The sequence below is a fragment of the Lactuca sativa genome, chromosome 3 (genome assembly GCF_002870075.4).
Source record: "Lactuca sativa cultivar Salinas chromosome 3, Lsat_Salinas_v11, whole genome shotgun sequence".
NCBI classification, from domain to species: Eukaryota; Viridiplantae; Streptophyta; class Magnoliopsida; order Asterales; family Asteraceae; genus Lactuca; species Lactuca sativa.
The window spans coordinates 235,920,901-235,992,989 of record NC_056625.2 but is presented as its reverse complement, the minus strand read 5'-3'; the positions used below and the strand labels follow the sequence as shown (position 1 = coordinate 235,992,989).

Sequence of the window (72,089 nt, the reverse complement as noted above, 5' to 3'; positions counted from 1 at the left end):
CGCTTCTTTTTGTGCGAGTCTTGAGCTGGACTCCCAACTTAATAAACTTCCAATAAACTCAATTCCAATCCATCCGTTGCATTGAATATTTTCTTTGGACCAATTTGTAAAATTCGACTTTGTGCTTCAAAAATTGGCCAAACGAGCTTCAATTCATATAACCCAAGAATATTAACAAAGGTTGGAACCGGTTGGATACTAATCAGAAATGGATCGTGCTTCAGAACTTTCTCCAAAGTTGGAGTCGTCACCCCATGCTTTGAAACACAAACTGAAAATACAGGGGGCCATGTCATGGTAATGGTCAAACCACAACTTGGTTCCTGCAATTCAGCTTGTTCTTGTTCTTCGTCCGACCTCTCTGCTAACAACCTTTCCAACTCCTCCAAATCTCTTTGTGGATTAAATTCTTCATCATGTAACTTTAGCTCTTGTGACTCATATTGTTCTTGATCATTAGACAAGATGTTATCTAACCATCTATCAAATTTCTTCAAATCTTCATCCGAGTCATACTCCTCATCTTCTTGCTCAATTTCCTGCACTACTTCCTCAAGAAAAGCATCAAAAGCATCGAGATTTGGAAAATACATAACAAATAAAAATAAAGATAAAAATTAAACTAAATAAAAAAAATAATCAATAAAATAAAACCGATAACAATTAGCAAATAAAATTAACTATTTGAACCGTTCCCCGGCAACGGCGCCAAAAACTTGATGTGTGTAAAACCAACTAGTTTTAATCCTACTAACTTAGACACAAAATAAACACACGAAAGGCAGTGTACCTATCGATTAGTAATATAGTTCAAGCAAGTAGGGTATCGAACACAGGGAACGGTAAACAATTAAAATAAATGCTAATATTATCTAAATAAAACAAATAACAAAAAGGGGGTTTTCTCTAGTTTTACAAGACTAGGAACTTAATTAGAATAACCAACACACAAATTAACTAACTAGCAACTAAAACAATTAATTACCAACTAAATTCAATAGTAAAGAGGACTTCTGTTTAGGTACGACACATTTGTTCCCATGGATGATTTTAATGTATCAGATTAATTCTTCATTGGCTACCGATTAAGATAATTAGGTTCACGTTCGCTATTCCTAATTCTTAGAAAACAAATTAACTCAAGCAATGGCCAGTTGTCTAAATTAACGGGTTTCCTAGATTATTGATACGGGTTAAGTAAGACTTGTAATGGTTAATTAAATTGACCCTTCAATTAACCTATTGCTGATGTTCATCAAACAATCTCACACATTAACTTACCTATCTTCTAGTTAATTCTAGTTTCACATTCATTATTCCTAGACATACAACTATGTGGTCACAATAAATCATATGAAATTAATAACTAAGAGATGTTCATACAACTTAATTACTAATTTATTAACAGAAGAATAGTTATTGTTAACACATAAGGTTCTTTAACAAGCTTAACAAAACATAATTACCAATTAAGAATAATCATACTCAAATAATCAATCCATGTTCACAAAATTGTCTACCCTAACAGAAGAATAAGTTTTTAGCTCATGATTGCAGTAAACATAAACTCAAAAACAAAATCAAAGTATGTAAACATGATTCAAATCAAAAAGTTACTAAGAATAAACCAAAATTGTCTTGATTCTCTTCACAATTGAATGTAGGGTTGATTCTTCAGTTCCTCACGACCTAGCAGCACTTCCAATCGTTTCTCAGCCTCCTAGGGTTTCTCTCCATCCTAGGTTATCGATCTGAAAGTCCCTTTATATAGATTTTCACAAAACAGAGGCTACTCGGCGAGTCCAGTGACCTACTCGGCGAGTACATCACTTAAAACCCGTGTACGGCAAGTCAGCGCGTCCAGAATCGCGAAAGTTCGATACAACTCGCCGAGTAATCGACCCTACTCGCCGAGTACGTTTCGAATTAGCATTTTCTCAAAACACGAAAGTCGTCCGAAATTGTGTCTACTTTTCAGAACATTTTGAATCTCATCAATCGGAGTTACGGTTCATGAGATATGGCCAAAACACTGACGAGGGGTCAAGTTGTCCAGCAACATCCTTCTTTCTTCAAAATCCAAGATCCAAGCTTCCAATCGCTAGTTCCACTTCATTTGCCATCCGAGCATGTCTTTGTTGCTGAAAAATGAAATTATAAACTAATTAAGCACCTTTTGTTCATTAAATGAGACAAAAACAACATAAAGTATTAAGATAATGCATGAATTTTATAACTAACTATGCCCATATCAATGGGCTACACTGAGGTGCTCACTACTGTCACAAAATTTAAAAAGTCGTACCTGCCTCCACAGTGGAATGGGATGTTTACTATTCTTTTCAAGGGCTTATCAGAAAGAAGTGCTGGATCCGATGGGGTTAGTCGACTGTTCCTCTCCATCATGTACGGGATCTACAATGGCATCAACATGGACTACGGGTCAGTCCTATGGCAACAACTTATCCAGAGTCTCTCTTCGACCTCCCGGCACTCAGAGATCTCATATGCCCGGTTCTGGACTATTGTCACGAAATGGGTGATGGACAAGTACTACGTCCCCATTGTCGCTGGTGCTCCAATGTCTTCTATTGGTACCTTCCATACCACGAAGATCATTATGTCGGATGCTTCCAAGTTTCCCTTCAACGGGTCTATCCCGGAAACCATGTATGGGGATGTTCCTGCTGATAGCCGGATTATCAGGACGTACAAGGAGTTCAAGCGTTCTGGTCCGTGGGATCTTACTCCGGAGATGCTGAAATCAATTCATGACGCCAACAAGCCTGCTCCAAGAGGCAAGAAGGCTGATAAGGGAAAACAAGTGGCGAAGGGGGAAAAAGGCCCGTCTCCAAAGAAGAGGAAACCCACCAGGGCTGCTCAGTCTCCACAGCAGAAGAGGAGAAAAACCCAACCAAGGCGAAAGCTGGTTATCGCTTCCTCCTCAAGCGAGTCTGAGGATGAGAGTTCTGATTCTAAAGGCTCTCAACGTGGTAACACTCCACCACGATCTCCAACCCCTGAATTTCATGTTTCTACTTCTCCTATTTCCTCTCCACCTATTACCATTCCTATTTCTATTCCCCCCATAACTTCCACCACTCAAGTACCACCCACTTCCATCCCAGTACCTCAACCAATCTTTACCGAAGCAACAACCACCACCACTGCAGATGTTAGAACCAACGTATCTGATACGGGGCTTCATACTGATGCACCAAAATCCACCTCAGCACCCGAACCCACACCCACACCCGAACACACAACCCAACCCGAATCTACCCATACTACCGAACCACCAGTGTCACCACCACCAACATCTCCTGCTCATGCATCTGAGGAAGAAGAACCACTCCTTGGCGGGGAGAATATGACTTTCGACTCGGTCTATTATAGTCCGTTTCATATTATAGTCCGTTTCAAGTACAGAGTGATGATGATGACGACGCTCCTGTCACCAAAAGGCATCTCAAGGAGCTACATGACAAAATCGACTCGCTCATCACCTTGTCATCTACTTCTCAGTCATCCATATCTGAAGCTGCAATTCAGAAAATTGTTGACGCTTTTTCCAAAGCTCAGCAGGCTTCCCTTGATTCAGCCACTGCCGCCATCGATGCCTCAACCAAAGCCTGTCAGGCAGCGACCAAAAAAGTCGATAAACTATTTATTGATGCCTCTTCCCTGTTGAAATATTTACAGGAAAGTGCTGAAGCCACCAAGACTACGATGGAACCCATCATCAACCAGTTGGCTACATCAGTCGCTTCTGAGCTGAAGTCGTTTGCTTCCCTCAGACAGTCTATTCCGGACGATAACTCAGCTTTCAGAACAACTATTGAGGAGCGTCTATCCAAGCTTCAAGAAGACTTGGCTACTGAGAACACTCTAATGGATGTTCTTGCAAGGAAAACTACAGCTCTGAAGGTCAAGAGCATTCAACTCTCCAACTCTCAACAGGAGATTGAGTCTCTTCGATATGAAAGAGAGGTGGTAAAATCGTGTGTTTCGGATGTCCACTCTGCTATCTCAAACATCCTTGAAGCACATGATCCAATTCTCAACTACACTGTGAGGACTGACCTTGCAGAGAAGCTCGCTCCCACCCTCGCTCTACTCAGCAAAATCGAAGGGCTCCTTGATTTCGTGTCCATTCCGAAACAAGGGGGAGAAAAAGAACAAGTGTCTCAACCACCTCCTACTTCAACAGCAACATACACCACCGAACCTCCTCCAGTAAGCCAAGCCTCCAGTTCCGGTGTGAAAGACAAAGGCAAAAACATTACTGAGGAGAGTGAAGATGATGATAAAGAGACAACTGCCGACATTCTGAAGCGGCAAAGTCGAAACAACAAGGGTGACATCAGTGATCGTGTGGCTAGAGAGGCTGAAGAAGCCGAAAGGAAACAGAAAGAAGCCCACGACCTTCTTGAGACCAGGAAAACTCTTTTTCCTTCCTGGACTCTTGAGAGGCTGATTAAGGAAGCCATTGACACACCAAGTATCCTGTGGCTAGAACCTGTGATCTCTTTAGATCGTTCTAACACTGTCGACTCACAGTTCGACATGCCACTGACCCTAAAGGCATTCATCTTTCACGCTTTTTCCAACATTGCAGAGTTCCCTCATCCTCATCCACAGGTTGATCAGGACTTAATCGACTTTTATCTGAAGGCTGCTCAACCCCAATATCAGACTTGGAGCGCTCAGAAAATCGTCAACGTTCGGGTCCTGAAGCCGTACAGGGAAGGCAACTTCACCAATGTTCGCTTCAAGGTACTTCGAGGATCTGCCAAGACCGAACATGCCATCTCACTTGCAGATCTTCCCAACCTTAATCCCCATGATTGGATTATCCTGCATAACATCCTTCTTACAAACGAAGCTGAATACGGTCCAATCATCGACCATTTTAAGAGGATGCTTGTTTGTTACATCATGGAAGTTGCTTTGATGGATCAGGAGATTGCGAGCGTGTTTAAGAAAAAGCCTACCATATCTCCTGTTGGCTCTGCCAGTGATCTCAACATGATGCAGATGGGGAAGATTGACCCGAAGAGAAACTCTGTCATGTTTACCACGAACGAAGGACATAAATGTCTTTTCGCCTTGGCAGACAAACATCTCTACACCACTGCCTGTTTGGAACACGTTTTGGGGATCATCCATCGATGCAAGCAGAACACAGCGGATGATGTTAAGTACTTTGATGATATGATTCAATGGTACATTCGGTTCAGACAGACCATCCTGTCGCTGATCTCGCGTCTGTTTGATACAACGAAGAAAGTTCCCGCTGCTGGCCCAAGCAAGAAGAAGAAGTAGTCTTGCTCCAATTTGACGCAAAGGGGGAGATTGTTGGGTCGTATTTTGTGTTGCGTCTATTGGGCTCGTTAGTTAGTCTAATATGTCTCTCCGGTATGGGCCTGTCCATCCGTGAGTTTAGTAGGGTTTTGTATATATAGGTGCTTGCATGCATCTTAGAAAAAGGTTTATTTGTTCAGCAAAGTTATCGTTCTTGTTTTGTAACCCTAAGTATCCTCTACAGCGGAAGTTCTTAGTCGAGCTCTGCTGAGGATTGAGTAATCTAATCATTCGACACATCTTGATTCATACTTGGGTTATTTACTGTTTTTATATTCATCGCTTACCTGTTACATAGATCTAATCGATCATCGAGTTAATTAATAACTCAACACATGTTCATTAGACAAACTAGATCCAAAAGCTATTAGGGTTTGCATGTACACCATAGGAATGATGTATTGCTCAAAAACCATCAATGGCATCAGGGCCTAAGGCTGTTTGTTAGTGAATTTGATGCTTGATTGATCGATTTTTGCATGAAAAACGAAGTTTTTTGCCTTCTGCCTTGCTGACTCGGCGAGTCAGTGGATGAACTCGGTGAGTCAGGTCGACTCGGTGAGTCCAGTCCCTGACTCGGCGAGTCCATGGATCTGGTAGCCTGTTTTTGGGATTTTCTTGCCTATTTTGTTGTGGGATAATTACCAAAACAACTTTAATTGATAAAATCCGATTTTTATTGATTTTGGGTGAATATCCTTACCAAAATAGAAGATAATTGTCAAAATTTAGATAATCTTTTGTTTTATTAGATAAAGATTGATTATTTGTAATTAGATTTGAATTATCTTGTGAAAAAGTTTCCATTTTTCCCCTTTAGGTTTTATAGTTTCAATTTTAACTTAAAAGTTTTGTTTTTGAAATTTAAATAGTTAAACCCTAATGTTTTGAAAAGTTTCAAAACTTGCCCTCAAGTTTTGGAACTAAAATTTTTTGATTAAAAGTTTAATTTTGAAATATTTAAATTCTAAACCATAATGTTTTGAAATGTTTCAAAACTTGCCCTCAAGCAAAGAATTTAAAATTTTGATTAATAGTTTAATTATGTAATATTTAAATTCTAAAACTCTAGTATTTTAAAAAGTTCAAATTACACCCTCATGGTTTTGTTAAGTTAATTAAAAGTTTAATTAAAAGAGAAAGTTAATAAAACCACCTAGTATTTTAAAAGTGTAAAATACACCATATACTATATATGTGTAACATTAAAAGTATATATATATATATATATATATATATATATATATATATATATATATGAGTAAAGAGTTAGTCTTACCGTTAGTAGGCCTCATTCACGAAGTTGGTCTATAAAGGGTGTTTAAGGAAATTGCCTATAAAAAGGTGTGACAACCGTCAAATTTTGGTCAATTCAAAGTCAAATAAAGTCAATAAGTCAAACCGGTTAACTCAACTAACCCTTGTGTAATAGGGCTTACGTTATGTAATTACTAAACAACTCGCTATTCTAATGAGAGATCATAAATCGAAAAGTACGTACCTCTAGATCTCCTTAACCTAAAACTGTGGTAAGTGACGAGCCAAACCGATAAAACAATGTTGCATACTCATCGGGAGTGTGTAAGATCCTTAAACAAGGCTTAACAGGGTTTACGGACCTTGCATTGTGAAGCCGGACACTCAAAAAGGTCACAAATGAAACCTCTCTCAATTGTGTTCACTTTATCTCTCTCTATTTTTAAATCTCTCCCAAATCTCCCTAAGTATGTGAAATCTCTCCCAAATCTCTCTTTGTATGAGAAATCTCTCCAAGAATGTGAAATCTCTCCCAAATCTCCCTAAGTATGTGAAATCTCTCCCAAATATCTCTTTGTATGAGAAATCTCTCCAAGAATGTGAAATCTCTCCCAAATCTCTCTTTGTATGAGAAATCTCTCCAAGAATGTGAAATCTCTCCCAAATCTCTCTCAAACGTTTTCGTAACTTTTTGAAGTCATTCGGGTCATTCCGACCCTTAACCAGGTCAAAAACCGCTTAAAACGGAGTAAGAACGAGTAAAATAGGCTTAAGGACCTGAAACCCCTCTTAAGGAGTCGAAACCCCTCTTTGGGCCGAAAGTCCTCTTAGGGACCGAACCCTCTTAGACCGAACCCGAAGGCTGCTGAACCGAACCCGAAGCTACTGTTCATTCAGTCTATTTCGCTCCTAATGATTTCGGACCGAGCCTCCTCTTCGCTTCTTGCTGTCTCGCCCCAGTTCGCTTCGGACCCAGCACCAGAAGGACCGAACCTTCGGCCCCCTTCCGAGAAGCCTCACTGTAATGCCTTTTCTTCCCGGTTTTCGACTACGACTTCATTTTAGCTTCGTTTTTAATTCTTTTAACGCGGGATTTTCACCCAAAACTTTATTTTAACATATAAGGACTCACAATTAATGATTTATGACGTTTTTAAGGATAAAACCTTATCCAAGAAGAGTGGGTGAAGTACAAAGGTTGAGTGTTAACTTTTCTTTGTATTATGACACAAGCAACCACCATACCCACTCCATGACTAACCCACACTCCTCCCCACCATACCTGGTCACTTCCTTGTCCTTTTTACCTCACTCACAAGTCATTCCCACGTTTTTGAGAGCTGGACATTCATCCTCTCTCCTCACTTTCTTTCACTTGCTCTCATTTCATCAAAAATACAACACAACTTTTCTCTCAAACTTTTTCTCTCTATTTCAAGATTCCAAGGCTGATTTTCAAGCTTTATTCTTCTCTTATTAAGTATAATTCATCCTCCTTGTGATTATTACACTTCATTCTACTCAAATCATTGATTTCTTACACAAACATCATCACATTCTTGTTAGATCTTCGAACATTGAAGTGATTCTTCAAGTGTTCTCGAGTTGAACACTTCACTTCTTCAACACTCATCTACTGAAATCACTTAAGGTGAGTTCATACCCCTACATTTTCATGTTTTCTCAAGTTTTTAGGGGGGGAATACAACTTAAAACACCAAGAGCATAACTAAAATTTTCTAACAGCTTTCATCAGAAATGTTGGACTCCATTCACGGACTGTTTTGGACAACTTAAACATTTTAGTTTTCAAAACTGTTTTAGGTGCAAGTAATTCCAGTTCTCAGCTTTAAAATGAATACTTGCACATATCCACACGATTTTTCTACGATTTATGTTGATTTTTACAAAACAGCCTGTCTTTTCAAACACAAATCCGGACCAGTCTGTGAATATGAGCATTTTAATACAAGTTAAAGGCTTCCAAAAATCATGATAAAAATTATGAGTAAACTAGACTCATTTTAGGAACTCTCAGAATTTACGTATTTAGTTTTCGACCTCGTATGCTTTTTTTCTTTGACTTTTCTAAAACAACGCAGAAAGGTTAAAAACTGGATATCAGCTTACAACTTTCAAAGCACTTTGTAACATGTTGAGCAAAGTGTTAAATCTTTGATAACTTCATATATTACAAGTATTTCTTGTAGTGGTACAATTATATAATAGAAAAACACTCACTGAATTGTAAGAATCCTCTATCATAATCATTAGTACAAAACAAAGCAAGATAAACATAGCTATATTGTAATATACATTTGACTTACATAGAAAGGGTTCTTAAACACCACAAATAAACATAGTAAACTATAATAAGTATAGTTAGGTTGCATATACATTTCAAATATTTTGATAAACTATAATAGGTATAGTTTATGATCATTTACATTACAAAAGGTTTTCACACGAAAAGGGGTACATTACAAAGTATCGGGTTTTCATATAAATGGGGTATATTACAAAGTATCGGGTTTGCATATAAATGAGGTACATTACAAAGTACCGAGTTTTCATATAAATGGGGTACATTACAAAGTACCGGGTTTTCATATAAATGGGGTACATTACAAAGTAACGGGTTTTTATACAAAAAGGGGTACAGATACAAAGTACCGGGTTTTTATACAAAAAGGGGTACAGATACAAAGTACCGGGTTTTTATACAAAAATGGGTACAGATACAAAGTACCGGGTTTTTATACAAAAAGGGGTACATATACAAAGTACCGGGTTTTTAATTACAACAAGGGGTACAGATACAAAGTACCAGGTTCACATAAAATAGTTATTATGATATTAAAACTATATTTCATCTAGAATTGTTAGACGTCAACTATAATCGTTGAGCGTATATGCTTGAGTCGTATAAGAATTTAGTCTCGATTGGCTTAGAATTGGTGGGCCCGCCTCATCTCCTGTTCCTTGTTTGGTTGTGGACCTAAGGCAGACCCACTATATTCAACGTTTTATCTAACTTAAATCTTATATAACTTATATATGTTGGACGATTATAGGAGAAATATACGGGTCATTCTAGGGTTCATTAATACATCATATAGGAATATTTTGTTCACACTTAACTAAGAAAATATTGGATTTTCTGGAAATCAAAATCTATCGATTTTACAAGGAAAACGGTTTCTACTTCAAACAAAACTCTGATGAACTCACCAACTTAATTGTTGACACTTTTTCAAAACTACTTGTATTCTCAGGAAATCAGTGAAACAGGAAAACTTCAGCGCTTTGAGGATGGGACGTTAAACCGTCAACAATTTATTTTTGTCATCATAATGTAATTGATTTTGAAACATGTAAACATATACTTTGGTGTAACTTTTTCAATTATATTTATGATGGTTGTATTTAGTTTGAGCACTATTATACACGTTGTGATACTGTACATGAAGTCCTCCACCCCCGGACGTTTCCGCCATCCTTGGTTTGGGGGTGTGACAAAAGGCGATTAAATGTGTATCCACTCTTACCCACCACACTCTTGACTAGAGGAGGGTCGTTAGCCGAACGGGTAGGATAGGACAGAAACCTTCCATTATAAGTATAATGAAGTACAACGTAACTAAATGCTTTTACAAATTCCCAAATCATAGTTACTTTAGGCAAAATGTGAAATTGTATGCTAATCCATGGAATTACACTTCGTACCCTTGTCAAACATTAGTGGAGCGTGTGTGGTTAACCGACACACTAATTTAGGGATGAAATGGGTAGCGAAGGGTGGCTCGATGCTTATCATAGATCAATGGAGCGTGTGTGGCTAACCGGCACATTGATTAGGTGATAGTAGCATTGAGTGCACCACGTGATTCGTATGGTTATTCACACCTTATTTGTGATCCTCAGCATCCCAGTCACAATTAGTGGGGCGTAATCGAGATTAAACATGCCATTGAAAAGTTCAATGAATCTCAAAAGATCTAGGAGTTTCAATTCATTTAAAACTTAAACTTCTTTTTCGTTTTTTATGGTAGAAATTGGTAAATCGTCATTTACCTACCTTCAAATATTCTGCAACTAGATTTTGGCATCCCTCTTCTAGGTTGTAGAGTATTGTGTTGGATCCTAGCCTTGATGTTTCATTTGGGTGTTACATCAAGGATTCTAATCAACTTAACTTGAATTTTCTCCCGTTTTATAGATGTCTAGTTCTGACAATCATGGTCTTCCCAAATCCCATGGAACAAGCTTTCCAAATGAAGATGATGTTCCATGATATGATCGAGGAACAAGAAATCATGCTTCACTTCCTCCACCTCCTCCAATTATTCTCCCTAACCCACAAGTTCGAAGGCTTGAAAAGTTCAAGATCACTCAAGCCCTGTTGGCAAATAAACACGAAGATGGGAAACATGTGTAGGCACACGTCTTAGAGATGAAGTCACACATTGATAGGTTAAGAATGTTGGATGTCAAGATTTCAGGTGAGTTGGCTGTTGACTGGGTTCTTCGGTCGCTTCCTGAATCATATAGTGAGTTTGTTAAAGAGTACTATATGATGGATCATGAAGTGACCCTCATTGATCTCACCTATTTGCTTATAGCTGCTGAATCAGCAATGATTTGGCGTGCTGGTCAAGCAAATTTGTCTAGTGAATCAAACTCCCAAAAGTTTAATGGACATTGAAAATGGTGACATTGGAAATCCAGAAAAGGTAAAATCTGAGATAGTTCCTCGTGCCATTCCAAAAGAGTCCATTTACTTTTATTGCCCAAAGAAGGGGCATTGGAGACGAAGCTGCCCTCTTTACCTGAGAGATCTAAGAGATAGGAGAGTCAAGACGTATGGCTCTACTTTAGGTAAAATCCATTAACTAACTCATTTAAGTTCCTATTCTATATTCTTAATACATGATGTGATGAGATTACATTTTGATGTTTTGTAGGATCGAAGAAAAGAGAGGAAGCTTAAGGGAAGAAGTGAGCTGAATCTAATCGTGAAGAAATGGATTTCGATCGCATTGCTTGAATACTAGATTCTTGAGCTACTACTTGGAGTTAGAATAGATTGCTAAGAAATATGTAATAACATAGTTTTTAAATTGAATTGCATTGTAAGGACAAATTTTTCCACAATAAAATAAATTTTGATTTTATCTTATTTATTTATCCTTGTAATGGCGTTTATGAAAAATTGATGTTTGAAGGTTTCTATTATTAGCAATAATGGATTTGATTCTTAATTATGTTATTTGTGGAGATGTCAAGAATTTACCAAATAAGGAGAGTTTCTCATTGCCCAAGTTTCAATTGGACGGAAACTTGGAATCATACAACTTGGTTGTGTGATGAATGAGAAATTTTATAATTGGAAATTCAAGACTAATTCATTGACAAAGAGTCAAGTGAAGGACTAGGAGATCGAGTTTGCAATGTTGTGCATCAATCAAGTCCACCACAAGAGTGATAAAGATATTCGTCATGATTACTAAAGTTTAGTAAATATGATTATACTTATAAGATTAAGTGTAATTCTTAGTTAATTTAAAAGCTTTCAATGAATGGCAGAACGAATAAGAAGAATCAAGAAGGCAGAAAGATAAAAGTTTCTCTATTCTAAGAAGAAGGGAGAGTACCTTTTATTGTGTTTTATGATACAGTCTTAATGATTAAGAACCATATCTCAATTGGTCCTCTAAGTGAGTCTTAGTACATTTGTATGTCTAAGAAGAGGAATCGAGAATTGTGGAAATGGTTAAATTAAGAAGTCAATCATACTTCGTTCCAATATCGAATCTTAGAGTCATACTCCAAAATTGCGAATTGAGTGACACATCTTTAGTAGGTTTATAACACTCAACAAATGTGGAATTGGGAAAAGTTTTCTTATTCTTGTATATTTGAAATTGGCAAGTCATGATGTCTTGGATAAGACAAAGACCAACAAGAACCAATTGAGTGAAGTGTTAGTCTTGATAGGATTTCGCACTAACTTTTGAATATTTGTTTTGACAAGGAAAGTTCCTTTATAAGAGAATCATATATGTCAAGAGGTCAGTGGGAGTCTCAGTTGTCTTGAAAAGTTCAAGAGCTAATCAAGAATAAACCAATAGTTAATCACTAGCACACGACTTGAGGATTACAACCTATCGTGTTGACATCTCTGTGCCATTCCAATTGAGTTGATTATGCATGTGAGTTCTATGAGTTCTCATTTGAATGCATAAAGACAAAGTACCTTGATCGATGGAAAGTGCATTAGTATGTAAGGATAAGTTGCTAAACTACTTGGAAGACATGGTGGGCACTCATGTTACCAGAAGGAAAGAAATCATGATTAAGAAAGTTCAGTCCATATGAGTTTGCATTTGTCGCAAACTTGGTTTTGGCAAATTCACATAGATAGGAACACATACACCATAAAATCTAAGTGTCATAAGATTCCCTCCTTCATAAAAATGACTGTGAGGAAATGCTTTCACTAAGAGAGATTTTAAGAAGATAGCAATTGTGAAAAAAAATTGTATTCTCGAATTCGATTATGGTTACGGCATCCCTTTCCATAGTTCGAATTGTAAGATTTGGCAATTAGTCTAACATTCGGGACTTATTGATATAATTTATTAATTGTTTAGACACACATATGAGCTATCTAAGGCAAAGGTGTATAAAGTTAAGAAGCTTAGATAAAGGCTTATTGAAGCATCTGGTATTAGAAATATGAAATTCAGAAATTCAATAGGTATTGTTTTCTAGAAGTTTAGTTGTTTTCTGAATACTTGTCAAAGCTAGTAGGAGCATAAGTGTTATGCTTATATGATAATAATCATCATGATAGTGGGAGCATAAATGTTATGCTTGTATGATTATTAAGGTAAGTATTACATGTTAGCAATATTAATTATAGAAAAATGCTTGTATGATTATTAAGGTAAGTATTACATGTTAGCAATATTAATTATAGAAAACAAGAGTTATACTTTGCAAAGTCGCAAAGGTTGAAAATTTGTTTTACTATAATTAAGGGAGAGAATATTATACTCAGTTTCAAAATCTAAAGCTTAGATTGAGAAATTTTAATAAATTTAGTCAAAGGATACATAGTGTGTTCTTAAATTTCGATTATGATTACGACATCCCTCTTCATAGTTTGAATTGTGAGAACGTGACACATAAAACATTATGGCAGAAGATTGATAAAGTATCATATCTTTATGTAAGACATTATGCATTGTGTCCCATACGCTTCAGGTATAGGATCGATTGCAAATGCTATAATATTTGATCATTTTAAAATTTTCCAAATGTCTAGCGCATTAAGAGGGAAAAAGGACTGGAATCGGTTTTGACTAAAATAATTAAACAACTCTCAAAGGACGATCCAAAGTTCGCTGAGGATTGGTCGCTTGTGAGTAGTTGGAAGTATGGTATTGGATGGACCATATCGACATTATTACGAATAGATAAGATTCTTTTAAGAATGAGTTGTCATATGGCAAATATGTAAATTTTTCCATATTGGGAGTTGAATATTGAGAGTCTATGTCTAGATTAGAAACTTTTATGCAAAAAGGATGTTCAAAGGAATGTACTTTGAATGTGAGACTTCGCGTCTATGGAACTGTCTTGTAACAAGTTCTGATAGAGTACTTTGTAATTTCATTGGCCAAGTCTTGGTGACTTTTGTGCTATGACTTTGCGAAAGGATCGTTGCATAAAATGTTAGAATCTAGCATATTCTAATAGTCGCAAGAACCATGTGCTCTGACACTAATGATAAGGATTGGGAATTGTGAAATGAGCATCATTGGAAAACTTTTTCAATTGATCTATTTAACAAAGTAAGGACCATATGAAACATAGTGTGCATGCTTGGTGCATGGGACAGCTATTGTTGTAATTTGGGTAATAAGTTGATTTTCTGAAACAATAAACAATGAATAATGAGTAATAAATATGGTGTTTAAATAAAAGTGTTTTATTTACGCTCAAAAGTTTTGGGGCCACATAGGATTAAATATTATCATTTTGTTTCACTTTGCTTGTTTTGACTTCCAGAATAACTGGGTTATTCGAGCCTCCACAGTCGGTTATACATTGGAAGTAGGTATGAAGGAAGACTGTCATGAAGAGTCTGTAGATTGTCTGAAGACTTTAGACATAGCACAAGTTTGTTGCAGAGTTCATGAGTGCTTTGATAAGATTAGAGTATTGGATTAAACCCACGCTCACGTGAATCACTTCATGGATTTATCACGAGTGATTGTGAGTCGATAATATTGTATATACTTGAAACCGAGACGTGTGAGTTGTTATTTGTTGGTCGGTTGCACATTGATAATAAGAAAACGCACCAGTAACTTGGTGTGATAAAACTTATTGTTGTGTGTGATCCAATCAGTAAATGCAAGCGCGCATTTGAGTCGAAGTTTATCCATTCCTTTTACCCAAAGTGGGATAAAAGTGATATCTGTGGGCCCCTTGATGATTTAGTGATGACACCTAAGCATTTGGCCAAGCTGAGACTAAGTTGATGTGTTCAATTGTAGTCTGTTGTCAATTGTCACAAATAGGAATTTGGGAAACAATATAGAGAGAATGATTAAAATTCATGTCTTATGTCTATACGATATCTTGAGAATGGAGGAATATATGATCCTATATCTAAAGGACACACGTATCTGATAAGATCAGAGTTGACAGCGGATTTTGAAAGCTACGATTGCTGATCAGGTTCTAAAGTTATACAAAATAGTTATTAGACTTATCCAAGTGGGAGACTTTTAGATTAGTGTGTAAGTCCATAACTGTATTTGGTATGTACTTGACCCGGTTGTGCATGGTCCTTTTGGGTTGCCTTCACCAAAGCATCTTGACTAGAGGAATAATATAGAAAGAGGTGATTATGGTTTACTAATATATTATAAGACTAATATATTAAAAGGGAAATCATATTTGTTTAATTAACATTGGTCAATAATTAATTAAGAATTAGTTTTGTGATCAAAAGAAGTTAATTGAACTTAAGGGGTTGAACTGTAATTATCTGTTAGTTACAAAGTAGGGCAAGGAAACCCTAATAGATAGGGTGGATGAATTCTAGGGATAAAGCCTAATGAATTCGTCCATAGGGATTCTAGAATTATCCTTGTGCTGCTTGGTGGCTAAGTAATCAGATAAGGATAACCATTGAAACCCTAATTCCTACACCTATATAAAGGACCCCTAGGCATGGGAATTTCGCCCAATTGAACCCTAGAAGTCCTAGAGCCGAAATTCTCCTATCCCCTCTCTCTCTCTCTCTCTCTCTCTCTTGTTTCCTACAATTGCTATTGGTGTTTGTGATTCATTATAGGCACAACACTTGAGGTGTTAAGGTTCTCAAGGCTTCAAGATCTTCAATCAACAACAAGGTAATCATCTAGATCTATTTACATATGTTAATTTTGAATATCATATGCTAGATCTAGGGTTTGAAAGTCTTGGATGAATGCATGTACAAATAAAGAAACCTAGATCCAAGCATTAGGGTTTGCATGAGCACATAGGATGTTCTTTTGGATCAAACCCATCAATGCTTGACTCTAAAGAGTGTGTAGCTGATTTTGGCTTATGGGGTCACTATTTATAATGTGGTAAATGCTAGGGTTACACTTTGTAAACCCTAATGATCCATGACTTTTCACATTCTTATGCTCCATGGGTTAACCTCCATGGATTATCTTATTAGTTTAGCCCAACTTTATAGTCATGGATCATTAGCCCACATTACAAGAATCATTGATTTACATAATCAATCCCCATATATTTAATTAGTATCTTTTGATCACAAAATTATTTCCAAATTAACTATTGATCAATACTAATTAAATAATATTAATATATTATACTTGTAATATATTAATAAATCACAAATAACCTTATTCTCAAACATCCATCCTTTTAAATTGCACTGGTGAAGGCAACCTAAAAAGGACCATGCTACAATCGGGTCAAGTACATCTCATACATAGTTATGTGCCTAGACACTAAATCCAACACTCGATACTAAGATACTCTCCTCCCTGATTGGATCGGAGCATCTTTATCTTCCTACCCAGCTAATTCTCCACTTCTTGTTTACACTCTTTGAGCTTTTCTAAGGTTTCTAACATATGATTGATTAAATAGACATACCCATACCTACTATAATCATCAGTAAAAGTCACATAGAAGCGGTTAGCATCCCTTGTGACGGATATGAAGTGTCCACACAAATCTATGTGTATAAGGTCCAACAAACCCTCACCCCTTTCACATGAACTAGTGAAGGGTGACTTGGTCATATTTCCAAGCAAACAAGATTCACAAGTGTCATCTGACTTTAAGTCAAATGTCTCCATGACTCCATCCTTTTGGAGTTGGGCTATGCTTTTGTTGTTAATATGTCCAAGACGACAATGTCATAAGCATGCTTTATCCAAACTATTAGATGAATCGATATGCAACACATTATTTCCAAAGTTATCTACAACCATCACAGTTTCATATATACCATTACAAGGTAATGCTCCAAAATAAAATGTACCCTTATAATAAGCATTAATACAACCAATTTCATTATTGAAAGAAAAGGTAAAACCTTGTTTATACAAACTATGAAAGGAAATAATATTTCTCACCATATCAGACGAGTAGCAACAATTATTCAGTTCCAAATTTAACCCACCACTAAGCAATAAAGTATAAACTCCAATCTTGGTGACATGCGACCTTTTCCTATTTTGTATGATCATGTTCATCTTCCCGTGCTCCATATCCCTACTTCTTTTTAGTCCCTGCAAATCAGAACAAATGTGAAAACCACATCCAGTATCAAGGACCCAAGAATTAGCATGTGATGAGTTATTAGACAAAATAGTGTAAATACCCATGAAGGAGGGTTTGATCTTCCTATCCTTTATGTCCTGCAATTATTTGGGGCAGCTTCGCTTCCAGTGCCCTTTTTCATGACAATGGAAACACTCTGCTTCCTTTGGGTTTGAGGAGGGTGTAATAGGACCACCTTTGGACCCACTAGAAGAAGATCCAACATGGGACTTTCCCTTGTGTATCTTTGAGGAAGCTTTGCTCTTATATCCCTTCCCATGTCCAATTGCCAAAACAGGGGCGGTAGATGTAGGAGTAGAAACAACAGATTTTCTTTAAGACTACTTTTAGCAGTCCTTAAAAGGCCTTGAAGCTTGCTTAGAGTGACCTCCTCCTTATTCATATGATAGGTCATACGAAAATGATCATAACATAGAGGCAAAGAGTGTAGAATAATATCTATAGCCAACTCTTCATCGAAGTTGACATTTAACTTCAGTAGCGGTCCACAGATCTTTGCATCTTCTACAAGTGGGCCGTGATAGACTCTCCATCCTTCATTTTGGTAGTAATCATGGAGGCTATGATTTCATACCTTTCCTTCCTAGCACTTTGATGGTACCTTTCCATCAATTCTTGGTGCATTTCATATGGCCAAAAGTTCTCATAGGACTTTTGAAGCTCAGCAGTCATGGTAGCAATCATAATACACGACACTTTGGTCGTATCCATCTCATGGGCCTTGTATTCAGCAATCTGTTCTGGAGTAGCGGTAGATTCATCAATTTCCTTAAGCTCTTTATATAGGACATATTCTTTATCCTCATAGACAATGGCCATGCGGATGTTTCGAATCCAATCATTGAAGTTCAAACCATCAAACATGACCCTCCCACATAGATTCATGAGGGAGAAAGAGCCAGAAGCAATTGAGTTTGAAGCAGTGTTTAAAGTAGACACCTGAAAAAGAAGGAAAAAATTTAGATTAGATAAGGATCCTTAATATAACACCCAAAATGAAATATTAAGGCTAGGACCCAACACAATATTTTACAATTCGGAAGAGGGATGTCGTAATCCAATTGCAAAATATTTGAAGGTAGGTAAATAACAATTTACCAATTTCCACCATGAAAAACGAAGCAGGTTATTAAGTTTTAAATGAATTGAAATTCCTAGATTCTTTTGAGATTCATTTAACTTTTCAATGGCATGTTTAAATCTCCATTGTGCCCTTTAAGCTTGTGACTGGGATACCGAGGATCACAAACAAGGTGTGAATAACCATGCAAATGTGCTTGGTACACTTAATGTTACAAATCACCTAATCAATGTGTTGGTTAACCACACACGCTCCATTGATCCATGATTAACATCTAGCTACCCTTTACAACAGATTTTTAGTCCCAAATTAGTGTGTCGGTTAACCACACATGCTCCACTAACGACTTAACAAGGTGCAAAGTGAAATTTCATGGAATAACACCATTTTCACATTTTTCCTAAAGTAACTAAGATTAGGAATTTATAAAAGTTTAGTTACTTTAATAGTTATCATTATACTTATTAATAATAATTAATGTCCTATCATACCCGTTCGGCAAATGACCCTCCACCAGTCAAGGAAGCGATGGGTGAGAGTGGAAACCCATTAAACCACCATTTTATAGGCAATGACCTTATACCCCCTAATAGACCAGCTTCGTGAATGAGGCCTACTAACAGTAAGACTGACTTTTCTTATACATATATATATATATATATATATATATATATATATATATATATATATATATAAGTATTAAACTTTAATATTATAATAGCATACGGTTGAATTTTAAACTTTTAAAATTCTAGGGTTTGGAAATAAAGTTTCATAAATGAGACTCTTCAAGTTCCAAAACTAGAGGGCAAGTTTTGTAACTTGTCAAAAATTTTGAATTCCATAATATATGGATTTTAAAGTTCCATGAACAAGACATTTCAAATTACAAACTTGAGGACATGTTATGAAACCTTTCAAGATCCCTTGAATTCAATAACTTACAATAGTTAATGATTTCATAAATAAAGACCTTTCATGTTCCATAACTTGAGGAAAGGTTATGGAACTTTTCAAGAAACACATAGATCATATTAAACTAATCCAATTATCATATAATTCATCATTTACCAATTTGACCTACTTCACATTCTAGATAGTTTCAGATTTTACCAATAATTAGTTTTTCACAAAATCAAGTAATTATCTTAAAATTTGACAAACTTCATGTTTTGGATGGAATATAACATTACCATATTAGTAAAATCAAATTTTATGAACCAAAACAGTTTGTGGTTATAATCCTAATCCAAAACATGCCAAAAACACAAAAATCATGCCACCAGATGAGCTAACTCGTCGAGCCAGACTTTGGACGCGTCGAGTTCATGGCAAAACTCATGCAACTCGTCGAGTCCATATATGGACTCGCCGAGTTCATCAGACAGTGGCCAGAAAAGTCATATTTCCAACTTTGAAAATCACATTTTTGCATCAATATAATAGAAAACACCCTAGGCTCTGATACCACGGTTTGGTTTAATGTACTCTAACATTCCTATGGTGCACATACAACCCTAATGCTTTGGATCTAAGTTTTCTCTAATTACACATGCAACATTGATATGCAAAGCATGGAGCCAAAACTAGCATACAAAATTTAACATATGAATCATAAAATATGTTAAAAGGTTACCTCTTGATGTAGCTAGTAAGACTTTGGCCTTGTGAGAACTTAGCACCCCAAGTGTTGTGCCTCAAACAAGTCACAAACACCAATAAATAACTAAATGGATATGAGAGAGGCTAAGGAGACTCAAAATCGACTTCTCTTCTTGGAATGCAAGTAGTGGCCTGATTTTAGGGATTAGGATAACATATTTATATATGTAGAAAACCAAGAGTCGTGTGAAACCCTAATCCACACATATAAGCTTATGATCCATGCATTTGATTTGGACTAACACTTCATGGACTATCCATAAGCTTAACCCATCAAAAATCAATTATGGATCATTAGCCCAATCCATATGTATCAATTTTAATTAGTCGTTTTTTATCACTAAATTAATTCTTGATCAATACTAATTAAATAATAAGATTCCTCAATTAATATATTATACTTATAATATATTAGTAAATCATAACTAACCTCTTACTCAAATATCCATCTAACAAGTTGTTCTGGTGAAGGCAACCTGTAATGGACCATGCTACAATCGGGTCAAGTACATACCAATTATAGTTATGGGCTTAGACACCTAATCCAATAGTCTTAATATGAACAAAACTAGAAACTCTCTAGTTCTCAAGTTCCTTTATTCACTGAATGAGCGTTTGGGAACATTATGTATAAGTTTTGAAGAATAGTGAGAAAAACGTAACAATGGATTTGGCTTCCCTATTTGGTGATCTTCGTAATCATGAAGAAACAAAGATTTTACACAAAGAAATCATGCAAGATACTCATATGGACAAATCTATTGCTCTATAATCCAAGAAGTCTCCTTAAAACATTGTCAACGACTTCTTTGATGAATTCTGAAGGTGATGCCTTGATAGTTAAACGTGCCTTCCTTGTCATTGTAGTAGGCTTGTTTGCAAGAGAGAAGAAGTTGCTTCAACGATGCAATCAGAACTTCATAGACAGACTTATCAGCGTCCAAAGACTTACCTATTTTCTTATTTTTTCTAGTACTATGTCACACGAATTTCTAGTGAATCCTTTGATTCTAGTCTGAAACTGTAGCCATAAATCTGTCATGCTAGAAGTTTAACCACTTCTTATTGATGAGATAAGTTGTTCATGATTCATACTGATGGCACCTTGGTGTGATATATTGAGGCATTTAATTATCTTACACTATGTATTCTATTATAGAACATAGCAATTCATTGTTGTAGGGTTTCAAAGTACTCCATGGATGATGGCAATGGGCCCCCTTGATGAAGTGTAGGTTAAAAGCCCAAGACTTGTCTTTTCCCTATAAATAGTCATGTATTATTAATTATTAGGGTTAAGAGTGAGACAAAATGTAGCCGCCACGTTGTGAGGTTTCTTGTAGAGTTAGATTCTTAATCTTAAAGTGTAATCTCTTCCTCATAATTGAATAAATCGAGTGATCATTCGACATATCTTCATATTTGTCTTTGTTCTTATTTTCCGCATCTTGTTCATCAAATCTTGTTAGGGTTTTAATCCCAACAAGTGGTATCAGAGCGGGTCTTTGAAGATCTATTGATTTTTGATGTATCGATTCTTGATTTGATGATTTTCTGCACACAAGTTATTGAAGATTTTTGGTGTTTTGGCAATTTGGAATCAAGATTTTTGTTCGATCTACTGTTCATGGAGATTTATGGATTCAATTACTGTTCATCATGGTGATTTCGATCTTATTCTCACTTGCTCATTTTTTTGTTACTGGTATATTCATCCGAGGATGGGACAATTGTTTTTGACCTACATTCTTCCGGTCGATGTCATGATGTTCTTGAGACATTTTTTTATCGCTTACTGTTCATTTGTTCCAAAAAAAAACCCATTGATTAGGTTCACTATTCATTGACTTGTTCTTATATTTGTGTCGACATCGCTCTTTCTGATTTCTCAAGTTAAATTTCGCGATTCAAATAATGAGTTCGACCTTATATTGATTCAGTGTTCTTGTATTTTAATCGATTCAAAAGTGTTTGTGTTTTTCCATAAGTTTCGATTACAAACGCTTTCAATCGCTTTAATCCTCGTGATAATAGAACTCACGTTATAGTGTGTTTTCTGTTTTTGATTCACTCTGTAATCAATACTTGATCAATCGTGTTATTTGTTATACGATCTTGTGGTTAAATAACCTATTTGTTTCAATTGTTTTGTTTGAGAACCGTTTTTTTGTGAATCCTTGATCGTGTGTGCTCTGTCGATTTTTGAATGTAGCGATTGGGTACTTGTTGAATATAGTCGCCTTATGACGAACATATGATGATGGTATGAACTGTGTTGAATCTTGTTTTGGAAGTCTTTGCCAAAAGTTAAAATTGGAATTGTGGACTTTTTGGTACGAATGTTTCGCTTGCGAATGAAATCGGAAATGAGGTCTCGGAATCGTAACTCATATTTGCAATCGGAATCGAGCATGTGTTTGGAATTGATTCGGAGTCTGGATTCAAAGTTGCTATCGGAAGTATGACTATTTGACTCAGAACGAACCTGGATTCGGAGTTCTAGTCAGCTCGGAATTGGAATGAGTTGTTTAAGGCCTGACATTCGGATCTATGTGCTCGGAATGAAGGGATGTTCGGAGTTTGGAAACCTTGTTTAGTCACCGAATCGATCTTTGGATTTGAGTCATTGTTGCTATTGTTCGTATTTAGGGGGTGTTTGGATAGGAAAAAAAGAGGTGCTTATTGCTTATTCCCACAATAAGCTAACTTTGAGTGTTTGGATAAAATCCAGGTTATTAAGCTAAATAAGCTAATTTTAATAAGCATCTCTCCCCATGCTTATTGCTTATTGCTTATTCCCACCACAAATAAGCTAATAAGCAATAAGCTAATAAGCTAATCCAAACACCCCCTTAATCAAATGGGGAAGATAACTTCTATTTTACACATTCGGTCCCTGTAACTTCACCAACTTGGCAATTTTAATTTTATTTCCAGAAATTGTTACAAATCAAGGGGAAAATGATGTTGTTTTACCATTTCAGCCCCCTGACTTTCAGCAAAGTGACAATTTCAGCCCTGTATTCCAAAAGTTTACAAATTTAAGGGCTGGTGAATAGTTTTGGATTTTTTTAATGCACATATTTATCTGTGAACATAAAAATAAAGATTCCATCAAGTCTTGGCAGCTGGGAAAGTCGTTTTCGTGACAACGACAAATTTTCATGACTTTTTAGGATTTTATACTACATTGTGTATATCATTTTGTCGCGGGGGAGCACAGTAATTTTTTATCCATTCAAGATCGTTCTCATGAACATTTGAAGGCTTTATAATCACATTTTTAATTATAAATCGGGGGAGAATTTGGTATGGCCATTCGAAATTGGATTTGTGACTTTTCAAATTTGAACATTTTTGATAAAGCTTGTGGTAGAATTATGAATGTAGCTTTTATAGTAGCAGTACTTCATTAAGCTCTTCTAAAGCTTTTGTAGAGAAGTATCCTTTACAGTAGTAGTTCTTCATCGAGCTCTTCTAAGGACTTGTTGTATCTCCGACTTCTAGTATTTTCTCGATCAAGTGGCGTTACGAATCTTAAAATTTGGGTTGTTACATGATAATTTTTAGTGGCTTATATCATTAGCTTATTTGAAGATCATTGTGACTTGGAAGGGGAGCTCTTCAAAGACAAGAAGTAATTTGGTTTCGTTGTTCTAAAATGGGTTTTTATGACAGGTTTGGCTTTCTTGAAGATTTTTTGGATTACATTCGAAAATGAAGTTTAAATACATTACTTCGGTGCTTGGTTTATATATCCTAGAGCCCATGGTTGATGACTATTGAAGAATCAAGATTCATGGATTTCTTCAAATATTCCTCGTTGCAAAATCTTTTCTTATTTTCTAGATGCTTGTTTTGGAAGTTGAAGCATTGTCATCCATTCCATACTATGAGGGGGAGATTGTAGGGTTTCAAAGTACTCCATGGATGATGGCAATGGGCCCCCTTGATGAAGTGTAGGTTAAAAGCCCAAGACTTGTCTTTTCCCTATAAATAGTCATGTATTATTTATTATTAGGGTTAAGAGTGAGACAAAATGTAGTTGCCACATTGTGAGGTTTCTTGTAGAGTTAGATTCTTATTGTTAAAGTGTAATCTGTTCCTCATAATTGAATAAATCGAGTGATCATTCGACATATCCTCATATTTGTGTTTGTTCTTATTTTCCGCATCTTGTTCATCAAATCACAATTAGGGTTTTATTCCTAACAATTGTGCAATACCACACACTCATAAAAGTTTGAAATTTTATGTAGATGGTTAAACTATGTACTGTAGTTTATCACACACAGCAACCCTTTCTTGCCCTTAATTTCTTCTAAAAAGTTTTATGATTCACCGTCAGATACCAAACACCAAACACTTATGGGAACTTGAAAAATTTGTGTCGATGAGTATATCATGTACCGTGATACATTACACGCACCTACCCACTCTCCCTACAAAGTTTCTATTCAAAGAATTGATGACTCAATATATTAGCCATACATTGACAAAATTTCGACACTCTATGTTGGCGGATGTATTTTGTACCGGAATATATTACACGTTGTCATACCATTCTTACATTTCTCTTTTAATAAAAATACTTAATGATTCAGCGTATACAACCATACATTGATGAGACTTTGCAAGACTGTGTACATGATCTACTATTGCAAACACCATAATAGTGTGATATATCCTATCTCACCCATTGTTTCGTTGCACTATTTTTATGTTTATTATGACCCTACTCTTGTGATGTTGAATATCTTTTGTTTTGGAGAAGCTTCCTATTGGTCAATTTACTGTCTCTGTGAAGATTATATTAATAAACGCTAACTTTTTAAATTTGGGAATAAACACCTTCTTTTGATATCTACGAGATTTGAGGTGAATTTTTCTCACCCCTATGATTACCTCTAAACAACGTATCTCTGAGGTATATATGTAAGATTAACATCTTCACAATCACTTCATGCTCTCAATAATCATCAAAATATCTCGATCACTCATCTTCTCAAGAACCCTAAGCACAATGGCTCCTCCTACAATCATCTACACGTATGTGCCTACATTAAATGTCATCAAAGCTGCTAGATCTCTAGATACTCCCATCGTGATCATGGCAAAAAATGTGGCATTCTCTTCTAAAATCCCTATAAAGTTTCGGAACAAGGTTTTGAAGGTTTCGTAGATTATCTTATAAAATATCTACTTAGCTACGCTCTTGTTGATATTATTTATTTGTTTCTTCCTCGACATGTTTGTGAGTTTGACTATACTTCTACTTACTATCATGTTGGAGTTCTTATTGGTACAATAGGAGATGGAGCGAATACTATCTTGGTAACTGTGAATGATGTTCGAAGGGCATTACGCCTTCCAATTAAGGATGAATACTTTCCTACTCCCTCCTAGGGGAAGGTCATGTTGTTCTTGAAAATGTTTTACTCAAAAGACAAGGAGTCTGAATCAGATGAACCTTTTTGAACAATGTATCATGTTCTCTGTCATCAAGAATAAACATTTGAATTTTGCTCAAGTTATTTTTGATCAAATGGCTGATATTATTGGAGGAACTAAAAGATCCGCTCATGTCCCATATCCTAGATGGTTTGCGTTAATTCTTAAATATTTTGTTGTTGGTTATGATGATGATCAAGCTGATGATTGGGCTCATTCTTTCACCTCGATGAAATTGTTCAATCAAATTCCTGAAGACGAATGGAGCATTACAAAGGGTATGCAAATATGGATTGACAATCCCTTTCAGTGTTGAAAACAGTCATATGTTGTCCTAATAATTCCATTAGAGGAAGATGAAGAAGAAGAACAAGAGGATTGAACATCTGATTCAGAAAAACAAAACCAGAGTGACTCCGAGAGTAATTCTCAATCTAATGAAGACATTGGTACTGAAGATGAGGACTTAGATGCTAGCAGAGATTCTGAATACAACGGTGAGGATACAGAGATGATTCCAATCAATCATGGTCATGAAGTTCGAGTTCAAGATTTCAATGAGGCGGAATCTAGTCATCGAAATAAACAAATTTTGTTCGAGTCTTCTCCATCACTGGAAGAAAAAGAAGAATATATTATTCCTGAGATTCCTCCACCTCAACACAATGATGACGCTGCCACCGATCATGGTCGAGGTAATTCACCTCTTGATCATGTTCGAATATCACTATTTTGTACCCATGATGCTCATGAAGTAGAGTGTGATCATCCATCACCAGCTCAGACTAAATTGTGCTCTTCTATTCAACAAGTTCTTTCCACTCGACCAACTGTTCAGGGGAGCAACCTCAAATAGATAGTTACTTTGTAGCACCTGGTTCTTGGTACGTATTTTTGTATTTAATTCTTTTAATGATTTGCAATTTTGGCCTTGGACTCGGCGAGTCGAAGGACTAACTCTCTGAGTAGAAGCGGGATGAGACGCAGAGTTTAAGTTGTGGACTCGGCGAGTCGGGTCCCAAACTCGGCGAGTAGCCGCTGTCTGGACAAAAACCCTAATCCAGGGCTTTGCACCCTATTTAAACGACCTTATGCAGCCTCCATCACTCCTTTATGCTCCCAAACACCCCTCACTGAAATCCTAGCCGTTTTTGAAGCAATCTAAGCCTTGTTGGTTGATTTTGGTGCTTGTGATCTTAAGAATGAAGGAGAGAAGCTTGAGGAAGCAAGTAGAGATCAAGGAACCTGGGTTTATGCACCTTCTTCAGCTCATTGAAGGTAAAAAGTTGTGACCTTGCTCATTCATTTGTTAGATCCCTCTTTGGGGAGGTTTAGGGCTTTTATGAGCCATTTTTGGTGGCAAACCATGTTTGCAAACATGGTTAAGGGTTTAAGCTTCTGAATCACAACATGAAAGGAGTCACTAGGCAGATTTGGGTTGCTTTTGCACCCATGAATGGTCCCATGTGCCATATGAGCTTGTTTTATGTCCTTTTGAGCTCAAAGTCCCATGCAAGCACGTAAAGTTTGTAACTTTACGTGCTAGATCGATTATAGAAGCATGGATCTATCTTTTGATCAAAGGATGTACATCAGAAAGCAAAGATTTAGGGTATGAACGTGACCAACTCGGCGAGTCCATTCTTGGACTCGACGAGTCTAGGGGGCTCTGTCCAATTCTGTTGAGGGTCGAAAGGACCCAGTTGAGTGTGGAAAGGTTTTAAAGGGGTCTCCGGGGAGTGACCCCATGTTTCGGACTAAGCCATTAATCTGAAAGTTCATGGGACTCGGCGAGTGCAAGAAGGTGCTCGGCGAGTCCAAGGCAATCTTTATAGAACTCGACGAGTTGTTCATCAACTCGGCGAGTCGAGGACAAAATGTGTTCATCGGATGAAGATTAACTTGACGAGTTGTTCATACAATTCGGTAAGTCGGATGAAGGACCATTGAGTATCAGTTAGGAAGTGAACTCGTCGAGTCAATGCCTAACTCGACGAGTAGAGAAGGGAGTAAGGTCAATCGACTGGATATGGACTCGGCGAGTTGGCAAGCCAACTCGGCGAGCCGAGTCAACTGGAAGTTGACTTTGACTTTGACTTGACTTTGATTTGGAATTGGTCAGGGGTAAAATAGTCATTTTTGATGGGTTTTGGCTATAAGAACATCCTATGTGCTCATACAAACCCTAATGCTTGGATCTAGGTTTCTCTATTGTACATGCAAGTTATCCAAGACTATAAACCCTAATTCTAGCATACAAGTAATCATATTAGCATAAGAATGGGTTGAAGATATTACCTTGATTGTTATGTTGCAATAACAATCCCAAATCTCCTTGTGTTGACTTTAGAAAGCTTAGAGTCACAAATGTCACTCCTCTAATGGTTCACAAACACCATAAGCAAGAGGATGAAGAGGAGAGATGATGGAGGCTACCCAAAACGTGTTCTAACCCTAGAATAAAGCTTAGCCACGTTTTTGGGTCATAAGGGATCTATATATAGGAGGCTATTAGGGTTATCTTAACAAGGAAACCCTACTTTGGATGCTTAAGCCCTAAGCAACCCATGGACTCCTTTAATTAAGGCCTTGGACGATTTCCCCATGGGTTTCCCATAGAACTCATCCATTCCTTAATATAAGGCAATCCATGGCCCAAATTGCAATTATCTTATAATTACAATTCCAGTCCCTTAAGTTTAATTAATCTCTTTTAGTCACAAAACTAATTACCAATTAATTATTGACTAATATTAATTAAACAATATGATTTCTCCTTTAATATATTATTCTCATAATATATTAATAAATCATATTTAATCATTTCTCTCCATAATTCATCCTATCAAGTTGCTTTGGTGAAGGCAACCCAAAAGGACCATGCACCATCGAGTCAAGTACATACCAAAATAGTTATGGACTTAGACACTAATCCAACAATTTTACCCAGGGAATAGTATCAATGTCTGATTAAGTGTTTTATGGAAATATAGCCGGGGGAGATCACCTAAGCAGCTGTCAGACATTTGCGGAACACCTTTTCAACAGCCAGCATTTTGAGGTGAGTTACCTTCCAGTAGGGGTGGGTCTAAGGCCACAATGCCGGCCCACCAAGTAGGAGTATTTTAGAAGATGATTGTCTTTGTGATAATTATCTAGGTATGGATACGTGTTTGGTTATGAGATATATCTGTATGATATTATGCGTGTATGATAGGGATAGTTTTCCCCTGACAGTGGTCCTTAGGACCGAAGGGTAGGTCAGTACTCGGATATGCCTGATTGTATACTTATACCTTGTTGTTGTATGCTAGTAGTAGGGGGCGGTTGAAAGATACTGATGATAATTACTGGTTGAAAGATAATGATGATGATTACCGGTTGTAAGATACCGATGATGACTACCGGTTGAAGGATACCGATGATGGTTACCAGTTGAAAGATACCGATTATATTGTATGGTATGTGGTATGATGGGGGAACTCACTAAGCTTTGCGCTTATGGTTTCAGTTTTTGATTTCAGGTACCTCTTCGTCTAAGGGGAAGGATCCGGCGCCGTAGCATGACATCACACACACATATGATTTTCCGCACGAAGTTTTCTGGGATTGTACTCTGATATGATATTTGTTTATGACGTGGGTTTCGAACATGATACATTGTTTTATGAAATGACGTGTTGGCATAGTATTTTCTAATGAATGCTTTTATGAAATAAATAATTAAAATGAAATTTTTGGGCTTGAATTTTGGGATGTTACAAGTTGGTATCAGAGCCCTGGTTTGAGGGATTCGGACAGACCCTCGGGGGTGTCTGGACTCAAACCGAGGGACTAAAAGATTTTTACAAGGAAAATGGTTTTCTAAAATCTAAAATGGGAAGTTTTAAGAAAGACGAAGTGTGTGATGCGTGCGACCTGCTGGGCTAAAGTAAGCTTTCCCCAAGATACCCATACTTGTTATGTTATGTTGTATGGTTCTAATTCAGGAAACCACATGCTAGAATAGGACTAAGGGTCTGGGAGGATGCCCTGTGTGCCTGATATATGATTCTAAGAATTGCATGCTAGTTAGGGCTAAGGATCTAGGAAGGATGCCTTATATGCCTGTTGTATGAGCTTTATGCTAGGACTGTTTAGTCAACTGTAGGATGGCCTGTGTAGGTTATGCCTGGTTTGGTGACTCAACGCACGAATGTTGCTTGCTTATGTTATGGGGGTCCTGGCCAACTTCGACTAACTGGTGAATGGATATGTAACAGTATCCGCAAACTAGTTAGGTTGACGCGGTAAGGACTCCTAATGCAGCTGATGGCGGGGAGTATGTCGGAGAGTGCCCTAGGGAAACCTAGGATGTGATCAGTGGGAAGAGCATCGGTGAAAAGGGACTTGGTGAAGTCAAGGCAATCCTTGAGGAAAATATGGATAGATGTGGAAGGTAGTATGGGCCCGTACTACTGAAAGCAGAGGATCTGTACTCGATTCAAGGAGTGCCAAGATGTAACCTGGAAACTTGGAGAGTGTGTGAGACCTTTCGGGGGTATATGTGATCCTGACAATTGTGTTATTATTTTCAGAATGGTGGTCAAACGTCATGGAGCAAGGGGATCAGGATCTGGTTTAGGAACGGGTTCGGGAGCGGGCTCCGAGCATGTCAATGATGGGTTACGTGAGTTCATTGCGTCTGAGATTACGAGAGGTATCCTTGAGGTGACCCCGGTCATTTTCATGTCGATCTAGGAAGGGATTATCGAGCTAATGGAGGATCGCCTCCGGGCATTCAGGAGTGATCTGGCGTCTAGCCAAGTGGGTACACGCACACTGTCCTTTAAGGACTTCCGTGGGAGTGGTGTGCCGGATTTTCATGAAGTGAAGGGCCCCATTGCTACTAGGAGATGGATCGCAGACATCGAGTCTGCTCAGCTGACGAGCTTCTGCCCGGAAGGGTTGAAGGTCCATTTCGCTCCAGGATGTTTGAGGGATAGAGCCAGAGATTGGTGGGAGTTGATTGGCGATACATTGGGAGCCCCAGCCATTGAGGCTATGTAATGGTCAGATTTCGTGACCCGATTCAGGGCTGAGTTTGCACCAGCTGTGGAGCTTCAGCAGCTGTCCAAAGAGTTTTTGGATATGAGACAGACCACGGAGACTGTGGTGGAGATCACCGCCAAGTTCCGGGAGAGGGCCTTGTTGGTACCCCAGTATGCGGGGGATGAGGATATGAGGAGGACCCGATACCATGACATACTTCGGGCTGATATTCGGGAGCATGTTAGTTTCTCTGCTTGCCCTACCCTGGAGTCCATTATTGCCTGGGCTAGGGAGAGAGAGATTGATTTGGTGCACATACGGAAGAGGAAGGCCGCTGAGGGGCAGGGGGCTTCGGGGAAGAAGCCCAAGGGATCCGATAGTAGGCAGAAAGGCCAGTCAGGACGGGACCGGTGTGGGAAATGCGGTCGGTCACATGAGGGAGTTTGTCGCACTGGGTCGGGTTCAGGCTGCTATAAGTGTGGTAAGGTGGGGCATTTTGGCAGAGATTGTACTGCCCCTGCTTCTGCGATTCAGACATCAGACCTGATTTGCTTCCATTGCAATCAGAGGGGCCATAAAAAGGCCAATTGTCCCTGGTTGACAGCAGCAGCAGCAGCGCCGGCGTCAGTGACAGCTCGGGTTATGGATGGCTGGAAGGTCAAGTCGGAGGCTCCAGTGGTTCGGAGCTGAGCTTTTCAGCTGACAACCGAGGAGGCACGCGCTGCACCCGATGTGGTGACGGGTATGATTCTTTTCCTCTGATTTATTTGTATGATGTTATGATATTGATATGTGCTCTGTGTATATGCGTTTAGGATCGTTCCATATGAACGGTATCCCAGTTCAGGTGTTGTTTGATTCGGGTGCTACCCGATCATTTGTCTCTCTTTAGCTTAGCAAGAAGTTTCCTGAGTCTCCGGGAATGTTGGACTGCCCTCTTGAGGTCGAGATTGCAGACGACCGATAAGTGCGAGCATCGGAGGTCTACCAAGATTGTGTTTTGAGGCTGTTCGAGGAACGTTACCTGGTAGATTTGGTTCCCATACCGTTGCGGGGGAACAAGGTTATTATAGCCATGGATTGGTTGAGCCCCAATGGGGCGGTGATAGATTGTGCACATCAGCTGGTACGGATCAGGACCCCAAGTGGGGAAGAGTTGGTAGTTCAGGGCGAGAGGTCACAACGAGGACCAGCTGTATGTTCAGCAGCGAGAGCTAGGCACTACCTTCAGCAGGGTTGCGCAGGGTATATCGCATATGTTATGGACACCCGAGAGGCGGGTAAGGCGACAGTGGGTGATGTACCTGTGGTGCGGGAGTTTATGGATGTATTCCCCAAGGAGTTGCTTGGGATACCTCCGGAGAGGCAGGTGGAGTTTAGGATCGACCTAGTCCCTGGTGCGGCTCCGATAGCCAAGGCACCGTATCGGTTGGCTCCTCCTGAGATGTAGGAGTTGTCTACACAACTGTAGGAGCTGTTAGACAAGGGATTCATTAGACCGAGCAATTCACCCTGGGGAGCCCCGATTCTGTTTGTGAGAAAGAAGGATGGGTCACATCGGATGTGTATAGACTATTGTGAGCTGAATAAGGTAACAGTGAAGAACCGTTACCCACTCCCGAGGATCGATGACCTCTTCGACCTGCTTCAGGGAGCATCTTGGTTCTCCAAGATTGATTTGCGATCAGGGTATCATCAGATGAGGGTCAGAGAGGAGGATGTGCAAAAGACTGCTTTTCGGACATGCTATGGGCATTACGAGTTTGTGGTGATGCCTTTCGGGCTCACCAATGCTCCTGCCGCATTCATGGATCTCATGAATCGTGTGTGCCGGCCGATGTTGGATCAGTCCGTGATTGTTTTCATTGACGATATCTTGGTTTATTCTAAGACGCGAGAGCAACATGAGGAGCACTTGTGTGAGGTCCTGAGTACTTTGAGGAGGGATAGCTTATATGCTAAGTACTCCAAGTGTGAGTTATGTTTGGGCGAGGTGCAGTTTCTGGGGCACCTTGTCAACCAGGACGGGGTATCAGTGGATCCGGCCAAGGTAGAGGCTGTGATGAGATGGGAGGTCCCGAGGTCTCTATCTGAGATTTGAAGCTTCCTAGGATTGGCGGGCTACTATCGGAGATTCATTCAGGACTTCTCCAAGATAGTCGTACCCCTGACCAGGCTGACGAGGAAAGCCATGGTTTTTCGTTGGGGGCCCGAGCAGTAGGGCGCATTCGAGACGTTGAGATAGAGATTGTGTGAGGTGCCAATCTTAGCCCTGCCAGAGGGCATGGAGGATTTTGTTGTGTACTGTGATGCGTCCATCTCGGGTTTAGGCGTAGTGTTGATGCAGAGAGGGCACGTTATTGCTTACGCTTCGAGGTAGCTGAAGCCTCACGAGGCGAACTACCCAATGCATGATTTGGAGTTAGGGGCTGTTGTGTTCGCCCTCAAGATTTGGCGTCATTACCTCTATGGGGTTCGTTGTACCATCTACACGGACCATAAGAGCCTGAGGTATCTCATGCATCAGGCAAATCTGAACATGAGGCAACGTCGGTGGCTTGACGTGGTAAAGGATTATGATTGTGAGATCCTTTACCATCCGGGGAAAGCCAATGTGGTGGCTGACGTGCTTAGCCGTAAGGCAGCGCCGATCCGAGATATGTACCTAAGGATGACAGTGGTGACTCCGCTGCTGGAGCGGATTCGGGAGGCTCAGCAGGAGGCTATGAAGGAGGAACATCAGAAGAGTAAGCGGATTATGGGGCAGGTTTCCTCCTTCGACTATGATAGCCGAGGGTTATTAACTCTTCACCGTAGGGTGTGGGTCCATTATAAAGGAGGTGTGCGCCAGGTTCTGATGGAGGAGGCGCACAAATCCCGGTTCTCCATTCATCCCTGGGCGACGAAGATGTATAGGGATCTTCGTCTGGACTATTGGTGGCCCTGCATGAAGCGGGATGTGGCATGGTACGTGGAGCGGCGCTTGACCTGCAGGAAGGTCAAGGCCGAGCATCAGAGACCGCATGGCAAGATGTAGCCGTTAGATATTCCGCTATGGAAATGGGAAGACATCACGATGGATTTTATCACCAAGCTTCCCAGGACCACGCGGGGAGTGGATTCGATCTGGATCATCGTCGATCGATTGACCAAGAGTGCCCACTTTATCCCGATTCAGGAGAGCATCTCGGCCGAGAAATTGGCCGATATCTATATCAAGGAGGTAGTGGTGCGGCACAGAGTGCCAGTTTCAGTGATTTCGGATAAGGATGTGCGGTTCACATCCAGGTTTTGGAAGAAATTCCATGATGAGTTGGGTACTCGTCTGCATTTTATCACCGCCTTTCACCCGCAGACGGATGGCCAGAGCAAGCAGACCATCCAGACTCTGTAGGACATGCTGCGGGCATGCGTTTTAGACTTCAGAGGTAGTTGGGATACCTACATTCCATTGGCGGAGTTCTCGTATAGTAATAGCTATCATGCGAGTATCGACCGTCCTCCCTTCGAGATGTTGTATGGGAGGAGGTGCAGGACCCCGATATGCTGGGGTGAGTTTGGCCAAAGGTTCATGGGGAGCACCGAAGTAGTGCTCAAGATGACAGAGAAGATTCAGCAGGTCCGGAGCAGGCTTCAGACTGCTCAGAGTCGGCAGAAAACTTATGCCAATAAGCGTCGATCAGACCTGGAGTTCCAGGTCGGGGATATGGTTTTCCTGAAGGTGTCGCCTTGGAAGAGCGTCATCCGATTCAGGAAGCGGGGCAAGTTGGGTCCCAGGTTTATTGGACCGTTTGGGGTTGTAGCGCGGGTGGCAAGGTGGCATACCGGCTGGATCTTCCAGCCGAACTCAGTCAGATCCACAACACTTTCCACGTCTCCCAGTTGCGGAGGTGCTTGGTGGACGACTCAGCTGTGATACCCTTGGAGGACAATCAGGTTTATGACAGCCTGAATTACATCGAGCGGCCTGTAGCGATCCTTGACCGGAAGTCGAAGGATCTGAGGAACAAAAGAGTGGAACTTGTGAAGGTGCAATGGCAGCACCAGAAGGGGTCGGAGTGGACTTGGGAGCCAGTGGACGGGATGATGGAGCACTACCCCGAGCTGTTTCAAGAGCGAGTAGCAGACTTCGAGGATGAAGTCTAAACTAAGTGGGGGAGATTTGTAGCACCTGGTTCTTGGTACGTATTTTTGTATTTAATTCTTTTAATGATTTTCAATTTTGGCCTTGGACTCGGCGAGTCGAAGGACTGACTCACCGAGTAGAAGCGGGATGAGACACGGATTTTAAGTTGTGGACTCGGCGAGTAGCCGCTGTCTGGACAAAAACCCTAATCCAGGGCTTTGCACCCTATTTAAACGACCTTATGCTGCCTCCATCACTCCTTTATGCTCCCAAACACCCCTCACTGAAACCCTAGCCGTTTTTGAAGCAATCTAAGCCTTGTTGGTGGATTTTGGTGCTTGTGATCTTAAGAATGAAGGAGAGAAGCTTGAGGAAGCAAGTAGAGAATAAGGGAACCTGGGTTTATGCACCTTCTTCAGCTCATTGAAGGTAAAAAGTTGTGACCTTGCTCATTCATTTGTTAGATCCCTCTTTGGGGAGGTTTAGGGCTTTTATGAGCCATTTTTGGTGGCAAACCATGTTTGCAAACATGGTTGGGGGTTTAAGCTTCTGAATAATAGCATGAAAGGAGTCACTAAGCAGATTTGGGTTGCTTTTGCACCCATGAAAGGTCCCATGTGCCATATGAGCTTGTTTTATGTCCTTTTGAGCTCAAAGTCCCATGCAAGCACGTAAAGTTTGTAACTTTACGTGCTAGATCGATTATAGAAGCTTGGATCTATCTTTTGATCAAAGGATGTACATCAGAAAGCAAAGATTTAGGGTATGGACGTGACCAACTCGGCGAGTCCATTCTTGGACTCAACAAGTCTACGGGGTTCTGTCCCATTCTGTTGAGGGTCGAAAGGACCCAGTTGAGTGTGGAAAGGTTTTAAGGGGGTCTCCGGGGAGTGACCCGACGTTCTGGACTAAGCCATTAATCTGAAAGTTCATGGGACTCGGCGAGTGCACGAAGGTGCTCGGCGAGTCCAAGGCAATCTTCATAGAACTCGACGAGTTGTTCATCAAATCGGCGTGTTGAGGACAAAACGTGTTCATCGGATGAAGATTTAATCGACGAGTTGTTCATACAATTCGGCGAGTCAGATGAAGGACCATTGAGTATCAGTTAGGAAGTGAACTTGTCGAGTCAATGCCTAACTTGACGAGTAGAGACGGGAGTAAGGTCAATTGACTGGATATGGACTTGGCGAGTTGGCAAGCCAACTCGGCGAGCCGGGTCAACTGGAAGTTGACTTTGACTTTGACTTGACTTTGGTTTGGAATCGGTCAGGGGTAAAATAGTCATTTTACCCTGGGAATAGTATCAATGTCTGATTAAATGTTTTATGGAAATATAGCTGGGGGATCACCGGAGCAGCTGTCAGACATTTGCGGAACAACTTTTCAACAACCAGCATTTTGAGGTGAGTTACCTTCCAGTAGGGGTGAGTCTAAGGCCACAATGCCGACCCACCAAGTAGGAGTATTTTAGAAGATGATTGTATTTGTGATAATTATCTTGGTATGGATACCTGTTTGGTTATGAGATATATCTGTATGATATGTTACGTCTATGATAGGGATAGTTTTCCCCTGACAGTGGCCCTTAGGACCGAAGGGTAGGTCAGTACTCAGATATGCCTGATTGTATGCTTATACCTTGTTGTTGTATGCTAGTAGTAGGGGGCGAAATAGACCCCAGTTACCGGTTGAAAGATACCGATGATAATTACCGGTTGAAAGATACCGATGATGATTACCAGTTGTAAGATACTGATGATGACTACCGGTTGAAAGATACCGATGATGATTACCGGTTGAAAGATACCGATGGTATTGTATAGTATGTGGTATGATGGGGGAACTCACTAAGCTTTGTGCTTACGGTTTTAGTTTTTGGTTTCAGGTACCTCTTCATCTAAGGGGATGGAGCCGGCGGCGTAGCATGACATCACACACTCACATATGATTTTCCGCAGGAAGTTTTCTGGGATTGTACTCTGATATGATATTTGTTTATGACGTGGGTTTCGGACATGATACATTGTTTTATGAAATGACGTGTTGGCACAGTATTTTCTAATGAATGCTTTTATGAAATAAATAACTAAAATGAAATTTTTGGGCTTGAATTTTAGGATGTTACATACTTGTAGAATTCAACGATTTTCAAGTGAACGGCCTCTCAAAACTAAACTCTCTTGTTTAATTGACCTCCACATGAATCAACGTCTTTCTACAATCAAAATGGATGTCGCTGAGATCAATTTTATTGTTACAAGCGCTCACATTGAAACTGAGGATGAAGGAAATCAATCTTCTTCGGCTGATGATCAACAATCGCCACCTGTTTCTAAATGTACTCCTTCTTCTGGCGGAAATTCTACATCCATGTTGCCTCCTCCATCAAATCCACCACCACCAAGCAGTCCTCCTCTAATCTCTATTGATGATAATCAGTATCTTTCACTCAATCTGGTGCCTCCCTCTCAAACTGATGATTCCAAAAAGGGGGAGAATTTAATTTAAAACACTCCGACCAGTGATTCTGCTGAAGAAGAACTAAAAACTAAAGACATCCCTGATGAGTCGGATGTGGATCATGACGTTTATGCTATGGACTTATCATTTATTGATCTACAACCTCTTCATCCAGGAAATAAGTATTTCCTGACATTGATTGTACCGGTGCTAATGCTGAGGGTGTAACGACCCGAAAATCCTTCCGTCAATGACGTTAACGTTCAGCTACTCGAAGAAATATATATATATATATATATATATATATATATATATATATATATATATATATATATATATATATATATATTAGCTTTATAGGGTTAAAATGGAAGAAAATAAAAAAAATATAATATTTAATACCTAAAAGAGTTAATTTAAATTGAAGGGGTATATAATTTAATTAATTGGTTTTGTGGAAAATAGGTTAAAATATAGTTCTTTTTATTGGTGTAATTAAGGTTGAGGGGCTAAATTGTCATAAAAAGAAACTTAGATTGCAAAACTAATTGGATTATGATTGTTAGTAATTAAATCATGAAAGTGTAGGGAGTTTTTTTGAAAAATCGAATTGAAACTTCGTAATGCAATGGTCCATGTGTTTAATGAAATTGAAGGCTCCATTCGTTTTTTCCCCATGCCCGTTTTCTTCTTGCGAGTACTATTCAACCCAAACTCTTCCTTGGGGCTTAACCCTTCCCTTGGGCTGCCACAGAGGACCAGAAGTAGAAATTATATAATTAAAAAAAAAAACCGATCGCATAGAGAGGGCAAGGCAGGAGAGGTCGACAACTTTTGGGTTAGTGTGTTCGGTCGGCAGGAGAAGGAAGGAAGCATCGGTTGTGGTTCTAATCAAGTCTAGTAATTGATCAATACTCTTGGTAAGTTCTTGATCCTTCTTCTTCATGTGTTCATACTACAATTACTTGAGGCTATTGGAGATGGTTTCTTCCTCTTTGTAAGCCTATGGTCTTTCTTCTCATGATAATTCATCTTCAATTAGTGTGAATTGGTTGAAAACATTGTCAATTGCTTTTTATTTGACACTCTTGATCATAATGCTTCCTAGTCTCAATTCTTGAAGTTATGTATTGTTAATTTTTCAGCCCGATTGGGTGTGTTTAGTGGTTCATTGGCTGTCAAAATCTTGTTATGAACACTCCTCAATGTCTTGTTAATCATGTTCAAGAATTGTTCAAAATCATGGAATCGATGCCTTTCTTTTGTTTCTAGATTTCATGCTTTCTATGTCAATCCTAGTGGTTTTTCATGAGGTATCTTTCTATAAAAAGGCCATGTTTTGAACCATCCAAAAGGTCTTCAAAGCAGTCCCTAATGTGGCTTAATGATGGAGAAAACTCAAGCCCTAGTCGTGTTTTCTCGTTTAGCAAAGTACTTTGTTATCCCATATAAACAATGTACTTTGAATCATGGATTGAGGTTAGAATTGTTATTTTAACTTCTTGACATGTTGTTACTGTTAAGAACTCGATTTACATCTTTATAGTTGATTTAGGTTGTGGCTTAATGGGTTAAGTTGTCAATTAACCATTAAAATGCAATGATGGGAAAATTATGAAAAATTACTAATCTGTCCCTGTTTTCAAACAAATCTAGAAAAATCATCAGAAGTCGTATTTATGATCCGTAAACTCTCAAAGTTTTAATTTTGGGTTTAGTTTGTCCATGATTTTTTCCAAGACTTGGTATTGTCCCTAACCAAGGTGAAAATCGTCTTTTTCACTGACTGGTCGGATATTAGCTGCACCGACATTACGTCTTGTAAAATTCATAGAAAATTGTAGAAAAATCGGTTGGACCTGTGCAAGTAGTACTTTTAAAGATAAAAGTATGAAATATCTGAATATAGAATAAAGTTGAAATTTTTATAGGTTTAAGTGGTACTAAAGTGGCCTCAAACAAACTGTTGTTTTAGGTCAAAATCTGAGAATTTGACCTAATAACTGATTTGCATGTTTGGATAGTAAATTGCCATGATTTGTTCATGTACACTTCTAATAATACATATATTTGTGGTGGACTAGGGTAAGGTTTAATACCTGAGGTCCAACAAGATTTGAAGTGTGGAAAGGGTGCTTATTTGTTCATGCTACTAGTCATTTAAGAAACACATGTACATTTCATTAAATTATAGTAATTACCAAATAAAAGTTCTTCACAGTATTTATTTGGATGAAATTTTTTGCATCCCATATGTTATTGGAAATATTATAAATGCTAAATGCCATAATTATATTATGTGTATTTGCAAATGTAGATTCATGTTAATAATCATTTTAATAAAAATAGTTAAATTCGACTTTGCTTATTTAAATATAATCGTTTTAAAGTGAGATTTTTATTATACACTTATAATGAATATTACTTTGGGTGATAAATAATTTAAGAAATGGTTTTTAAGATTTATTAACTTTTGTGTAAAATGATGGAACATTTTGTATCAATGTATATGAAAATTAGAATGATTGATTGTTTGATAAAAAAATAGAATACAAACAAAAGCTGGAAAATATTAAGAGAATCTAATTTATGTATACATGATAAAAGATTAAATATTTAAATTAACCAATTTGTAAGTTCACTTAAATCTATATATGCAGGAAAGAAAATGATAAATGTTTTTTTTATAAAGGAAAACTCGTAAATTTGTAAGAATTTTCGAAAAACTTCATACGCTCTTTGAAATTTTATTTTATGCAAGTTTTTTAAAAATGATTTATAAGTTACTTTTTGCTTTGACAAATATTTTAAGCACCAAATGGCATCTAGACCTACGGTATAAGGTGTTGTCCTCTTTCCTTAAGGTTGAGTGTTCAAGTTTCATCGTGGAAATAAATGGAATTAATGAGTAGTTTAGGCAAGGTTCTAAATAACATTAGGCATGACATGGCGACAATGTCAAACCTCAAGCTTTTACCGGTTGTGGTGAGTCATGCCGTTCGTAAGACGTGACTTAAGTTGACAATTTTGTATATAATTAATAATTATATATACTGTAATTCATTTTTATATACATATTTGATTTAAGGCAGCATTTTGTTAAAGCGTGGCAGCAGATACAAGCTTTGGAGCCATGGCGGCCCATGACGAAGCCATGACAAACTTTCTAAAACCTTGAGTTAGGAGTAGATTATATATATATATATATATATATATATATATATATATATATATATATATATATATATATATATATATATATATATATATATATATATATACAATCTCGATGATTTTTATCAAGACACATTTTAATGGCAAAGAGTAGGCAACCAAAGATTCAAAACAAGCCACGCAGCGCAGAGCACAACGAAAATCTAGTAAATGCCAACTCCATACCATTTGATATTGGCAACTTTAAACTTAATGCTTATCTTTAATATGTATTTAACCCGTTCCATGTTCTCTTCTTGAGCTCCACCATGTGATGGTGTGAAAGAAAAAAAAGTTAGTTACAAAAATAGTCTAATCGTAACTTACATATATAAAAACACAAAACAACAACAACAAACACAATAACTTAAGATTGGAAATAGAAAGGTAGATATCGATAATTATGTCTCTAATAGGGGTAGCTAGAGTTACTGTGTCACCTTTGACATTTCGATATTTTAAAAATGCAATAAAGGAAGAATATGTCAAATTGATCAATAAAAAAATAATCATGATACACAGTTACCCACAAGGGTCTAGTAACCTGATATCAAAATATTTTTAAAAAAAAGGAGAGTAACTCAAATCCACATGACATAAAAAAACATTTTAGTATTAGATAGAGGGGAGAATTTTCATGATATCATCTCAGTAAAGGACAGAAGAAAACCGTGAGGAAAGAGAGAGGAAAGATGAGTAAATAACCTTTTTTTAATAAACTTAACTACATATATTACAATATATATATATATATATATATATATATATATATATATATATATATATATATATATATATATATATATATATCATTAAAATTAGTATTATTAATTGGTAGTTAGTTTTTCCGGTTACAAGCTTTATGAAAAACACTCGTGCATTATTTTTCTTTTATTTTGAAGACTTGTCACATAAACAACTCCTAATTAACTCACGAACCCTAAAAATAACTTCAACGTAAAATAGTTAATACCCTACTTTCATTTGTCTATTCTTTTGTCTGACACCAACGCGACTCCATCTAGATCAGCGAAGCAGGTATGTTTCTCGATTTCGCTCTTCCTTTAACATCTCTTACCCTCTCTGTGCTACTAACTCAATTGAATAAATCGTTATTTTTCATGAATTTTAGGGTTTAGTTATTGGTGCGGCGCATCAATCTTCTTATTTATATGTAACTTATCTACGATTTTTGCTGACTCATGGTTTTATGTCTGTACGTCTTGAGTCTAACGTGATGCATGCGTATTTGGGTTGGTCATCTAAATGTGAATTAAATGCAATGTTGTTTGAATTTTGAGTATAAATTTCGCCTTTCAGTTTGGGGATGATCATTTTATCAATGAATTCAGTTTCTTTAGGGTTTCGTTTCATATCCTGGTATCTTTGTGATTATTAGTCATGAAATTTGTTTGAACATGCAATAACCATTTGTCTAGATGTGATATAGTGATCATTTGTTTGGCTATTAGTGTCTCAGGTAATAAGGTAATTAAATAAGCGGATCAGTTAGAAGGCCAATATTTAATTACTACCAAAACGAGGTCAAGTGTCGTTCATTTCAGCATCGGATAGCAGCCATGGCAAACAACACTCAACAAGTGCCTCGTGTGCTTGTAAATAGGGTGTCAGAGCAAGCTGTTTTCCCGTGTGGTGGTATTATTTCAAGGTGTGTGAGTACTCTCCCCTTTTTTTCCCAAGAAACACGCAACTCAGAACCTAGTTGAAATTAATTACTAATTAATTTTGGATTATATATAAAAAATATTATTTAGTCAAGAAGAGCCTAAAGGCCCAAGACCTTATCTTTGACCATTAATATTTAATAAGTCCAAGCCTACTACTAACCCAATTTGACTAGTCCAACACCACAACCCAAACCCAAGATGCTTAACCCATTACTTGATTCATTTGAATAAATGAGTGGACAAGACTTATAAGGTGGGAAAAGATTTTCTCTTCCTCCTATATGGGACAAGTCCCACATTGTAATTTTGTAGAACAAAGCTCCAACAATGATTTCATTTTTGATTGTTTAATATTTTTTTCGTTTGTGTTTAATTCGATCCAGTGCAAAGACGATCACATTACAAGGTTGGAATAGGACGTTAGTTCCCACGGACTTGAGGTTCATTATACCTGCGGGAGTATGTTTACACATTGGTATGCATTTTTATTGTAATATTTGTTTGCCAAATTAATTGTTTGTTATAAATACCATCGATTTGGTTTGTTTTGTTTTGTAGCTATTATACCTGATTTGTCGCAGCAATCCCTTTCAGTTAATCAAGGGTATATGTGTGGTCCCTGCTCAGATGCTCTGGTTTGGGTCGATATGTACAATAGGTCGGGTTCACCCTTTAAACTTAAAGCCGGCGATCATATTGCATGGTTGGATGTTTTACACAATAAAATCACACCAAAATTAATTGATGTCACCCCTCCTTTTAATAATCAACCAACTAGTTACAATTAACTAATGCATTACACAACGTTATTCAATAACCACTTCTTGATATGATACCTAACATGGTTAATTTACGAGTACAAACTTTGCGTCAATTTCAGATGGAATTGTTTTTGTTGAATTATTATGCACTTTTGAATAATATAAATCGGAAAACCACCTATACTTGGTGATAACGTTGATGTTATGTGTTTTTTATTTCTATAAAATTATACACTTACTTTTATCTAATATAATCATGTTGAAAGTTATGCATGAAAGCTATACACTTATTTAGTTTTATAGTTTCAAAAGGTGTTTGGACTGCTTATTCAACTTATGTATATCGTTTTTCAAAAGTGTTTATCAAATTATTAACCCAACAAAACAAAGGTTATTTTATTGTGTTTGAAAATTTTAAAATAATATGGCCAAAAGGGTATCCATATATTATTGACGTGTCCTTTTTTGAAATATACCTCGTTACTTTTTATTATATTTGGTACAATATATAACATAAATAATTTCGTAAACCTTGAATATATATATATATATATATATATATATATATATATATATATATATATATATATATATATATATATATATATACATATATATATATATATAGGTGGGTTCAGTTGAGAAAATAAAAAAGGTTGAGAATGGGGGAATCATTGTCAGCCACTCATTTAATTAGCCTCTAAACATAAAAGACACGGTGACAAACTTGTAAATATGATATAATAGCCTTCAATCACAAATACGAACAGTTGAAATTCATTCGTTTTTTGCTCTTTCAATCGAACCTTCAATTCTGTTTGAATATGAACATATGTTCAATATCTACGATTAATTATACTCCCAGAATCATTAGAACATCATCGATAATCAACAAAAAAAAATCAATTCGTATCATTCATTCAACATCGTTCATCAAATAAAACATCGAAATTAAGGTTAGAAAAAGATCAAATCCTTTTTTGTTAGAAATTTTCATATATTTCTCCACCAATCTACTATTTTGTAAGATTTAAGCAGTCAAAGTATCATATTTATCACATTTTTAAAAAAGTTAACTTGTATGCACTCCAACTGTTTGATGAAATGCATAAACTAAATTACCACGTTATATTCACATATGAATATGTTTTCTCATCTGAATCAATATGTGATTATTAAAACACAAAACAAATATGCAAGTCTGTATGAATAACATATAAAAAATTATATATTTCTGAAAACACATTGTAATATTCATATATGAATATACTGTGCAATATTCACATATGAATATATCAACTATTATTCATAAGTGAATATACGATGTATTATTTTCATGTGATATACCATGTACTACTATATAATATTCACATATGAAAATATCATATAATATTTATAAGTGAATATACCATCTAACATTCACAAGTGAATATACTACGTAAATATGAATATACTATGTTTAGTATATGCTATATTTCATATATGAATGATACTTAAATTGTAAAAAAAAAAATTAATCATAGCTTTATTCATAAGTGAATAACGAATGTACTGTAGTAAAAACCAGATTCATTTTTATTCACTTATGAATAACGATAGCTGAAAATATAAAAAAAATTAACTTTTTTATTTTATCTTAAAACTATATCAATATGGATGTCTATTTGTAGAGAATAAAAAATCATGAATTTTGGTATATTTAAAATCATTTTTCGATAAAAATAGCTTCTTAAAAATTAAAAAATAAACCGAAAAAACTATGTTTTTGTATATATTAAGGTAATGTTTAGCATAATTTAAGGAAACATGTTTTGTTGGAAAAGACATGTGCATTCCTTTCCCATTTCCGCTGGTACGTTGGAGACTTTTGCTGCAAAAATAAATGATTGGTCGAGAATGATTCCCCCATTCTCAACCTTTTTTTTTTCTCAATTGAACCCTCCTATATATATATATATATATATATATATATATATATATATATATATATATATATATATATATGTATATATATATATATATATATATATATATATATATATATATATATATATATATATATATATATATATATATATAGGTAGAGGTTCATTTGAGACCACCTATATTTTGTGAGACATTGTAGCACCTGGTTCCTGGTACGTAAATCTTATTTGAGTATTTTCCATTTTTAGCCTTGGACTCGACGAGTCATAGGTCCAACTCATCGAGTAGAGACGGGACTCCGGGACACGTTTAAGTTGGTGACTCGGCGAGTCCATATTCCGGACTCGGCGAGTCACCGCTGTTGGATGAAACCCTAAGTTTCAGGGGTTTGCACCCTATTTAAACAACATATCCGCCCCAAGCCAACCCCCATTCACCCCCCGCCCCCCCCCCCCCCCCCCCCAGAGCTTCCAACCCTCGTTCTAAGCTATTCATAGAGAGTTTGAAGCAATTGTTGTGTGTCCTTGAAGGTTTTGAGGCAAAAGGGAAGTAGATCAAGAGGAAGGGAAGGGATCCAAGCATCTTTGTGCTCTCTCAGTAGTTCCTTTGAGGTATAACCCGTTTTCCCCCTGTTTCTATGCTTATTACTTCATTTAAGTCATTCTTGAGCCAATCCCCAAGCTTGTATGTGCAAATTATTTCGTAATAAGCTGATTGGCCCTTAGATCTAGGCATGGTTGAGCCGCAGGAGCTCAGATCTGTTGCCTTTATGGACCCTCATTGCATGAAGACCCTAGATCTACCCTTTTGGGTGCATTTTCAACCCTAAAACCCTTATTGGTGAATATCTACACGTAAAGTTGGAAACTTTACGTGTGATTCATGCTCTAGGAGCCCAGATCCGTGAATAGCATGGACTGGAATCGAGCAAATCCGTGTAGTTAATGGTTGCATGGCAACAACTCGGCGAGTCGTTCATCTGACTCGGCGAGTCGGTTCGCAAGTCTCCGAGTTTGTCCCCTTTTCGTAGTGTCGAGTGAGCAACGAGTCACGGGGTGTGACTCAGTGAGTCGGAAGCTGAACTCATCTATGGAGGAACTCGGGGAGTCAATGCCCTGACTCGGCAAGTTCAAGGCAATCTCCTTAGATCAAGAACGGACTCGGTGAGCTGTTCATACAACTCGGCGAGTCGCAGCATAAGTGTTCTTCGGATGAAGAAGAACTCGGCGAGCTGTTCATACAACTCGGCGAGTCTTAGCATAATTGTTCATCAGATGAAGATGAACTCGGCGAGTAGGATGAAAGACTTGAATATCAGTTTAGAAGGAGAACTCATTGAGTCATCGCCTAACTCGACGAGTAGAAACGGGATTCAGGACAATTGTTTGGGTAGGGACTCGGCGAGTTGGAAAGCCAACTCGGCAAGTCGGTTCAACTGAAAGTTGACTCTGACTTTGACTTAGGGCATGATCAGGGGTAAAATGGTCATTTTACCCAAATGACAGTTAACAGTGTTTGATTGAGTATGTTGTGGGAATTGCAGCCGAAGGATTTCCGGAGCAGCAGCAGCAGCAACAGTAGACAGTCAGTTCCCGATCAGATCAGCAGCTACTTCGAGGTGAGTTACCTTCCAGTAGCGGTGGGTCTACGGCCACAATGCCGGCCCACCAGTAGGAGTTGTATATAGATGATTGTCTCTGTGATATTCATCTAGGGATTACTACTACCTGTGTTATGTTTATGTGCTAGTATGATATGATGCTATGTGCTAGTGACAGTAGGGGGAGATAGTCCCCGAGGTATTCAGTCGGTAGGACCGAAGGGGTAGTCATACCTAGCCATGTTAGATAGATTATGATATTGTGATACATGTTATGTGGTAGTAGTAGAGGGAGGAATAGTTCCCCAGTATCTGGTCGAGAGGACCGAAGGGGAGGCCAGCATCCGGATATGCTAGGCAGTATCCGATCGAGAGGACCAAAGGTGTAACAGCGTGAATTTCAAAACAATTTTTCGCATAATTTAAAAACATATTCATTTAGTTTTCATAAAAGATCAGTATTTGAAACTCCAATCAATGTCATACAAATAATCCCAAGATCACATATCATACAAATCCCATGTGTGTGTACTGATCAAGCTGGCGCCTTCCCACGGTCATCGCTAGTACCTGAAACAATAAACACCAACACCGTAAGCACAAAGCTTAGTGAGTTCCCAAAAATACCACACATAACACATATTAGCCACTCAAGGCTATAACTCTGTCGGTCCGTAGACCCTACTCTGTGAACCCACTAGTTCTAACTCTGGGAACCTTCCGGTTCCAACTCTATAAACATGCACAACATAATTCACATAGAAATAATGCAGTACAACACATAACATACATATAGCATACAAATACTCTATCACATAACTCTGATTACCTACTCAAGGTAAAGTATAGTGAGAAGACTCACCTCGTATATCTCAATAAGTCGCGAATCCCAGAAATCACTCGTGCTCGATCCTCCGAGCTATAATCCTCCTATAACATCATATATCTCTAATTAACACTTTTACAACTAAGGTTGACTACCCCTATCAAGTCAACACTTGTCAACTCTGGTCAAGGGTCAACGGTCAACTTTGACCGGACTCGGCGAGAGCACTAGAGTGACTCGGCGAGTCTATACATGTTCACTGACTCCCTAGGATCCTCTCTTGACACGTCGAGTACATCCCTAACTCGACGAGTTCCACCTGGCATGAATCACAGGGCCACCACGACTCAACTCCGAGTCTCAAGAACAACTCGGCGAGTTCCAGCTCGACTCAGTCCATCTGTCAACCCTCTCCAACTCTCCCTGACTCACTGAGTCAACCCTTAACTCGGCAAGACCACTCGCTGAGTGGTTAAGGACAATCTTCATGCTACTCGCCGAGTCTGTTCTTCGGACTCGGCGAGTCCATGCCATGCATCAACTCAATCTCGCTCCTGAGGTCAGATCCGCTCCAACAACTCATAGATCTAGCGCTCCCAAGCACATTCATCACGTAAAGTCGCAATCTTGGCTACCATGCAACGCCTACAAGGCTTCTTTTGGTGAAATGACATCTAAAATGGCAACCTAAGCCCCCAACACAAAAGGAAAGGCATAAAGCAGAGCATTTGGGACTCTCTGGACCTACTAAGGTCCAGATCTAGGTACCATTTCCCCATGGGACCTCTCACACTCCAAATACAAGGCAAACAAGGCATGAAGAAACCCTAGATTTGACCATATCAAGTAAAACACGAGAATAAGCTCTAAATGTTACCTTAAATAGTTTCCTCTACTGAAATGGAAGTAGATCCAAGCTCCTCCTAGCTTGGCCTTCTTCTTCCTTTCTTGGAAATACACACAAAAATGGTGAATAATGGCCTCTTATCTCACTCACAAGGACTCTCAGCTGCTCTGGTGCTCTCAAGGTCGAAGGTAGCCGCAATGAAGGGTTATAAGGCCCTTTAAATAGGGCTTAGGTGTCACAACTAGAAATTTTGTGTCTTGTAATCACTATACCTAAGTAAAATGTTGAATAAAAAACTTAAGAGCATGTGTGATACCTATTATTATGACATCAAAAACTTCAACCAAATACATCATACAAATACTACAAATAGTCAACAAGCAATTGGAAACCCTAGAAGTTCTTGCTTAAGTCCATTTTTGGACTAGGACTTCCTTATTGGACTCAATGGACCAATAAGCTTCCAATTTGACTATCATGGGCTTAGAACCCATAATTGGGCTCTAATTGGACCCACATTAATTCATTTCAACATTATGGGCCATATTGGGCCTAGAATGAAATAAATTAAAAGTTTTGAACCATAATTAACCTAAACTAGCCCAACAAGATATAAAAATCACACTTGTATCTTACAATCACACTTGTTCAGGGGAGCAACCTCAACTAGATAGTTACTTGTAGAATTCAACGATTTTCAAGTGAACGACCTCTCAAAACTGAACTCTCTTGTTTAATTGACCTCCCATATGAATTATCATATATATATATATATATATATATATATATATATATATATATATATATATATACAATCTCGATGATTTTTATCAAGACGCATTTTAATGGCAAAGAGTAGGCAACCAAAGATTCAAAACAAGCCACGCAGCGCAGAGCACAACGAAAATCTAGTAAATGCCAACTCCATACCATTCTTTAGGGTTTCGTTTCATATCCTGGTATCTTTGTGATTATTAGTCATGAAATTTGTTTGAACATGCAATAACCATTTGTCTAGATGTGATATAGTGATCATTTGTTTGGTTATTAGTGTCTCAGGTAATAAGGTAATTAAATAAGCGGATCAGTTAGAAGGCCAATATTTAATTACTACAAAAACGAGGTCAAGTGTCGTTCATTTCAACATCGGATAGCAGCCATGGCAAACAACACTCAACAAGTGCCTCGTGTGCTTGTGAATAGGGTGTCAGAGCAAGCTGTTTTCCCGTGTGGTGGTATTATTTCAAGGTGTGTGAGTACCCTCCCCTTTTTTCCCAAGAAACACGCAACTCAGAACCTAGTTGAAATTAATTACTAATTAATTTTGGACTATATATAAATGTGGTGGTATTATTTCAAGGTGTGTGAGTACCCTCCCCTTTTTTTCCCAAGAAACACGCAACTCAGAACCTAGTTGAAATTAATTACTAATTAATTTTGGACTATATATAAAATATATTATTTAGTCAGGAAGAGCCTAAAGGCCCAAGACCTTATCTTTGACAATTAATATTTAATTTTTTTTTTGAGGAATCATTTTTTTTGTTGAATTAAATAAGTTCAATTGTCATCGTACAATGAGTCCAAGCCTACTACTAACCCAATTTTACTAGTCCAACACCACAACCCAAACTCAAGATGCTTAACCCATTACTTGATTCAGTTAAATAAATGCCTGGACAAGACTTATAAGGTGGGAAAAGGTTTTCTCTTCCTCCTATATGGGACAAGTCTCACATTGTAATTTTGTAGAACAAAGCTCCAACAATGATTTCATTTTTGATTGTTTAATATTTTTTTTGTTTGTGTTTAATTCGATCCAGTGCAAAGACGATCACATTACCAGGTTGGAATAGGACGTTGGTTCCCACGGACTTGAGGTTCATTATACCTGCAGGAGTACGTTTACACATTGGTATGCATTTTTATTGTAATATTTGTTTGCCAAATTAATTGTTTGTTATAAATACCATCGATTTGGTTTGTTTTGTTTTGTAGCTATTATACCTGATTTGTCGCAGCAATCCCTTTCAGTCGATCAAGGGTATATTTGTGGTCCCTGCTCAGATGAGCTGGTTTGGGTCGATACGTACAATAGTTCGGGTGCACCCTTTGAACTTAAAGCGGGCGATCATATTGCATGGTTGGATGGTTTACACAATAAAATAACACCAAAATTAATTGATGTCACCCCTCCTTTTAATAATCAACCAACTAGTTACAAGTAACTAATGCATTACACAACGCTATTCAATAACCACTTCTTGATATGATACCTAACATGGTTAATTTACGAGTACAAACTTTGCGTCAATTTCAAATGGAATTGTTTTTGTTGAATTATTATGCACTTTTGAATAATATAAATCGGAAAACCACCTATACTTGGTGATAACGTTGATGTTACGTGTTTTTTTATTTCTATAAAATTATACACTTATTTTTATCTAATATAATTATGTTGAAAGTTATGCATGTAACATTGTAGCTCTTAACTTATTTAGTTTTATAGTTTCAAGAGGGTGTTTGGACTGCTTATACAACTTATGTATATCATTTTTCAAAAGTGTATCAAATTATTAACCCAACAAAACAAATGTTATTTTATTGTGTTTGAAAATTTTAAAATAATATGGCCAAAAGGGTATCCATATATTATTGACGTGTCCTTTTTTAACATATACCTCATTATTTTTTATTATATTTTGTATAATATATAACAGAAATAATTTCGTAAACCTTGAATATATATATATATATATATATATATATATATATATATATATATATATATATATATATATATATATATATATAGATAGGAAGGAATTTTTTGAGAACTTATAGTTTCTCGAGAACCCGAGAACCCGAGGAATTTTTATGAACTTATTTTTTGTGGATACTATTTTCTATGAGGCACAAAGACAAGGAAGAATATCATTTTATCTGACAACAATTGGTGAAGAGGCAATCAATATTGCATCTGCTGCAACTCTTAACATCAATGACTTTGTCATTCCTCAGGTTTTACTTTTTATGATCTTTTTTAATTACATTCATAGATTAAAATCATCAATATTATATCGTTTTTTTATTAATTAAAGTTTGAAATTCTTATATCGTTTTTTATGTCTTTTCAACATACAGATCAACAAAGAACTTGCTGTGAAAATGTATGCTGACATGACAACACTGCAAGTTATGGATACTATTTTCTATGAGGAACAAAGACAAGGAAGAATATAATTTTATCTTTTTTTTTTAACATAAATGACTTTTTCTTTTCCTCAGGTTTTACTTTTTATGATCTTTTATAATTACTTTCATAGATTAAAATCATCAAAAATTTGAACGCATCTAAAGACAAAAAGATCCTTTATACCTTTAAGAAATATAAAAAGAATTGATCTTGTTAATTAAATAAGTCAAGTTTTAGTATTTACCTGAACTGAATCACTATTCATGATTATATGTCCATTTTCATTAAACACTCGATAACAATGAGCCCTTTCCTCTATAGTTTTAGATGTGAAAGTTAGTTTTGGGATAAAATTGACTTTTCCACCTGGAAAATCTAGGTCTTCCCTAGAAGGAGCTTCATTAGAGAACTGCATCAGGGTATGTGTGTTAATAGGGGTATAAAAAAAATGAAAGTGATTATTCATAAACGATATGATATTTTGTAGTTGTTCTGATTTATATATGTATCTCCACGTAACCCCCTGGCCCCACAAATTATTGCATACTATAATTTTTTCAGTCAAGTGCACCCAACTCAAAGATACATGTGGTCAATTGATGTGTATGCTAGGTTTGTTGTTTCTATTTAAGCAATGTACTTAACTACTTATCCTTTTTTTATACAAAAATTTAATTTTAAGTTTTTATGTTGGATTTATTCAGTTGTGGAATGAATGGTTACTTGTGGTTGTGTGAGAGAAATGGTTTCAGGATGGTGCTTCCTACCCTAATTAATGGCTTAGGGGATATTATGAATAACCATGTCATGTAAGTTTCCTTAAAAACAGTATTTTAAAAAAAAACTTTTTTTTAAATTTAGTTATTGTTTTGCAGAAATGTGACGTATATAAATCCAACACCTCATAAACATATTCCAGAACCTCCAAAAGGTGTAGTCATGCCAAAGAAGGTGTGTTTTTCACCTTTTTGTGTATATATTTATTGAAAGTATTATTATATTATATAAAAAATGATGTATATATTGATGACATGTGTAACGCGCCGTTCCTAGGAGTACCTAATTGTGAGTCCCCGGGATTTAAGAGAAATGATATTTTGGTCATCTTGTGGGAAAAGTGGAAAATGAGGGACAAGTATGAAATTTGGGGACTCGCCGAGTACGCCCAGCGTAAGGCGTAAGTGGACGCGGGTGCAAGGTTGAGTACGCCCAGCGTACTAGAGGTACGCCCAGCGTACTCTCAGAGTTCTAAAACCCTAAAATTAGGGTCAACCACTATATAAGGAATATGTTGGTGTATACCCTAGCCTCCATAAGCTCTCCCTTAACCTCAGAAACCCTAGATAGCCGTTCCACCTCCATTGTTGGGTGTGTTTGGCCTTGAAAAGGTTATTTTGGCAAGGAGAGCATAAAGGAAGAAAGGAGAAGTTGTCAAAGAAGGAGAGAAACGGCTGGAGCTTATAAATCTGGGAAGACATCATCCTTTGGAGCCTATTTGAGGTATAAAGCTTCTTGCTTGACATTCATATTGTGTAGATCTATGTGTTGTGAAGCTTTGACACCATTCTTGTCCCAAAAGTCCTCATCTTGATGAATGTTTTGAGTTGGCCGAGATTATTTGTCCTTTCAGACCTTTGGAGAGGTCTTGAGTGAGAAAAATGAGGTCCCAAGGGCTGTGGTTGTTTCTTGGGTGAGATATGTGGGTCTTAATGGATTAAGACCTTGGATTAAGAGCTTTATGGACGTCCCAAGTGATAAATTTTGAGACTTTATGAACCTTAGGCATGTTTGGCCTAGGGATCTGAAGTTTGGGCTTAAGAGCTTAAGTTATTAAGAAGTTATGGGGACTTACTGAGTAGCGAAGTTACGCCCCGCATAACAAGTGAGTACACCCCGCGTAGCGATTCAGTGCCCCGATCCTCTGTTGTGAATCGGCGTGTATGCCCAGCGTACCAAGGAGGGTACGCCCAGCGTACTCCCACTGTTGGGTTTTCATTTTGGGCCTTAGGGTTTGGGCTGTTATTTGGGCTGCTGGATTTTGGGCCATGACTGGACATTATGGTTAAAGTATTGTGGGCCCATTGGTTGTTATGGATCATGAGTTTAGGCCCTTTGTTGAGGTGGGCCCAATTTAGTAAATTGGGCTAATAATGGGCTTTGTTTTGGACTTCTGGACTTTGGGCCATTAGTGGGCTTGGGAGCTTACCTAGTGTTGGGCCGGATTGAGTTAGGGGTAAAATGGTCAATTTACCCTTAGAAGAGTATTGTGCTTGGCCTAATGTTTATTTGTGCTATGTTGGCTAGTTTGGGATTTTCGGTGAGTCGGTGATTCGAGAATCTGCGTCTGCAGTTCAGAGTTTCGGCAGTGCGAGGTGAGTTATCCTCACTATATCAACAGGGTCTAAGGCACCAAGGCCGACCCTTTATCGAATTGAGATCCGGGTATTGTTGTTATGTTATTGCTTTGATATGTTTGCATCCTGGTAGTTAGGATGGTGTATGTTAGAGACCTGGTTGAGGTCGGTATCCTGATATGTAGCGTGAAGCTATGCTAGTGACCGGTTAGGTCGATATCCTGGTTAGGATGATGATATGCTATATGATCTATTTGATCGGCTTGTTGTCTGTGAATTGATATACGATTGTATGTTTATGTGCACATGGTTGATTGGACTGGAGTTGGGTTGAGGTGGGTCCTGCTTTGTGCTGTAGGCCAAGATACCTAGGGCGGACCGGTTGTCCCGAAGGCCCAACGAGCGGTCCGGATAGGTTGTAGACCCCAAGAGGGCGGACCAGACGTGCCAAGGCTCGGAGAGTGGACCAGGCCGACTGAAGGCCCGATGCGGGCAGACCAATCACACTATAGACTCGATGTATATGGCTAGACTCGGAGGGTGGACCAGGTGGAATGTTGGCCGGTGCGGCGGACCAGCCACACAGTAGACCCGAAATGCATGGCTGTTCTGTGATAAGATATGATATGGCATGTTATGCGTGTCACAACCGAAAAATACAACCAATTTTAAATTTTTCAAAAACATCTCGATTCCATAAAATCTTTACAAAAATGTTTTCAGTACAAAACATTTAACATGTTCCCAGAATCACAACACTACAAAATCATGAGGAGCGGTACGATCACGCCTTCGCCTTGCCACGATCACCTGAAGAACCTGAAAAACATAAAACCGCAACTGTAAGCCCGAAAGCTTAGTGAGATATCCCCAAAATACCAACCACATATACCATACACGCATAACATGCCATAACATATTTGATCACAGAACAGCCATGCACTCCGGGTCTACTGTATGACTGGTCCGCCCGCACCGGGCCTTTAGTCTGTCTGGTCCACTCTCCGAGTCTATCCACATGCATCGAGTCTGCAGTGTGATTGGTCCGCCCGTTCCCGGGCCTTCAATCCACCTGGTCCACTCTCTGAGTCTACAGTATGAATGGTCCGCCCGCACAGGGCCTTCAGTCTGTCTGGTCCACTCTCCAAGCCTTCGGCATGTCTGGTCCGCCCTTTTGGGCCTACAGCCTATCCGGACCGCTCGCTGGGCCTACGGGACAACCGGTCCGCCCTGGGTATCTTGGCCTACTGCACACAACAGGACCCGCCTCAACCCAACTCCAGTCCAAACAACCATGTGCACATATATACATACAATCATAAAGCAAATCACAGTCCACAAGCAGATCAAACAGATCACATAACATATCATCATCCTAACCAGGATACCGACCTAACAGGTCACTAGCATAGCGCCTCCCTATCTCTCAGGATACCGATCTCAATCAGGCCTCTAACATATACCATCCTAACTCTCAGGATGCAAACATATCACAGCAACAACATAACAATAACATAGAAACAACTACCCGGATCTCAATCCGATAAGGGCCGGCCTTGGTGCCTTAGACCCCGTTGATATAGTGAGGATAACTCACCTCGAAACTGCCGACTGAACAGATAACCCAAGCTGCTCTGATCACTGATACGATCTCCACCACTGGTCAACCACCAATGCACTAAACTCAAAACAATAATCAACAATTACTGAAATACCCCTGGAAACCACTGGTCAACCCTTGGCCCAAGACAAGGTCAAAGTCAACCCCTGACTGACTCTACTCGCCGAGTCAACCCTATGACTCGCCGAGTTCCCATACTCAGAACTTTACTCAATCCGCGACCTAACTCGCCGAGTCACCCCGAGACTCGCCGAGTCCAACAACTCAGAGTCCACTCGCACACAACTCACCGAGTCATCCCTTGACTCACCGATTCTCGACTCAACCAGAGAATATCAGGACTCTTCGACAAGACTCGCCGAGTCCAAGAACAGACTCGCCGAGTCTAAGGCTATCTTCAACCTACTCGCCGAGTTGTTCATACAACTCGCCGAGTTCCAGGCCATCTTCATCCGACTCGCCGAGTTGTTCTTCCAACTCGTCGAGTTCCAGCTCATCTTCAAGCAACTCGTCGAGTACACCCATGTGACTCACCGATTACCACCGCTCTGAATCCATTCAGAAGCATTCCAGGCCATGCAATTGCTCCAAAACATAGATCTAGCCTCCTACAACTCATCCATCACGTAAAGTGGCAAACTTTACGTGAATCCAAAGAGATCTATGCATTTTGCACATTAGGGCTAAGGTTTGGGACAAGATAGCTTCATCCAACACTCATCACAGGGACTTTCATGCATTCCAACTCTTCTCCATTCCAGATCTGAGGTAGCAACCTCAGATCTAACCTCTAGACTCCAAAATATCCCAAGATAAGCTTCCCTCAAACCCCAAAATGAAGAAACAAGATAACAACAGCCTAAGAACGAGATATTACCTCAAAAGAACGCCCCAACTGCAAGGAAACTCGAATCCAAGCAAAGCCCCTTGTTCCACACCTTCAAACTCTCAAACTTTCTTCAACAAATACTTCTCCAAGCTCCAATCCACTCAACAATGGTGCTTCTCCGCGATTTAGGGTTTCTGGGACTCAAGGGGGGGGGGGGGGGGGATAAAGAGGCTGGGGAGGGAACATAATGCTCTTTATATAGGGCTCAACCCCGAGAATTAGGGTTTTCTCCACTCAGCGCCTACTCGCCGAGTCCATCTCATTGACTCGCCGAGTCGGCTACTTAACACGCGACCAAGTCGCGACTCTACTCGCCGAGTCCATCCATGGACTCGCCGAGTCACTCTTTCCCAATTAACACTTTTAGCCCTTCAACTCTACTCTTGCTATTTCGGGATGTTACAATGCGTGTATGGTATATGTGGTTGGTATTTTGGGGATATCTCACTAAGCTTTCGGGCTTACAGTTGTGGTTTAATGTTTTTCAGGTTCTTCAGGAGACCGTGGCAAGGCGAAGGCGTGATCGTACCGCTCCTCATGTTTATGTTGTGATGTGATTCTCGGAATACTTTAATTTAATTGTATTGAAAACCTTTTTTTGATAATTTAATGAAATTGGGTTGTTTTTGAAAAATTTAAATTGGATGGAATTTTTCGGTTGTTACAAGTTGGTATCAGAGCCTTGGTTTGAGTGAATTGGAGGATCACTCGTGTGACTCCAGTCTCAAATCGAGGAGGGTTTTCAAAAGAGTATTTAAAATGGTTTTCAAAATGAGTAAAGGAGGACGTGGAGGTACGATCAATCGGAGCCAGTAAGTAACCCCAAAATACCATACATGATATTTGTTTTTGAGCTTTTATAGAACAGCATGCTAGTGCTAGGCTAGGGATCTTCAGGATTTCATGATAAAGTTGCCTGATTTATGATGCCTGTTAGCCTAGGGTTTCCTTGTGGGAGATTTCTAGTGTTCCTCTAGTAGTGAGGGTTGAGCGTTTGTTATGTATGTTTTCACTAGGGTGTTGTGGTAGTACTTCATACAAATATGGGTAGGTGTGGAAGGCAGTATGGGCCCGTACTACTGAAAGCACAGGACCCATACGCGTATCAAGGAAACCATGACCTCTAGGGTTGGATTGAGAGTTGGTTCCCGGGATAGTGGGAAGAATCTGAGATTTTGTGGTGTATTTCAGTATGGAGATTTCGAGGCATGCTGGGAGTGGATCCGGGTCAGGATCGGGAGCAGGAGAGGGAGTTCCGGGCAGGTCAGTACCGCCGGAGGTTATTGGTCAGATGAGCACGTGCGAGCTGGATGCGAGGATTCGTGAGATCCCGCGTGATGAGATTGCTGCATTGTTCCGGGCTGAGTTGCCGGAACTGTTTGGGTCGATCAAGACCGACATGGTTGAGTATTTTGATGAGCGCTATGCAGCTCTCACAGAGACGGCTGCCGCGGCGGCTACAACGGCTGTACCAGCGGCAGGGGGAGGAGCTGGTCGGGGTTTTCAGTATCGGGATTTCGATAATACGAAGCCTCCCACCTTTGATGGAGTTCAGGACTCAATTGTTGCTATGAGATGGTTATCGGACGTGGAGGGGTGTTTCTTCACGTGTTCATGCCCTGCCGATCAGCGGGTGCGGTGTGCTCTGAACCTGTTGAGGCTCGGGGAGAAGGATTGGTGGAGATTGACCATGGGGTCATATTCGGATGCGCAGAGGGCTGCGGTTTCATGGGATCAGTTCAGAGAGATGTTCAGCACTCGTTATGTTTCGCGGGTTGAGAAAGAGAGATTGGCTCAGGAGTTCCTGGAGCTAAAGCAGGGATCGGAGTCGGTGACTGAGATCACCAGGATGTTCACTGAGAGGGCGATGTTTTGCCCTGAGTTCGCTTCGGAGCAGGCTCAGATGGCCCGATATCTGAGTATGGTCAAGAGAGATATCAGACAGTTTGTGTCTACGCAGAGGTGCGAGACTTTGTTGGAGTTGCAGGAGGCCGCTAGGCGGCGTGAGTTGGAGATTGAGTTGCAATTGCGTGAGCTGAGGCAGGCTCCGGTGCAGTCGCAACCAGCGCCGAAACGGTCCAAGACCGTTGATTCTAGGGTGGGAGATCAGAGCAGCCACGCTTGTGGGAAGTGTGGGAAGGGTCACACCGGAGTTTGTAGGTCCGGTGGTGCATGCCGCAAGTGCGGAAAAGAGGGGCACTATGCGAGGGATTGTCGGCAGTCAGCGCCAGTTCGGGATTTGAGGATTTGTTATCATTGTCATCAGGTTAGAAATTTTAGGGTCAACTGTCCACAGCTTGTTGCAGGACCGGTGCAGGCTCCAGCACCGGCCACTTTGAGGATCACAGGTGGAGGTCAGGGTGGAGTGGAGCCCCCAAGGGCTCAGGGTCGTGCTTTTCAGCTTGCAGCAGAGGAGGTCAGAGCAGTGCCGAATGCAGCTGCGAGTATGTTTCTTTCTTGATGTCTTGTTTATCTTATGGTTATTGTGGAGTATTGTTTATCTGCTAGTCTCATTGTGTGGTTTTCGGTGCAGTATTCGTTGTTCTTTGAGGGTTATGGTTTGGTTATGGGTTAGTGTTGGGAATTTTGTTGGTTATCATTCATGGGGGTTATTAGTGGAAATCTGGCGTCTGATTTGAGGGATGGGTAGCATCTGCATTCTGAGGAGTGGTTAGTTGCAGATTGAGTTTCTTTTGAGCTCGGGTCGATCAGCGTTGATATGTGTTTTTGTGAAGGTTGTTTGCACTTAAGGGACGCAGTTCGTGTGTAAGTGATTGTGTTGTGTAAGGTTGTTGAGGGAGGTCGATGTTGGCGACCGGTGATTGATAGTCAGTGCTATAAGTGGGGGAGAATTGGAAGATTCTCTGGAAGATCGATGAGCATGTGAGGTTGTTTAGCTGTTTGGGATCCAACTATATTCTGTCAGCCAAGAGCGTAGGCTGGTATGAGTAAGTGGCAGGCATGCGGGGCAGGATACAGACCAAGGGTACTTGATTGTGGAGGGCTTGGTATCAGGCCGGGATTGAGTTTGTATGATGGAGATAGAGTTCGGAACCCCTAGAGGGCTAGAACGGTATGCATGGGAGGAATCTCCCAGAGAGATAACTCGGAATGATGAATGCTAGTTGAGCGGTCCGGATAGACTGAAGGCCGGTAGGCGTACCAGTCAGGCCGAAGGCTCGAAGAACGGTCCAGCCAGGCTGAAGGCCCTGGAGGGCGGTCTAGATTGGCTGAAGGTTCTGAGAGTGGTCCAGATTGGCTGAAGGCCTGGTAAGGCGGTCCAGTCATGCTGAAGACTCTGCAGGTATTGTTAGATCGGTTTGAGGAAATGGATTGAGTATGTTGCGATGTGTTAGCATTAGAGGGTCTAGCCCCGGGTATTGATCTTGATTAGTGGAGATGGTGCATGGACTCGAGAGTCCTTGCGAGCAGATTCAGAGCATGTGTGTTGCATGGATAGCGGTTATGCTATAAGGGAGTGGTGTAGCGTTGGACGAGCACCATGGCACTTGTCGTAGTGACGAGGCAACCAATTGGATTTCCTTGGTAAGGAAAGAGAGAGGAATGTGGTGCCGAGAGGGAGTGTAAGTTCACGGAAGTGAAAGCAACAGCGTAGAGTTATGTTTGGAGTGGTCCAATTATGGTCATTGAGCAGCATGATTGCGGCAGTGGTATGGGATCACATCCGGAATGGATGTCTGCTGAGATCGCGGAAGGGATTCCGCAGGAGTAGAGCCGAGAGGCTCGGAAGGGGTGCAGGGATGGGGTCTTAGATTCCCAGTTTGATTCTGATCAAGGAATTGTGTATGTAGTGGCGATTCATCCTGGGGGATGTTTGGAGGTGTCGTGAGTGTGACGGGTTTTCCTAACCCGAGGGTGTTAGCGCTAGTGCAGCATGTGCATGCGATTGCAAGAGGAGAACTCATGGGAGTTGCTCTGAGGCTGAAGAATGTGTTATTCTGTCAGCATGGGATGGATAGAGTTGGACTCGGATCAAGACCCTGGTGGTTTAGGGTTATATGTAGCTCGTAAGAGCCAAGTGATTGCTGTGATTAGGATCGAGGAAGTGCCATGGAGTGGTACTCGGTTGATAAGTGTGGAGCCTGATAGGTGTGGTTATTAGAGGGTGAAGCCGGTGGCCGGCTTGAGGCGGTAGTCAGGACAGCGCTAGAAAGGAGAAAGTGAGTTTCGGGTTTCGATGGTTGTGTCTTGAGGAACCTGGTTTGGCTAATGCCAGGTGGTGCATGGCGGGAGAAGTTTTGGAGTAGAGGTGCCGAAGGCTTCGAGGGCGAAGCCTAATTTAAGTGGGGGAGAATTGTAACGCCCTGTTCCTAAGAGTACCTAGTTGTGAGTCCCCGGGATTTAATAGAAATGATATTTTGGTCATCTTGTGGGAAAAGTGGAAAATGAGGGACAAGTATGAAATTTGGGGACTCGCCGAGTACGCCCAGCGTAAGGCGAAGTGGACGCGGGTGCAAGGTTGAGTACGCCCAGCGTACTAGAGGTACGCCCAACGTACTAGAGGTACGCCCAACGTACTCTCAGAGTTCTAAAACCCTAAAATTAGGGTCAGCCACTATATAAGGAACATGGTGCATACCCTAGCCTCCAAAAGCTCTCCCTTAACCTCAGAAACCCTAGATAGCCGTTCCACCTCCATTGTTGGGTGTGTTTGGCCTTGAAAAGGTTATTTTGGCAAGGAGAGCATAAAGGAAGAAAGGAGAAGTTGTCAAAGAAGGAGAGAAACGGTTGGAGCTTATAGATCTGGGAAGACATCATCCTTTGGAGCCTATTTGATATAAAGCTTCTTGCTTGACATTCATATTGTGTAGATCTATGTGTTGTGAAGCTTTGACACCATTCTTGTCCCAAAAGTCCTCATCTTGATGCATGTTTTGATTTGGCCGAGATTATCTGCCCTTTCAGACCTTTGGAGAGGTCTTGAGTGAGAAAAATGAGGTCCCAAGGGTTGTGGTTGTTTCTTGGGTGAGATATGTGGGTCTTAATGGATTAAGACCTTGGATTAAGAGCTTTATGGACGTCCCAAGTGATAAAGTTTGAGACTTTATGAACCTTAGGCATGTTTGGCCTAGGGATCTAAAGTTTGGGCTTAAGAGCTTAAGTCATTAAGAAGTTATGGGGACTTAATGAGTAGCGAAGTTACGTCCCGCGTAACAAGTGAGTATGCCCCGCATAGCGATTCAGTGCCCCGATCCCCTGTTGTGAATTTGCCTGTACGCCCAACGTACCAAGGAGGGTACGCCCAGTGTACTCCCACTGTTGGGTTTTCATTTTGGGCCTTAGGGTTTGGGCTGTTATTTGGGCTACTGGATTTTGGGCCGTGACTTGACATTATGGTTAGAGTATTGTGGGCCCATTGGTTGTTATGGATCATGAGTTTAGGCCCTTTGGTGAGGTGGGCCCAATTTAGTAAATTGGGCCAATAATGGGCTTTGTTTTGGACTTCTGGACTTTGGGCCATTAGTGGACTTGGGAGCTTACCTAGTGTTGGGCCGGATTGAGTTAGGAGTAAAATGGTCAATTTACCCTTAGAAGAGTATTGTGCTTGGCCTAATGTTTATTTGTGCTATGTTGGCTAGTTCGGAATTTTCGGTGAGTCGGTGATTCGAGAATCTGCGTCTTCAGTTCAGAGTTTCGGCAGTGCGAGGTGAGTTATCCTCACTATATCAACAGGGTCTAAGGCACCAAGGCCGACCCTTTATCGGATTGAGATCCGGGTATTGTTGTTATGTTATTGCTTTGATATGTTTGCATCCTGGTAGTTAGGATGGTGTATGTTAGAGACCTGGTTGAGGTCGGTATCCTGATATGTAGGGTGATGCTATGCTAGTGACCGGTTAGGTCGGTATCCTGGTTAGGATGGTGATATGCTATGTGATTTGTTTGATCGGCTTGATCTATGAATTGATATACGATTGTATGTTTATGTGCACATGGTTGATTGGACTGGAGTTGGGTTGAGGCGGGTCCTACTTTGTGCTATAGGCCAAGATACCCAGAGCGGACCGGTTGTCCCGAAGGCCTAGCAAGCGGTCTGGATAGGCTATAGGCCCCAAGAGGACGGACCAGACATGCCAAGGCTCGGAGAGTGGACCAGGCTGACTGAAGGCCCGGTGCGGGCGGACCAGTCATACTGTAGACTTAGAGAGTGGACCAGGTGGATTGAAGGCCCGGTGCGGGCTGACCAATCACACTGTAGACTCGATGTATATGGCTAGACTCGGAGGGAGGACCAGGTGGACTGTTGGCCGGTGCGGCGGACCAGTCACACAGTAGACCCGAAATGCATGGCTGTTCTGTGATCGGATATGATATGGCATGTTATGCGTGTATGGTATATGTGGTTGGTATTTTGGGGATATCTCACTAAGCTTTCGGGCTTACAGTTGTGGTTTAATGTTTTTCAGGTTCTTCAGGAGACCGTGGCAAGGCGAAGGCGTGATTGTACCGCTCCTCATGTTTATGTTGTAATGTGATTCTGGGAATACTTTAATTTAATTGTATTGAAAACCTTTTTGTGATAATTTAATGAAATCGGGTTGTTTTTGAAAAATTTAAATTGGCTGGAATTTTTCGGTTGTTACAACATGTAATTGTAATTATTATTATTTATTGCAGATTTTAAAAGCTTTGATATAAAACTGTTGCCTATTTTATGGCATGAAGACAACAATGGATGTCGAAGACAAGGCAGTTATAATAGGTATACTTGCATCTTTCTTGCTAATAATTCTTAAATATATAAGGGTATTTTGTTTTTTTTAATGCATGACATTGCTATAATTATTCAGGCCACAAGTACATATAATTTATTACATTTAGTATATTCAAATACCAACGTATTATATGTAAATATGCTGGATTTTTTTTTTGTTTTTTTTAATGCATGACATTGTTGTAATACTAGCGTATGTATGTTATAATAGGTACACTGGATTGTGGTTCACATATGATTCACATGTAAATCACATATTAATCACAATTGATTCACATCTAAATCACATGTGATTCACATGTAAATCACATATTAATCACATTTGATTCACATGTGATTCATATGTGAATTACATGTGATTTACAAGTAAATCACGTGTAATTCACATATGAATCACATGTATTTCACACTTGTAAATCACATGTAATTCACATATGAATCACATGTATTTCACATGTAAATCGCATATTTACTTGTAAATCAGATGTAATTCACAAGTAAATCACAAGTGATTCACATATGAATTACATATGATTCACATGTAATTCACATGTAAATCACATGTAAATCACATGTAATTCAAATGTAATTCACATATGAGTTATATATGAATCAAAAATGATTCACATATTAATTACATGTGATTCACATGTGGATCACAAGTGAATCACATAAGAATTACATGTGATGCACATGTAAATAACATGTAATTAACATATGAAGTACATGTGATTCACATGTAATTCACATATGATTTATTTCTGATTCACATCTAAATCACAAGTGAATCACATATGAATTACATGTGATTCACATGTAAATCACAAGTGAATCACATATAACTTACATGTGATTCACATGTAACTAGCATGTAATTCACATATGAATTACATGTGATTCATATGTAATTCACATACCAATCACATGTGAATCTTACATGATATATGCATGTGCATTTTTGTGAGTGTTCTTGTATTAATCAATTTTTTCTTAATTTTCTTGTAGATTTTAAAGAATTTGTGGAAAATATTGAAGAGGTGAGTGAAAATTTGAAGAAAATACGGAAATCTTGATATGAAGAAATGATAGCACTATGAATCTTTGTCGTTTTTTTTTTATATTTTATTTTGTGTTGAATAAAATACTTGTAGTATTATGTTTATAAATTGATTAATAAAAATGAGATTTTTTATGACTTACTTACGAATATTATAGTGTAGGAAATATGCATATATGCACCTAAGACGTTGATTTTCTTTTGTTATAAAAATTAGAGGTTTTTTTTTTTTTTTTTTTTTTTTTTTTTTTTTTTAATTTTAAATATTCAACTTTCTTTTTTTTAATTTATTGATTTTAAAAAAATGCAATTTTTTTAAAAAATTGCAGATTTGTTTTTTAAACTACTGTTTTTTTAAATAATTGCATTTTTTTTAAAATGTTGTCTTAAAAAAAATGCAGATTTTTTAAAAAGAATGCAGTTTTTTTTTCTAAAGAAATTGTAGTTTTATTTTTTTTTGAAAAAATGCAGTTCTTTTGAAAAATTGCAGTTTTTTTGAAAAAAATTGCAGTTCTTTTGAAAAATTGCAGTTTTTTTGAAAAAAATTGCAGTTTTTTTTGAAAAAATGCAGTTTTTTTTTTTAACAAAAGTTGCAGTTTTAATTTTTTTTTTTCACTTTTATTTAAAAATTCATGTTTTCTGAAAAATAAAAAAATCTTCATTTTTAAAAAAAAATTCCGAAATTTTATTTATTATGTTAATTTTTTAAAACGTTTTATTAATATTTCCAATAATAATAAAAAAAATTAAACATTAAATGAGATCGGTAAGATGACGATCATGCCTGTAATAAGTTAATTTTGATCTAACGCTCCACTTTTAGTTCTCAGGTTTTCGGAAAACTATGAGTTCTCAACGGATCTTACCCCTATATATATATATATATATATATATATATATATATATATATATATATATATATATATATATATATATATATATATATATATATATATATATATACAAGTCAAACGCTGAATTTTAAGTCGTAGAAGCATTTAATGTATATTTACAATCATTTTATGCATTAAAAATTACTACCGGTCAATGGCTGAAAAAGTCAAGATAAGAAGGCGGGATACATTGACACTGTTCCCTGTCCATTTAACAACCTCCTCAACTATGTTCCTTTTCTTCCGCCTAGTGATTATTACTCTTTTTCCCCCATTTATATAACCCTCCTCATTCTCCCATCTCCACTCAAGATCTGAACCAGATTACGCTCTCCTATCTCACCTCTACCCTACATTGACTGCCACAACAATCATGCAACCATATCTACGCTACACCTAGTTGCCGCCACCACTACTTCTACTTTGATGTTAATTACCTAGGGTAAATAACTTCATGTGGTGGTGGTTACAAGAACATTTATGTGTTTTTTCTTTTTATTTCATATTTGATGAACTCTTTACAACTTCAGGTTCACATTTGTTGTTTTTTTACTCTATTTCTGATCCGTATAACACATCCAGGTATTATATGTAAGTATAATCGCATTATTTCCATCGATTTTTTTTATTCATTTTGATTTCCCTTTGATTTTCTCTTTCTTTTGGTGTTCGTTTGATTTTATATGATTTCCCTGTACTTGCAATTAAAGAAAACGATATGACCAGGTATTATGAAGAAAGGCATCACATGACTAAGTTTTGAGGAGAAACGTTTGGAGCTTTCTACATCAATAAGTTATACAATCATGGATGCTTAGTTTTCCTTTTGATTTTTCTTCTTCTCTTTTCAATGATTTTTAGTTTTTTCCCCGTTTGACATCTTCTAGCTGTGTTGGTGGTGATAGTTATTAGGTAAAGTTTGAGAATCATGAATCAATGTGTTTTGAATGTCTAATTTAGATATAGATTAGTGGTTAGTGTGCTTTGTTGATCTTCATTCACACATGAGTTATGCGTTTTATTTTATTTTTCAAATTATTTGTGTGATTAACTGTATTCAAGGGTTCACCATCCGGTATCGTTGCATTCACTGTACATGCTCACACATGTTTGCTTGAACCTACTATCTAATGTGCTTGTGGTTTATTTCAAAATATTGATACCTTTAATTTGTTTTAAAGGTGAAATTGCTTCTTGTGGTTATATAATGAAATCATTTCTTCCACCTAAATTGATGGTCGATCTGATCAATAAATAGTCAATATATTTGTTAAGTGCTCCACTGTTTGTATTATATTTCTAGGGATGTTGGTTTTCAGCTATCCATAGTTGGGAAATATGTAGCGATCTTCCTTACCCATATGGATAAAAACAACTTTGTATTCAAAGATGTATAGTTTAATCACAAAACTTTATATGGATCCATGTTTAGCAAGAATATTTGCAGTTTGCTAAGTCCTTTGCTCGATCACACTGTTCTCGGTCTCCCTGTTAGGTTCCTGCCCATTTAGCGTCACATATTAAATGTGATTTGCAGGTTAATGAGAAGTTTGGTCTGGTACAAGCTCAATCGGAAGAAATGAAACTGTAAAATAGGAAGAGGTGTCATGAGTTGTGCCTCAGGACTACCCAAAGATAAGAGACCATTTTACTTAGGTCACTTTGAGGTCTATCTCCTGATGTTCTTACACTTTTACTGATAATGAAAATGTTGCTTAAACTTTTACCATTAATAGCAACATAGTTAATTTTCAATTAGGTATTGTTTTCATTCTCCTTTGCTTGGGTTGATCTCACATGGTGAACTGCAATTTGTGGTTCCATTTTTCACTTCAGGTACCTATTTTTGGTTGCTATTGTTCTTCTACTCGATGCTTGATAACTAGACTGAATTAGGTTTGCATCAGTTTTCATATTTAACAGATTGCAATAATTGGTTGTAGTTGGGGAACGCCCGTACAATAATTGTATTTTTTTTTGTTTACTTTAGGTCATAATGTGAAAACTGGAACTTGCTTATTTATGTGTGTAATAATGTTGGCCATTGTTTTGGCAATTAAAAATTGGACCAACTTCTATCTTGCTCAAATTCAAATGATGGTGAAGATATCAAAAGAATAGACTTCTGGTAATTATGATTTTCCATTTTATAACATTTTATTCTCCTTTTTAGTTTTTTTCATGCCTATTTTGGATTATGTTTATTGATAATGTGTAGTCTTTGAGATGTGCAAAAGTACATTACTTTTATTATATGCTTTGTTTACACCATAACTATATATAAACCCGAAAATGTCAAAAGTGGTTGTATTTTGTTGTTATACATTTCTTGAATGGCATTATGTTTCTGACATATTCCCAGTTTATATGCTTTGTTTGTGAAATTAATTCATGATTCCATAATTGTAAACTGGACATAATATCAAAATTACCCTTTGATGTCTACTCTTTTATGTAGCTATTCTGATAGGTGAAATGATGCATATTCCCCTCAACTGCTTCTAAATGGGTTAGTAAAATATTAGCACTGCAATTTTCTAATGGATTTTTAGGCAACTATGATCAACCACTACAAAAAAAAATGTTAATTAGTGACGAAAACAAACCGGTCACTAACAATAGAAGTAGTCATCACTAAACGATTTAGTGACCAAAATTCTGGTCGTCACTTTTCGTCACTATAGGTCCGTCACAAAACCAATTTAGTGACGAAAATATATAAGTAGTCACTAAATAGTGACTAAAATGACTTGGTCACTAAATCAATGACGACCCATTTGGTCACTAAATGTTGTCACTAATCAATGAAATTCGTCACTATTTTGTTCCATTTGTGACCATAAAAAGTTGTCACTAGGTTATTCTACTAGTGACCATAAAAAGTTGTCACTGATTTATACAATTAGTGACCGTAAAAAGTTGTCACTAGGTTATTCTACTAGTGACCATAAAAAGTTGTCACTGATTTATACAATTAGTGACCGTAAAAGGTTGTCACCATGTTAATTTGTGACCATACAAAGTCGTCACTTTGCTATTCAATTAGTGACCATAAAAAGTCGTCACTGGTTTTTGTTACTATTTTTTGTATTTAACCCATTTAAGTAAGTAGTCAATGGTAAAATATACTATGATTCATTTATAAAGATAAAACAAAAACTATTCTCAAATTTAAATAAACCTACAATATCTAAAAACAAAAATGATTATTGGAGTTGGCAGTGCTGGACCTGTTGGTGGCCTGCTACTCATTGCTGAGTTCTAATAGAAAAAAAAAATGAAAGTATGATGTTATAATAAGCAAATAATGAAAGTGCATTGGTATTTACAGGATTTATAATGTTGTAATAGAATTGGAAAATTGAAATAGAAGAAAAAAAATTATTAACTAAAAAGTAAATAAGGATCTCACTAACCCGTGAGACTGAAGCATCTCGTGTAAACTCTCTTAAACTGGCAAAATATTCGACTATCCAACAATCTGCAAGAATGATATTAGAAATGGTTAAATGCAAGAAATAACAATGAACTTTCATACTACGTTAATGAAATATACCAATTTATAACAATGTCATCCAAATACAAAGCAAGTTTATGCGGTAATTTGAAGGTATAAGGTCTTAGTAAAGATAAAATTGAAAGTACAATGCTATAATTGTGCATTTTTAAAGTATGATGCCTGTATATGAAACAAAAATGAAAACACGTTGCCATTTCTTACCATGTAGAAAACCTAAGTACCAAAAGTTTTGTTCCTAACATTAAAAATACATTCAGTTATTGTAAACGAAGTTTGTGTTCCTCAAAAAGAGAAATGGTTTGTAAATAAAGTAAAATAACTTGAATTTGTAAAAGACTACCTTTGAGTCCTTTGTTTCCTCCATAAATTTGACATATTAAAATCTTTTTTTCACTTCATACCATGAAAATTGCAGCTCTTGACTTAACACAAATTTAACATGCCTGACTACTTCTCATTAAAATTTCACACCCCTGTTTCCATCACATACCATGTAGCACACACATAGTCGTAAAAAAAATTACAATCAACTCCGAGTGATTTGCTTGAACTAATTGTCTGTTTTGGCCTAGAACAAAATAAGTTCATAAAAGATTTTAGAAAATTGGAGTTTAGATTCCACATTTATAATAAAAAAAAAACTTTTGCAGTTTCACACTTTTACTAACCTGTTAACAGTAGGGAAGAGACTACTTTAATAATGAAGATTGAGCTTTGAATTCTTTTTCAGATCTTTAACCTTCACAATGTTAAAAGCCAATAAATAAACATGGTTATATATTGTTGTAAAATGAAAATTTAGAAGATTTTGGTGACTTCTTTTCTTGTTTTCATTACTAAACCTTTCTTTCCACTTGTTCTAGGTTTCATTGAACCTTTGGATGCTTCATTAGACGCGTGTTTTTGAAACCGATAAATGTTTGCTTAAGTAGTGTTGCCCTTGTAAGTTTCTTTTCTGATGCATGCTTTACCTAAAACCAGTCATAAATCAAGCTTTTGAAGCATGGAAAATATATGAAAAGGACATTCAAGAAAGTAAAGTAGTAAACAATGTTTAGAAAGATTTACCTTGGGAGAAAACGTTTTGATAGGTTCAGTCACTCTAATGCTAGTATTATCATCATCCTTATCAAGTGGTTGACGAGTAAGGGGCAAATAAGTCATTTCTGATGGCACATCCAAAACTATTTCTTCAGTCATTCCCACTATATCCTTAGTTTCACTTTCATGTGTCCCATCAATCTTCACATGCTCATTAGTTTCTTGCACATCTTTAAAAGTGAAATTTAAATTTAAATACAAAATAAAAAACACTTTTTATTCCATAAAAAATATTAATCTTGAAATTGTGTAATACTAAATTTCTACAAAAATACCTCAGAAGCAGTCTCATTCCCTCAAGGCATTACATGAATATGTGTCAAATAATAATTTGATCATTAGTTTCTTCCACATCTTTAAAAATGCCAACTGGACATTCCTGCAAATGTACACATAAATAAAGAATCAGAACCTACTTAAAAGGGTAAACACAAGGAGGTAAATCACAATATTACCAAATATATCTTGCCGAATGTACCATAAAATCCTTTAGTTGCTGTACCATCCTCCCTAGGGAGAGCCTCTCCATTCCCTTCACCACTCCTATAGTAAATACAAATTAGGATTCAGTTAATTATATATATATATATATATATATATATATATATATATATATATATATATGTGCAAGAAATGAAGAAATAGCAACTTACAACATTATTTTTCACTTATTGAGGCTTTGTTCTTCAAAAAGATTACCAAATTATAATATTGGACTTCCATTTTATTTTCTTATCAAGACATGTTACTTCGAAAAAATAATCCTATTGTAGCAATGAAAATTGCTTTTTATTTGAATGATGTTGCTATATATGGCTAGCTTTTTCCAAAGGACCAAATGAAAGTAAGATGTTATTTCTTTCCTTATATAAGTGTAGTATGGTGTGGAGTGTAAACACTTGGTGAATAACTTAGAAGCTACAAATTGATAAGTTGTAGTGTGGAATAAGTAAAAAGTTTTAAGAATAGGAAGCCTACCAAGTGTTGTTAGTAGTATTTATCATTGCAAGAGGAACATAGTCATCTGTTGTGCCAATTTTGGACCAGTGGAAATGAACCACCACCAACAAGGACACCATGGCCTCCAGTAATAGATAAAGAGGGAAAGAGCTGGTTTGGCATATGTTGTACTACCTTCACTCAGCCTTCCATGATACAGTTCAGTACCCCCTCTGCCACCATGCACAATACCGCCACTCACTCCATTTGAATAGTTTCCCAAACCACAACATTTCAACAACCTGCGTTAAAACTATGCACATTTTGGTATTTAAAAAAAGAGATTGATAGAATATAATGTCCTACGGAGTTTGAAACCAAAAGTATGCATGCAAATCGGAAACAGAGGTCTTGGCTACTACAAGGGTATTTGGTTCGAACTGGAGTTGTACCATTAACATTTCATTGTGGAATTTCATCGAACACTTGGTGCTCATAAAATTGAAGTTATTAAGATTAGAGAAATTAACCTATAACAGAACCAGTAATGATCCAACAATAGCAAAATCCACCTAAACTTAACATCAATTTGATGTTCTATATTAAAAATTAAAAATTCAACTGATTGATTATTTCTGGAAGAGTGATCGTCATGCGAAGTAGATGAGCATTGAGAAACATACCTAAAATCGAAGCAAAGATGAAATTGTAAGTATTAGAAGCTTGTGTTGGTATCCATACACGGGTTGGAGCAGCGTCGACAGTAGGCCTGGCAATGGAGCGGGTTTTGACCCTGATCCGATCCAAACCCTTAAAAATTATATGGGTTTGGAGCATAGTTTTTGATCCGTTTACCCGTTGACGACCCGTACCCGCTAACCCTTTTATTAAAAGGGTCGGGTATGGATCAGCACCGATCCGCTCCGTTTATAACCCGCCCCATATAAACTTTAGAAATATAAATTTATATTTTATATTGCATAAAGTTTACATTAAATTCCAATCAGAAATCCAAAGATAAAAGGCCAAAGACTAAATTATTTTTACATAGGAGTCAAGGACTCAACTTCTAGACTTCCAGTCTTCTACTCTTCTCCCAAGATTCATGATTTCATTTCATTTATATTTCATCATGTAATCACCAATTTCATTTATAAATCAATAAGGTTATTTATCAACCGGAAGAAAGTTTGTAATTTCTATTCTCTATCAATGCAATCGACGGTCAAAAACCAATAAGAAGTAACTAAAATAATTATTTTAATTCCAATAGAAAGTCCTCGAGTACATAATGTGTTTTCTAAATCAAAACTTAGTTTTATTTAATAAATGTGATTTTATGATTTAAGTAAAATGTGTTTTATTATTCAAAAAACGTACGGGTTACGGGGCGGGTTTGGATATCTGCTGATTCGGTGGATAAGGGTATGGGTTTAATTATTCAAAACCCTGCGGGTTACGGAGCGGGTTTGGATCGGATTTTGAAATTTGTTAAAAGGGTTTGGATCAAGGTCGATTCGCTCCAAACCCGCCCCATTGCCAGGTCTAGTCGACAGACGGAAGTCAAGGTAACGATGGAGTCGGTGGTCGATGCAGA

At 38.1% G+C, this 72,089-nt stretch overlaps 3 protein-coding genes and 1 long non-coding RNA gene across 16 annotated transcripts; 3 read left to right on the top strand and 1 right to left on the bottom strand.

Moving 5' to 3' along the window:
* The first annotated feature begins 38,018 nt into the window (after positions 1 to 38,018).
* On the top strand, positions 38,019 to 43,097 carry LOC111881357 (uncharacterized). 2 transcript variants are annotated; one of them, XM_052769516.1, is made up of 4 exons: positions 38,019 to 38,242; positions 42,016 to 42,204; positions 42,607 to 42,698; positions 42,782 to 43,097. In XM_052769516.1, exons 2-4 carry the CDS (start codon positions 42,116 to 42,118, stop codon positions 43,009 to 43,011), a joined length of 411 nt encoding a protein of 136 aa, XP_052625476.1. In that variant the 5' UTR covers positions 38,019 to 38,242; positions 42,016 to 42,115; the 3' UTR covers positions 43,012 to 43,097. The 2 variants fall into 2 exon arrangements, with proteins under 2 accessions (XP_052625476.1, XP_052625475.1); XM_052769515.1 differs by having other exon boundaries at positions 38,020 to 38,242; positions 42,008 to 42,204.
* Positions 43,098 to 49,202: 6,105 nt separating this feature from the next.
* Positions 49,203 to 50,523, top strand: LOC111881355 (uncharacterized). Its single transcript, XM_023877748.3, has 3 exons — positions 49,203 to 49,431; positions 50,007 to 50,098; positions 50,182 to 50,523. The coding sequence occupies exons 1-3, from the start codon at positions 49,343 to 49,345 to the stop codon at positions 50,409 to 50,411; spliced, it is 411 nt and encodes a 136-aa protein (XP_023733516.1). The 5' UTR covers positions 49,203 to 49,342; the 3' UTR covers positions 50,412 to 50,523.
* A 553-nt stretch (positions 50,524 to 51,076) lies between these two features.
* LOC122197142 (5'-3' exoribonuclease 4-like) lies at positions 51,077 to 62,884 on the top strand. 3 transcript variants are annotated; one of them, XR_008231027.1, is made up of 5 exons: positions 51,077 to 51,207; positions 51,331 to 52,191; positions 52,258 to 52,333; positions 52,436 to 52,585; positions 60,771 to 62,668. XR_008231027.1 is itself a non-coding variant. In XM_042900636.1 (5 exons), the coding sequence occupies exons 2-5, from the start codon at positions 51,969 to 51,971 to the stop codon at positions 62,741 to 62,743; spliced, it is 276 nt and encodes a 91-aa protein (XP_042756570.1). In that variant the 5' UTR covers positions 51,077 to 51,207; positions 51,331 to 51,968; the 3' UTR covers positions 62,744 to 62,884. The 3 variants fall into 3 exon arrangements, 2 of the variants coding, with proteins under 2 accessions (XP_042756570.1, XP_052625474.1); XM_042900636.1 differs by lacking the exons at positions 52,436 to 52,585; positions 60,771 to 62,668 and adding an exon at positions 62,675 to 62,884 and having other exon boundaries at positions 51,331 to 51,994; positions 52,087 to 52,191; XM_052769514.1 differs by lacking the exons at positions 52,436 to 52,585; positions 60,771 to 62,668 and adding an exon at positions 56,735 to 56,880 and having other exon boundaries at positions 51,331 to 51,994; positions 52,087 to 52,191.
* Positions 62,885 to 67,978: 5,094 nt separating this feature from the next.
* LOC128132674 (uncharacterized) lies at positions 67,979 to 71,260 on the bottom strand. Of its 10 annotated transcripts, XR_008231026.1 has the most exons (10): positions 70,532 to 71,169; positions 70,009 to 70,096; positions 69,829 to 69,932; positions 69,521 to 69,723; positions 69,295 to 69,423; positions 69,121 to 69,191; positions 68,793 to 69,020; positions 68,654 to 68,687; positions 68,349 to 68,413; positions 68,049 to 68,193 (listed from the first exon to the last, which is right to left on the bottom strand). It is a non-coding gene; the product is annotated as an uncharacterized LOC128132674 (long non-coding RNA). The 10 variants fall into 10 exon arrangements; XR_008231019.1 differs by adding an exon at positions 71,234 to 71,260 and having other exon boundaries at positions 67,979 to 68,193; positions 68,349 to 69,020; positions 70,532 to 70,794; XR_008231018.1 differs by adding an exon at positions 71,176 to 71,256 and having other exon boundaries at positions 67,979 to 68,193; positions 68,349 to 69,020; positions 70,532 to 70,805.
* Between the last annotated feature and the right edge of the window lie 829 nt (positions 71,261 to 72,089).

What these genes read in the sequence shown, in the direction of transcription:
- LOC111881357 (XM_052769516.1), top strand. Translation starts at nt 42,116, where the DNA reads ATGGCAAACAACACTCAACAAGTGCCTCGTGTGCTTGTAAATAGGGTG. An exon ending in TGTGGTGGTATTATTTCAAG is followed by an intron (nt 42,205 to 42,606) that starts GTGTGTGAGTAC and finishes AATTCGATCCAG; the next exon opens with TGCAAAGACGATCACATTAC. An exon ending in GGGAGTATGTTTACACATTG is followed by an intron (nt 42,699 to 42,781) that starts GTATGCATTTTT and finishes TTTGTTTTGTAG; the next exon opens with CTATTATACCTGATTTGTCG.
- LOC111881355 (XM_023877748.3), top strand. Translation starts at nt 49,343, where the DNA reads ATGGCAAACAACACTCAACAAGTGCCTCGTGTGCTTGTGAATAGGGTG. An exon ending in TGTGGTGGTATTATTTCAAG is followed by an intron (nt 49,432 to 50,006) that starts GTGTGTGAGTAC and finishes AATTCGATCCAG; the next exon opens with TGCAAAGACGATCACATTAC. An exon ending in AGGAGTACGTTTACACATTG is followed by an intron (nt 50,099 to 50,181) that starts GTATGCATTTTT and finishes TTTGTTTTGTAG; the next exon opens with CTATTATACCTGATTTGTCG.
- LOC122197142 (XM_042900636.1), top strand. Translation starts at nt 51,969, where the DNA reads ATGTGGTCAATTGATGTGTATGCTAG. An exon ending in TCAATTGATGTGTATGCTAG is followed by an intron (nt 51,995 to 52,086) that starts GTTTGTTGTTTC and finishes GGATTTATTCAG; the next exon opens with TTGTGGAATGAATGGTTACT. An exon ending in ATTATGAATAACCATGTCAT is followed by an intron (nt 52,192 to 52,257) that starts GTAAGTTTCCTT and finishes ATTGTTTTGCAG; the next exon opens with AAATGTGACGTATATAAATC.